The sequence below is a fragment of the Larus michahellis genome, chromosome 2, assembly GCF_964199755.1.
Source record: "Larus michahellis chromosome 2, bLarMic1.1, whole genome shotgun sequence".
Lineage (NCBI taxonomy): Eukaryota > Metazoa > Chordata > Aves > Charadriiformes > Laridae > Larus > Larus michahellis.
Window position 1 is genome coordinate 33,244,048 of NC_133897.1, and position 71,603 is coordinate 33,315,650.

The 71,603-nt window shown below is 41.4% G+C and overlaps 3 protein-coding genes across 3 annotated transcripts in view; 1 reads left to right on the top strand and 2 right to left on the bottom strand.

Annotated features, from left to right (window-relative positions):
* The first annotated feature begins 16,462 nt into the window (after positions 1 to 16,462).
* TSPAN13 (tetraspanin 13) lies at positions 16,463 to 35,191 on the top strand. The gene is made up of 6 exons (XM_074574811.1): positions 16,463 to 16,606; positions 28,671 to 28,838; positions 30,152 to 30,232; positions 31,092 to 31,205; positions 31,547 to 31,657; positions 32,847 to 35,191. The coding sequence occupies exons 1-6, from the start codon at positions 16,544 to 16,546 to the stop codon at positions 32,919 to 32,921; spliced, it is 612 nt and encodes a 203-aa protein (XP_074430912.1). The 5' UTR covers positions 16,463 to 16,543; the 3' UTR covers positions 32,922 to 35,191.
* Positions 35,192 to 38,949: 3,758 nt separating this feature from the next.
* AGR2 (anterior gradient 2, protein disulphide isomerase family member) lies at positions 38,950 to 42,772 on the bottom strand. Its single transcript, XM_074573447.1, has 7 exons — positions 42,342 to 42,772; positions 41,983 to 42,046; positions 41,840 to 41,892; positions 40,779 to 40,852; positions 40,323 to 40,386; positions 39,602 to 39,685; positions 38,950 to 38,999 (listed from the first exon to the last, which is right to left on the bottom strand). Exons 1-7 carry the CDS (start codon positions 42,469 to 42,471, stop codon positions 38,950 to 38,952), a joined length of 519 nt encoding a protein of 172 aa, XP_074429548.1. The 5' UTR covers positions 42,472 to 42,772.
* Positions 42,773 to 70,289: 27,517 nt separating this feature from the next.
* AGR3 (anterior gradient 3, protein disulphide isomerase family member) overlaps positions 70,290 to 71,603 on the bottom strand; it is a 6,606-nt gene continuing 5,292 nt past the window's right edge. Inside the window, exons 6-7 of the mRNA XM_074573448.1 lie at positions 71,091 to 71,174; positions 70,290 to 70,339 (exon numbers count right to left, since the gene is read on the bottom strand). Coding sequence (XP_074429549.1) covers positions 70,290 to 70,339; positions 71,091 to 71,174 — 134 coding nt within the window. The remainder of the gene's footprint in view (positions 70,340 to 71,090; positions 71,175 to 71,603) is intronic.

Here is a 71,603-nt window from a genome sequence, read left to right on the forward strand (position 1 = left end):
ACACTGTTTTCAGCACAAATCCAAAACATAGCCCCATACTAGCTACTATGAAGAAAATTAACTCTATCCCAGCCAAAACCAACACAGAAGTTTATTTAAAATCTCTGAAAAGATCTATCTATCTCAAGCATAATTCAAGACATGCTGTTTCTTAACAACTTTGTAATGTAGGAACACCTTGGAAGCCTAGTCATAGCCACCCTCCTGGGTAGGACTTTTAAGTACCAGCCACTTCATGCCTGTTGTGTGGCATATAACGGAGAGCTGGGCACACAAACAGAAACAAGTGAGCAACTTGCATCATCGTCTTCCAGGCCTCTGACAGCAGGCCAAAAGGGGTTAGAAAGCTTAAGTATAGATACAGGGAATTGGTAAAACATGAAAAGCATGAACTATGCTACACAGTGTGACAACAGAAGTTCTCAGTACTGCTCACACCAGCGCTCAATAGAGCACGTTTAAGCCAATCACACTCCTTCGCCAACAGCAGAGCTCAGCTTTTCCCACTCTCCCTGGGTTCACATCAGCTAGCTCCCATGATTTTCATCATTTTCACAAAAGCTAGGTTTTGGGTTTTCTTAAGTCCTGTGCAGTTATGAATTTTTTTTGCTGAAAACACCCAAATCCTTCTGTTTCTTGAATCATCACTTGCCACCCAAGTCAAGGGTTCACATGACAAAGAACCATTTTCTCAAGTTTTTAAAAGCCCCCCCCTCGCCCCAATCCATTTAAAGGCAAAAGGAAGTGTTAAACAAGGTCTCATAAATGGAGAAGCAAAGAGAGCAAGAAAATGCGGCCCAATCCCTTACTTCCGGTGTCGGAAATGGTGCAGGGTCACTGAACTCTGGTTTCTGTTTTGAAGACCTTCCTCAAAACGTGAACTCTCAGGAACCCAGCGGGTTCAGCCCCAGAGTGGTGGCAGATTTAGGGCACATGGTGATTCAGCCTCACTGGGTTTGCCTCAACAGCACTTTCAGAAGAGGAGAACGACGCGCGGGAAAAGTGCCTGGTAATTGTTACAGATCTCCTCTGGCATCTCAAAGGCTTTGCTTTAGGTTCCCATCACGTTCCTGCAAAAAAATAACTACCTTTAAAATCACATCTGCACTTAAAAAATGGAGCTTTTCATTATCTAAAGTACGGCTTGTGGGCTGACTAAGACAAAACAGCCCATCCTCAAAAGAAGTACAAATGATATTACGCAGGTTAATTGCAGCCAACCATTCAGTGCTGGCTGAGCTGTGCCAGTTATTAAGAATCAAAACAAGGACAAATGACAAAGCATATCTTTCCCGAAAAAAGCCACATCTTTCGATTTTTTGGGGGGGGGTGGGGTGGGGAAGAAAATCTTCAGGGTTGGCTTCCTCCCCTTCTCCACCAGGCTTTTGGTTTTGTGACATGATATTTAAGGAAAAGTTACTTCCTGCTCTTTACCAGCCACATGGGCCTTTAGAGCTTCATGTAAACAGAAACAAATCTGAAGTTATGCCAACACCTGCAGAAGACACGATTCAGGCAGGCGGGCTCTCCCAGGCTGTGTGAGTAGCCTATATTTGGCCCTTGGCTGTGCTGGTGTCCCAGATGACCTGCTCATTTGCTATTTTTTCCTGGCAGGAATCCGATTACCAGCAAGACGGCGGCCGCGGCTTCCTCCCACGGAGGTCTGGTAGCTCATGTCACCCCACGCACTAGCAGGGGTTTCAGATGCTTGGCCCTTTCTGGGTTTCTCCTTTCCAGTTTACCCAACGTTATTCTCCGATGAGAAAGAAGTCCCCAGCCTACAAGGGACTTCAGGAGCTTCGGTGGGAGCTATGCAGGTTGGAGTCTCATCTCACCGCTGCTGCCTGCTGCCCTGGGGCACCAGGGGCCATGCTGGGGGATCAGTGTCCTTAGTACCCATCTGAGGTGATCCAGACAAGAAGGAGAGTGAAGAGTAAGTGCTTGCTTCCCTGCTGGCTCTCCCACGAGGGATGTAAGAGAGAAATGCCTTTGTTGGTCTCAGCTATCACTGAGTAGGACCATGCAGCTGACTCCATTTTGTCCGGAGAGGACATGTTCCCTACCCACTGGAGAGGCGCTGGTGGGCTGTATCTGCCAAGATCCACCGTCATCATCTCCCAGTCAGCATGAGGAAAGAGGCCAGTGCTGGAACTGCTAATGTGACACAGCTGCAGACTGACAGGTAACAATTTGGTACTTGGATCTGTCATTCCCATGGCTTCAGGCTGCCAGAAACTCAATTACCTCAGTCCTAATGTCTCATTTAACAGTTCAACATTAACGAGTGCCGCTGCATCCTACACTCATCACTAGCACTTCTGCTGATGGTGTTACAGGACTCAAGTGTCTGCTTCCGTACCGTCCAGCAGCCTTCACCCTACGGGACTGCAGGGAAAACCACACGGTGCTCTGGGACTGCACTAACAGGGAGAAACACACCCGCGAACACCACATTTCTCTGATTTGGGAACACACAGGAATAAAAAAAGAAAGATTCGATCCAGAACGAACAAATGACTGTATCATCTAAACGTCTCTTAAATGCCTCTTAAACACATTCAGGGATGGTGACTCCACCACTTCCCTGGGCAGCCTATTCCAGTGGCTGACCACTCTTTCTGTGAAGAATTTTTTCCTAATGTCCAGTCTAAACCTACCCTGTTGTATCATGGCAACTTCATAATTATAAGATGCATTTATGTTGCAGTCTCTTCCACTACATCAGTTGCCTGAGATTTTTTCTGTTTATTATTCCCTGATGAAGTTTAGGAACATTGCTGACAGGCCAACATAACTCTCTCCATATGATTACTAGTTATTGCTGGGATATTTGCGTAATGCTGACAGCCATAAATTATGCCAGGAGAAATAACAAAACAGTATTGTTGATGTATCCAAGGATATGACCAAAATAAGGTTTGTAGGCAGCCCTACGTTATTAGACCCACTAGTCTATCTGGGAAAAATCAATAAGCCTTCAAGCACACCAGTACTTCTCTAGGTCCAAAATAGAAGCAGCAGCCTTGAAAAAGTAAAAACCAATTGAGAAAAACTGCTCTAAAATTTAGATTTGTATCAATAAGACCACTTGAGAGAAAATAGATGGTATCTGTGATACTGAAGGATCTTCTAAAGGGAAGTGGGCAGGCAGATAATTTATAGTTTGTATAATAAGTGGGACATGACAGTGGAAGAAAAGGCTAAAAGATGACACAGAATCTTTCTTTTACTGTGATGATGACCGAAAGAAATTCAAATATAGGATATTCAGATTTTTCCACCTTTGCTCAAGGGTCACAGACACAGAAAAAATGGTATTTACCATGTGGCAGGGTGCCCATCCCTGCCTCAAGTCTGTCTCTTTCTGTCCCTACGATCCAGGCCCTTGGGATAATGCCAATGCAAAGCCATCTTCTGAAAGAGCCTGGAGATGAGACTATACTTCCACCACCAGAAATTTCTCTTATGTCAAGAGACAGAAGCAGTGTATGGACAGACCTGGAAGATCACACTTTTCCCACCTTTTGAATATAAAAACACTTCTGTGGTTTTGTTGAGACAGTGGGATTCTGGGATTAACAGAAACAATGTTATCTTTCTTCTTACTATCACAGACTTTGTATGTCCTGTATTTTGATTTGAGCTTAAGACAGAGGCAAATGCAGAAACCTCTGAACCTGTAAAGCCATTCTAGGAGAAACCATTAAGGCTGGTTCCTAATCAAAGGATATCTCATCCTGTACCCAGCTGAGAACGTCCTGAATTCTCTCTCCCCTCGCAAAAAACACATAATTCAACAAATCCAACACGGAAACGGATTCTGCTCCCAGACAGACCACCTCTCCCTTACCACGGCATCTCACCTTCCTCTCCCTCACAGTTTGCCCCCAAAAAGACTGGGTAAACATTTTGTCACCCTCAGCTCAACTTCTGGACCTGCAATCAGAGCCATCTGTTCTCCCACACTGTTGGCTGCCAAAGCGCCGAGCAGCAGCACCTCTCGCAGCTCCTTGCCAAGGGGAAGGAAGGGGGATCCCCTCTTTCCCAGGGGCTGGGACCAAGCTGCCATTTCTCCCCCCGCCCCCCGCCTTAGAATCACAGAATCATAGAATCTTCATGGTTGGAAAGGACCTTTGAGATCATCGAGTCCAACCATACACACACAAAAAACAAACAACAAACAAAAAAAACCCACAACCAAACAACCTACAATCTCTGCCACTAGAGCATGCCCTGAAGTGCCACATCTAGACATTTCTTAAACACCTCTAGGGATGGTGACTCAACCACCTCCCTGGGCAGGCTGTTCCAGTGCCTGACCACTCTTTCAGTAAAGTCATTCTTCCTAATATCTAATCTAAACCTCCCCTGCCGCAACTTCAGACCATTTCCTCTGGTCCTGTCATTATTCACCTGGGAGAAGAGGCCAACACCCACCTCTCTCCAACCTCCTTTCAGGCAGTTGTAGAGGGCAATGAGGTCTCCCCTCAGCCTCCTCTTCTCCAAGCTAAACATGCCCAGCTCCCTCAGCCTCTCCTCATACGACCTGGTCTCCAGACCCCTCACCAGCTTGGTAGCTCTTGGTGCCCCTCCAGCCTGCACACAGCCTCCCCGCTGGGCCCAGGGGAAGCAGAGCCCACGAACCACACCTGCTGGCGCAATTCCTCTGCTCCTCAGGGAAATGTGCGTCAAGCCCTAAAATAACCACAGCAGCCAGATTTGTAGGGACACAGTCTCTAGAGATCCCAAATAGGCCAGTAGCTTGTCAGGGGAAATGCCAGCACCAGGAAACACTGCAAAGACGGAGAGAGAGGAGTATTCAGTACCGGTCCCGAGAGAAGTATGGGATACAAAAGACAGGACAGAAAGATAATTCAGAATAACTGCACAAATCAAGGCCACATGCTGTCACTTCTGCACCAAACAGCACATATGTACTGCTCTCTTATGTGCTGCTGCTCTTCCAGTCACACTCAGGTCCCTGTTACAGTCAGCAGAGATTACTTTCTCTCTTTCATTTTATTTCAGCTTTCAACTACATTTTGTGCACGTTCACATTCACAGTTTCCTTTACATGTTTTCTTAGTTTTGTTTGTGTGGGAGAATTTTAATATTTTTATAACAACTGGTTATAGTTTAGTGATTTATGTGGCATCTCTGTCATTATATTTGTGTTATAACTTACTGGCTGTCATGGCAAGAGAAATGATTTATTATTTTTTTTAAAGAAACCTTCCTGAAACAGGAACTGATGGTGCTCCTCTAACTGAAGAATTCTAAGGGCAAAATTAAGGGCTCAAATGATACAAGCACACATCTGGATGATTTATTTACACTTGAATAGCACAATCCTCCCTTCAAGGACCAGGAAAGCAAATGGCCACTTGTTTATGCTCTGCCTGTGTGCAAATTCACCTTAATACATGACTAAACTTCAGTAGGAGAGATGAAAGGCAAGAATCAGATGCAGGCAAGAAGAATCAGCATGGAAAAAAACAGAGACATATGAATATATATCCACTAAAGAAGTCCTAAAGCAACTGATTGTCATGACTCTAAATTCCAAATGGTTTCCACAGGTTCAGGGAGAGGTCTGAAAGCTCTAAGTGGATACATGGACAACTGACTGAAGAGGAACACATGGTGGTGCTGATGTTGCAAAGGAACCCTGGATTTTTAATGTCAAAATACCACAGAGGAAAAGTCTGGTCTTCTTGGGAATATTAGTCCTCAGAGATTTAAAAAAAAAATAAAAAGGACAATGTCTTCCCATATCAAGGGAAGAATCCACAAGGGACAACTTTAATAATATAGTTGGGAACCTAAAATTAAACTAGAGGAAAAGCACAAAAGCACTGCCTTCTACAAAGAGAAATGAGAGACAGCAAAGCAACAACCTGCCAGCTGAAGTCCTGCAACAGTGGGGGGGCTCTGAACCAGGCTGTAGATGACATTTAAGCTGGAAATTTGTTTCCACGATGAAATTCATGCTAGCTTCTCAGAAGAACTCACTTAAAATATCAGGAACCCAGGGATATTCTGGAATTCCCAAGGGTTCTTCCTCCACCCCAGAAATGTTGGAAACCAAGATATTCCCCCAAGAGGCAGCATCGTAAGCAGAAACCCCTTCTAGCTTTGGAGAATGTATTGAACCTCTAATCATGGTACTGACCCACTTCTCACCAGCCATCTTTCACTGCTAGGCTAGCCAGTGATGTGCAGAAATACATCCTTCTTCAGAGGATTAAAAAAAACCCCAAAACAACAACAACAACAAAAAAACCACCAGAAATCACACAGCTCACTAAAACATTGAATAGACTTGATAAAGCACTGTGAAAAAAAAAAAACATTTACTGACTAAAAATATCAAATGTGCACTCTGTCTCACATGCAGAGATACCTACACCATTTGGTTAGTGCAGAGCACATGCCTTTGACACAGGAATGTCAAATAAAATAGGGCATACAATTTAAAAGAACTGTCTTGGCAGCTTCTGCAGTTAAGGATTTACCCTGTGTTTGGAGTAAACCCTATGCTTTTGAGGAATCTTCTGCTTTTTTCTGTCAGACCTGTGACCTTCCCGTCCCTTGGGTCAGGTGCAGATGACACTCAAGGCAAACATCAAGATACCTGGAAACACTGCATGAGTTCTGACAGCAGAGACTTATGGGGATGAAGTGATGGAGTTTCAGCCCCAACACAGATACAGCAATGAGAGGCAGCGGAGAGAGACCTGAGTTCCACTCCTGATGGTCATCTCAGAGAAAAACTTCTTAGCATCAATAGTCAGAATGGCAAGTGGAAACAAAGACTGGCCTGCTGTTGACAGGGGGAGGGCCATAAAGTCTACCTGGCTTTTGTTGGCCTCCTTCTATCATAATATCACTTGTGTTAGCTAATAGCACTCATCATATCTATTACCACTCAGGTCAGCAATCCCACTGAACAGCTGCAAAGAAGCACCGCAGTGCACTCACAGGCGGTCAGTGCTCCAGAGCTCTCTGTTCCTAATACGACTGATTGCTCGCTCTACCTAAATTACATGAAGAAACATCTCCTGGGAGAAAAGCAGCCTTCAAGAGCACTTTATTTTGAGTACATCACATTCATTTAAGGCTGGATCCTTTAAAAGACAAGTTCATATTTAAAATGGCTCGCTACCGCTGAAGCGGCCTTGTTTTTCAGCAGCGTCCTAGTTATTGCTTTGTCAGCTCCTGTGTCCCTCAGTGGCATCAACAAGGCGAGCAGCACCAAGCATACTGTGAGCTGCCATGACTTGGGCTGCTCGAGGGAAACTGTGCCACCAAGCTTCAATACACTTCTAGAAGAAGAGCCACTCCTGTGGTGACAGGCTGGCAGCTTCCAGAGATGACATCTCTCACTCGTACATAGAAGGTGGAAATAAAACACAAGATGGTGTCAAAACCACTTTCCAGCTCATACTGTGAAGTAAACTAATTATTTTTAACTTGAAAATTCACCATAATTTAAAATTCTCAGCAGAATTAAGTTTATATTTACCCTTACATTTGCTTGGAATTCGGTGTACTTCCTGTAAAGCACAGTAACTACAAATTTTCTCTCATTTTGGAATTCTTCACTCATTCTTTTTCTTAAAAAAAAAAAAAAGGAAAGAAAATAGAACAGCATAAAACCTGCTGTGTCCTTCCTTCGTCCCTTACTGTTTGCTTCGCTTAGTCCCTTGCATAAGGGTTCTTGACCCATGTGAAAGTACATAATTAAATGGAAACTGTATTAGCCCACTGGCAGAATGCTCTTCTCTTTGACTGTATAAACTGTACAGAAAAAAGCAACTGCACAGAAAAAATGGACAAACCAAAATTAATACTTGGCCAATTCATATCAAAATGTTTCTGACTGACGGCTATCTCAACCAGCACTAACTAGAAACATGAAAAACCCCAGCTTCAAAAGGGTGAATGCTGAATTGGGAATGCAGGCTGGCAAGCCAGCCAACAGAAAGAGGCAAGTCTTGGGACTCCGAGAGGAAACTTTGATGAAAGATAAGCCATGCCCAATCACCTTTATCTTTCTTTTAGGGAAACTGTACCAAGCAAATTCAACTGACAGAAAATTCCTGTGTGCGGAAGGGATTCATTACTTACTGCAGCTATCAGTATCTGACCGTCAGCTTGTGTAATGTCCCCAGTACAGATGTTTGGGCACTGATAGAAGAAAGCACTGACAGTAGACTCGATAAGCAGCTAGCCTGTAGGATATAATATGAAGCTAAGTTTAAATGCGTAAGCCTACATATTGCTTAGCTTGCATAAAGTCAGAAATGCACTCCACATCAAGACAAACAGGCTAGAGCTAGATGTATAGCTCAAGAGCAAAGCAGTATATTCAGAATAAGCATGAGACTTTAGGGTTTCGCTGTCAAACTCCGAATATCATCTGACCCGCCAGGTAACAAGCCAGGTTTGTTCCTTCTATTTCATAGTCACTAGGTTCCTATTCCACTATTAGTGACATCTGCTTGGCAAGACTACTGGAAAATAAAGAGCTGTGCTCCTAGATGAACACACTCCTGAGCACTCACGTCGCTTTACATTTTTATGCGAGGACCTGAAACTCTTTCAGTGCTTTGAAAGGAAAAGACCAAACTGCTTCCCAGCTTGCGCACAGATGACGGTGGTGACACCGCAGAACTGGCTGGCAGCAGCAGGTTGTTTTCCTAACTAGAGGAAAGAGTCATAGCTTCTTCTATATGCTCCTCATGCACGCTCAAAAGCACTGCATTCATGTTACTAGCAGCTCATGGCTGTAGGTCTTTTCTTTGCAAGAAAAGAAGCTAGGCTGCTCTAATGACATATTTTAAAGAAAGATGAATTGCCACGGGCACAGAGCATTATTACTGAATCAACCACTTCAAAATGTATGTCAGGTGTCTAAATTAGTAATGAAGCTGGTTTAAGATTTGATATTAGGAAACAAATTGGTTTGGTTTTTTTTTTTTTAATGCATCTTCTGAATTTTGAGCACCATTTACTACTCACGTTTTCAAGGTTTTGCTCACAACTAAGTTGTCCATTTCTGAAAGATCATCACAGGACCACAGCAGCTAGCTTTACTACAGATAAGCCATGCTAATGGAGCAGACTGAGCATACTGACTGTGCTTACAGAAACAGATACACCAAAATTTGGTATTCTGTCTTTCTCTTCTTCTTGTGAATTTCTTTGATCTGGGGATTGCTGATTTGGAACAAATGTCTCTATTCTCTCACAAGTGCTCTACCCAATTTAGCAGGCAGTCAAAGGAAAATACCAGCTCATGACATCACGGGGAAAAATGGACTGCTCTAGCTCCTAACAAATGATGTAGGAATGACAATGGAACTGGGTTTATTTAACCTAGATAAAAGAAGGCTGGGGCCAGATCTGACTGCATTCTTTCATTCTCTAAAAGGAGTTAGAGTGAAGACAGAGCCAAACTCTTCTCAGAGGGACACAGCAAAAGAACAAGGCAATGGCCACAAGTTGCAACAAGTTTAATTCTGATAATGGAAAAGTTTTCACAGTGAGAGTTCTCAAGCACTGGAACAAGTTGCCTGACAGGTTGTAGCCCTCCATCCTCAGAGATGTTCAAAACTTGACTGAACAAACTGCTTTGGCTCAGCAGACAGCTCTACTTTGAGCAGAAGGTTGGCTCAGACAACCTCCAGGAGTCCCTTCCAACCCCTGTTCTCCATGGTTCTGTGACAGGCACAACACAACTTGTCACACAGCTCGCATGCACAGCATGAACAGCAACACAGTCAGACAGACCTGGTGAGGAGCACTTCGCTAAGTAGCTTACACCAGAGCCTCGGTGCTCGAACTTCCTTTGTGATGCACAGCATCTCCCCACCCTTTTGCTCCCACAGCACAAGGTCTTCCTCAGACCACCCTCTACTGTTCTTCCATGTACTTGTAAACACTTCAGATTTCTGCTTCTTAGCATATGATGCCTGATTACTTCAGGATTTCTTGGAACTCTCCCAGGGAATCACCTGGGAGGGCGTTTAGCTGATGGTATCCATTTTCCCTTCAAACCAAAACCAAGTGGTGATCGTTTCCACCTGAACCTGATAAAGAGGAAACCTTTGGGATGCAATGGTAATGAGAACCTGCAGCAGACATAAGACCAATAAAAACTGCAATTAATCTGAAAACCATTTACTCTCCTACTGCTTGCACCCCACTGTTAGTCCACGGGCATTAACATGTCCTGTTAATCACGGAGTTATTGTCTTAACTTACATTTACTGTTGAAGTTTGCTGGTTTTATTTCAGACCTGAAGAACAGATGTGACAGTATGCCTCCCACGAGAACAGGGTATGATAAACACTGTCTCCGAGAGGCTACCTTCCCAGCAGTTACCCACCTCTCCAGAGACTCACACAAATGCTTTATACATAAGAGCACAAAGTAACTTTGGATTTGGCTGCAGGAAGCATTAGACCGCTTTGTTGCCTGGATCTAGGATTCTGCCTTTTTCTCTTCCAAACTTAACTAAACCCATCCCAATTCCGGGACATCCCCAAATCCTGGTCTCAAACACAAGGACCAGGCTTTGGGTCATGCCTTTCATGCACTACTATTCAAAATGTCATTATACTGCTATTTCCAGCCTCCAGTTGTTTCTTTAACAAATCAGATGCAACAAACTCTCCTTATCCTAATCCTCTACTACCTTAATTCAAAATGGAATTTAAACGTGCTAAAAGGCGATTCTTACAATTAAGATAAGATCTTAAGAAAATCTCACGAACTAGCTTCTGAACCTATAAAATGAATATTTGCCTCTTTTACTATTTTTAGAAGGCTGACCTCTGAAATACACTTTCCCTTTAAAGTCAGTGTCCTGGTGCTATTTTAGTTCTTTGGGGGTTTTGTGGGTTTTTTTGTTTTGGTTTTTTTTTTCCCCCTCACCTGTCTATAAACATTAGAGGGACAAACTTCATCAAATCTATCCTTTGTCTGGCAAGCACTATTCATGGGACGATTCAAAAGACACGGGCATAAACTGAATTAACAAGTAGACATGCTATTGTTACACTCCAATGTTATTTTCACCCACTGCATGGTAGATCCCGTGGGAATTATAAAGAACGGCTTAAAAAGCGAAGCTGGACATCCAGCCACTCCAGCCAGAACAATGGCTTCATGCTTGCCTGTAGCTGCTTTTGCTTGAAAAGAGTCTCTCTTCTAGGTAGTTTTCTATCAGTGACTTAACTTTCCAGGCTTAATCCAAGAACCTTATGCCATGTTAATGTTGGTTGGAAAGTTTCTCAAAGAATACATTCAGCATCTGTCTTTCCAAAAGCAAAGATGAACAAACCGTTATTTCATCAGTAGTCATTCATAAACATTTGCTACTTCTTTGTGCTTTTGGAGGAGCTAATTTCTGACCTAGTTGTGGGCTGCTCTAGCCACTGTACTTAAATGGCCTATTTTCTTGTCCTAATTTCCCTTTCTCAATCTACAACGCTCCGCTTCACTAATAAATAAATAAATAAAAATCCCAAACAGTTTTGTATATTTTTTTTCTCCTCTGCAGAGAAAACAACACAGGCAACTTTTTATTCTGTATGACAGAATTGTCTCCCTCATGTCTGGCGTGTAATGATCATCAACGTGAAACACCACCGCAACACCTTGTATGTCTACCCATAAGACAGCAAAGACCCATGCAACAGCTACGCCTACCCATGCTGTTCCTCACCACCTGGTGCCAGAAAGGACTTCATTAAGGTTGGGAGCGGGATGGCATGAGTGCAATAGCACTGCCAGGAAACTGGTTTTGTTCCAGGAAGTAGACAGAAATTCATAACTGTGTGTATGCACCATGACACAGACAACTCATTACTAAACAAGCCAGTAAATAACTGGGGTATGTCCAACAGGACATTTGCACTGAATTCAGCTTTTAAAAAAAATTTAAAAAATCTTGATTGTTATTGCAGATAACGTTTAAAGTGTATGTTTTATTGACTCCATGTATTCTACCTGCTGCATTACTAATAACTCCGGTGACTGATTGACACAACTGAATAACTGAGGTGGTTGAGGTGACCGGGATGACTCAGATTTCCCTTTTCAGTGACACAAGAAATGACTGGACATTGGAACCTCTACTTTACAGGGAGAGACACGGTTGATCAGAAACAACATTTTACTTCACAGATTTTGTTGACCCTAACACAGATCCTACAGCCACCATCAAACTTCAGACATGCTTACTGGTCCATGCACAGGAACATGCTTTAATGCTCAGCTGCCAAGGTAGGACCAGCCCTTCATTTACTCCAAGTTAGGCCAGCTGAAACTTTGTGCATATTCACTATGCATCTCAATGCTAACATTTAAAAATGTCAACTGTACACAATAAATACTTTGAAAACAATTTAGACAGCAGATGCTTGGCTTGTTTTTTAGGGCTGATGCAGTAAGCTTTAAAAACAATCCTATAGGACCTTTCTTCATACATAAAAGAAAAATGAGAAATTCCCTAGATGCTGCATCAGCATAGCAACAAGTATGAAATTACTGATTTTAACACTGTCATCTGTAGTTTTCCTATAGTGCCTTAAAAGAAGCAAAAAGACTGATGCTAGACTTTAAAAAACCACCAACACAAGCAGAAATACCAAGACAAACGTAGCCAGATAAGCAAACTGTGCAAGGTGCGTTCCATGTTTCTTCAAAATCCTAATGGAATTAGCAATGCTTTTAACACACCTGATTGTCTTGCAATGGAGTTCATATTAGACTCATTATGTTTATTTTTCCTACTATCACAAATATTTTACCTATACATTTAAGAAGACTAAGTCAAATTAAAGTCTAAATTTAATAATTACAAAGTACAGAGATTCCAAGTGGCACTCCTACTCCTGGAAATACCTGACTTTTTTTAACCCTGTTCTTCCCCACCCCAATTTTGATGTGCATGAGAGACTTTAAACAAACAACAAGGGAAGGAAAATGACTTTACAAGACAAAGAGTGAAACGAACTACTCAAAGTGCTGTCAATGGCTCATTGCAAACCTGGGAAAAATTAAGCAGTAGAAATCAATTTCTGCGAAGAATGTTTTACTCACAACATTTTAGACACTCTATAATACTGAAGAGTAAGAAAAAGGTCACATTATCTTAATTTTAAGACTATATACTTTAAGAGAACTTTGTATATACTCGAGCCTTCACATTTCAAATTTGTGCCTCAGACGTGACACAGAACTTTATATTTCAGGCACATAATAAATAACATAAACCAGCAGCAATAATGTGGGATCACAGCCCATGGAAACAGAAGAGATTTGTCTATAAGCTGAGTTTGCATTCAGTGTTTCAGCAGAAGGCCCCATGCGGAAAACCTCCTCCAAATGACCCCATCTGATGTGAGCTTTACAGGGAAATGAAGAGTAAACTACCCAAACAGCTCCATTTGAAGCTCTCCTGACTACTAAGAAGTGTGCCGGCATCCAGCCCCAGTAATTCTGAGTTTTCTCTGCCCTCTCTCCTTGCAGGAGCATTTCCTTACGTACTTTCATACTGTCTGTAAGTGCACGTTAGCAGCATTACAAGTGCCCTGTGTACTCTCCCCCCCCGCCCCCCGTCGCAGTTCCCCATGAAAGAGCGACTGAATTCACGGTGTTCATAGCTCCTCCTGTTGCCAGCAGTGCCATTGAAAGACACCAAAGAAGGGCAGGAGAACAAAGACTGTGCAAGGAAGCGGAGAACAAGCATCAGAAAAAGTGAGGGAAGAAAAGGAAAAGACATATTCTGCTTTTGGTTATGTCTGGAAGCTCTGGATTCATGTTAACAGATGGGAGTGAAGAATTTGTCCCCTACAGAGACAAAGGGTGAGGAGACAAATACTTTGGATCCTCTCTTGGAACAGCTATTTAAATAATCTTTAAAAAAAGTAATGACCTAAACACTATCTATGCTTTCCCGACAAAGAAGGAAAGATTTCCCTCCAACTGCAAGAAAGCCTTTTTATAACTAACAATTTGTAATGATCCATTTAAAAGAATTTAGCCAATTCAATTCTATCCATAATGCAAGTGAAGTTCTGCAGTCTGACAGGGAATAAGAGCACAGACGTACTCCTCACCGCTACCAGAAATTACAGCAGTCAGCACAGCCAAATGCTGTCGCAGCAAAAGTATTATTCTAAATCTAAATCACATTATTCCAAGTTTCTATATCACTTGTGAACAGAACTAGACCCCAGCTACATTCATTTGTCGTGGCTCTATTAACTTAATTGAAGCCTCTGATTATTTATACCAGCTGAACTGTGCCCTAGAGTTTATGGTCAGAGGTGGGCTCAAACCAAGTTGCATTAGTCAGTTAGATGCCTACCTGAATCTAAAGAAGTAAACCTGTAGTAGGTACTTCTCGCCCACAAAGCACTGTAGGAGCTGGGTCCCTTAACAAGAAACACCAGCATTAATTAAGAAAGTGGAGGTACACCTTTTAATAATTAATAGTGAAAAAGATCTTCTAAGAAGGGCGGCAACGGATGATAATATTAAATAATTCAGCACTATAATCAAGGGAACAATGGTACAGTAACTTTATATGTGAGCATTTGCAACAAAATCCAACAAAAACCATTTGATATGCTGATGGCTTGTGTTTAGGAGAGGGTATACATTCAAGATACTCTTTCCTATAGAGTAGGCATCAAACAATTTTTGAAACCAGTCTTTACAACAAAATTAAAAGCAGATGGTAAAATTGCACTGAGGCAAGTGGCTTTACACTGGGCTTACGCTCTGCCAGACTTGGGCCCAAAAGATCAGAAGTGCAGCCCACTAACAACAGTAGCTCAAGTGAGTAAATCTGCATTCCCAATAGGCCAAATTAGCCACAACATCAAGTCAGTTTAATTAGCAAGGGGAAAAAAAACACCACAGATTTTTCACTCATCCTGTCACTTCACAAAGCACCGGCAGCAGGGATAGTCTGTGTCTGTCAAGTTTAGAAACAAACAGAAAGCTTCAGCAGCCATTGAGCGTTCAGATTTAATTTGTGGTCACAAATATTGGAAAATTTTGTTGCCTGGCTAGCAGCTGAGAGGTAGATATACATCGGTAAAAAAGCAATGAGTCTCTGTTACTGCACGAGAAAAAAATGTGTATTATATTTAATTACAGAAGTCTGGCAAAATATCAAAGAACATTAAAAAAAAATGTTAAAAAAGAAAAAAGATCTGAGTGACAGACCAGGAAAGACAAAGCCTGCTGCTGTGCAGCCTCTTTCTGTCTAACTCCTGGCAAGGATTATTAGCCTGCTGTGGCTTCCCTTAGCAGACGGAGGCCAGCCAAATTACATAAAACAAAATGCTTTTGTAATTTCCTTCTTAAATTGTTTTGATGACAAGTTCCTATTAAGAATTGTTGTGAATTCATCAGAAAGTAGATGCAGCTTCCTCTGCTTACTAGGAACTGACCATCACAACTTCTTCTCTGGCACCAAACCCCAATGGAGTAAAACTACTGTGCTACATACCCTTACAGACAGCCCAAGGGAGGAACATCTGTCTCCTCCTCTCTTTGTGAAGCCCAGCAAAAAGATAAGAAAACATCTTGGACACTAATCCTGCAACACATGTACACGCTGAAATATCTGCCAGTTATTAGATTTGATGTATTTATTATAAAGCATAATACGGCACAGCCAAGCCCACAGCGACTGCAGAGATGGGATTTCCAAGTGAACTGGGACACCATTCCAGCCAATTAGTAACAAAAACTTGTCACTGACTAGTAGAAAATTGATAGGGAGGATTTTGCTCGACTACCTGTAAGCAAAAATATTTCACTCTCAAACTAAGGAAATATACAGATGTAAATGTGTAAGAAGGGGCACAGAGGAAAGGCAATGATTAACATAAATTTTAAATAATTTTAAAAATAAGAATACTGATTAACAACTAGTAAAACTGCAACAGTACTCCAAATACTTTAATACCTTGGAAAAGTAAATCCAATGACGCACGGCACCAGCCCACTGATTACAGATCTGTACCATCGCGGAACGGAGAAACCTCTTACTCCCTCAACAACAAAATGGCCGAGGAGAGACCAAACCTCCCCCACCCACCCTTTACTAAGGCCCATACAAGTTCCTCTCTCCCCAGCTTCTCTCATAGGTACCCGCGGGCCACACAGGGCTTCCTCCGGCAGTACTGACAGCCCCGGTACCCAGGCCCTGGCAGGCCACCCGCCTTCACGTACCGAACGGAGCAACACGCAACACCGCGGTGCCCGCCGATAACGGGTAAGGGAACGGACAGGCAGCGCCGCCACTGCTCCCAGCACCCCCCGCGTCTCTCATCTGCATATTTGTACCTTTGCGCCCGGGAGCAGCCAATCAGCGGGCGCGGCGGCGGGCTGCGGCCGCCGCTCACCTGCTGCGGCCGCGCCCGCGCGCTGGCGACCGGTGGTGGGGCGGGGCGGCGGCGGCCTCCTGCTGCGCGGTTCCCCGGCGGCGGTGGCGGCTGTAACGGCAACGCGATGGTGTGCGGAGGCTTCGCCTGCTCCAAGAACTGCCTCTGCGCCCTCAACCTGCTCTATACGGTGCATGGCGAGGCGGCGGGAGGGGCGCGGGCTGCCTCAGCGGGGTCTCCCTCGCCCTGCGGGGGGGGGGGCTCACTCCGGCCTGAGGCTGCCTCCCCGCTGCGGGCTGGTGCTGAGGGGCCGCGGAGCGGCTCCGAGCTCGCGCTGCCGCTCGGTCGCGGCCTCCGGATTGGGGGGTGGGGAGGGTGGCACTGGTCAGGCCGGGCTTTGTCACCGCGGGGACGTGGCTCCCTGGGATCAAAATCCAGGGCGGTCCCCGAGCGGGTGGCGCGGCGAGCGCTGCCTGCCGGGGCTGGGGGTGTCTCATCCACTGCGTCCCCTCCGGCAGTCCGGGCCGGGCAGGGGCTAGCCCCGTGGCGAGGGGAGGCCCGGCCCGCTGGTGCCGTTTTTCCGCGTCTGGAAAGGTCGCAGCGCCAACCCAGGGGTGACCGGGGAAGGGTTTATTTTGTTATTCCTCTGCCAAAGAGGAGCACCGAAATAAGCCGGTGTATTGGGCCCTACGAGGCCCGTACGGACCAGAGCACACTGCGGGGGGGGGGGGGGGTGCTGGAGAGACCCCCAGCTACCCGGTAAGCCGGCTTCCCTGCTCTCCCCTGGGGTGGACCAGTGAATTTAGGAAGTCAGGCTGCTTCGGGGTGGTGGGCAAATGTGTGAGGGGAAAAAAAAAATAATAGTAGTGTGCTAAACTGAAATAACTGACTTGCTGGGGATCTTCAGGCAGGTGCCTGGTTTTGTTCGTGCAAGTTGGAGGACCTATTTGCGACAGAGAACAATGAAATCTCCAATTGTGGTATAGCCGTGGGGGTTTTTTTACTCACTATCTATTTTAAAATGACACAGAAATAGCAAGAAACAGGAGTACATGTAATGGCTTCCTCTCACAGCACATCTGGAGAGGTAGTATGTCCTCTAATGTTTCATGTTAACAGTCGTGCTTGGGGATGACTTTTGGCAGACTGAAATTGGGGTCAGGCAGTGCTTCTAGGCAGTTGTATCAGTGCTTTTCTGAAAGCACTGCCTGATCTCAACTGAAGGCGAAACAGAAGGACAAACAGGTCTAAAGCTGTTCATCAGAACAAACAGTTCTCATAGCTGGTGGTTACTGGACCTGATGGTAATCACCAGGACGGAGCATGAATGGATGTAGAAGGGCCTGTGATGAAGCCAGAGTTCTTTGTTATTATATTCTTGAGTGTATGAGGTGACCCTCATTCCCCTCATTAAGAAGAAAAACCTTAATATAGGAGAGGCTGTGCTTCCTTGAAGGAGTCCCTGAAAAAGTTTCTGAAGCATGCTTAGGTAGCCCAGCCTACCCACTGTGAAAGTCACCCAGGATCCCTGTGGTGCTATGGGTTGCCCATGCTACCCCCAGCCAGAATAGAGGGGAGCAGGTAAGTGTTGCCTCGTTTAGCATCTGTAAGTGGGGGTAAGTTTAGACTGTCACGATGAAGGAAAATTAGAATCATAGAATATCCCAGGTTGGAAGGCACCTCAAAAGATCATCTTGGCTGACTTTTCATGGGATTGCCCCATCCCAGGAAATGGGTTATAGGTGGATTGTCCCATTCTGTTTTCTCTTTTCAATAAAACGGAGGTTAATGCAAGGCTTCTTTCTGTTATTATTACTTCTTGAGTGACAGAAGAGTGAGAGCAATCTGGATCTTTGTAACATAATACATCCACAAATCTCATTTTGATGTCGTGTGAACAGCAGGTGTTTTTTCTGAAGATGCTGTTGCTTTTCCTATGGCCATATATTAACCAGCTGTAACCAGGGTCTGGTAGATCAAATGGGTGTATTTGGCCTCAGCAAGGGTGGGTTGATCTTTGGGACCTCTGTAGTCCTGTTTGTGATACATGTACAATGCACCTATGACCTTAATCTTGCTTTGATGTCTCCTTGAGTAGAATTTACTTTGTGGGTGTCGCTTGGTATTCTTTCATTTGACCGATGCAGAACATATGTTTTTTGCTAAAGGGAAGCAATGACTTCCTTGAATTATAGTAACTAGAGTATCTGATTGCTATTGCTTGTTGCTTATTAATTATAGGCAAGTATAGGCTTTCAAATTCTGAGTTGCAGAAATAATATTTAAGGTATTTAGTTGGCCTGGTGGAGTTGATCTAGAAAAATTGTGTGGGCTTCTCTGTTCCTTGGTTAGACAAAAACCTGACAATACAAGACCTGGGTTGCAACAGCACAATGAATGATGGGCTTATTTTTTCCCAGATGGAAAAAAATACAGAAGACAACCAGAGCAAGAATTTAATCATCATCTTTTTAAACAATGTTAATTCACAGTAATCATTGGTGGGAAGGGAGTAGTTGGGCTAAGAAGGGATATAAGGTCAAATAGGTAACACTTTTTGAATGTTTTTCTAGTTAGCATTGATGTGTCTGTATCACATGCTTGGAATGAATTAACCCTCAGAACTGGATATTGGGGGTTACAGTTTATATTCTGCTTTTTTTAAAAACACTCCTAGACTAGGATATTGGAGCTTGTGTTTTTTTTGTTTGTTTGTGTTTGGTTTTTTGTTTGTTTTTTTTTTTTTTAAATTCTGTCTCATTTTACTTTTTTATGGTAGTAAACCAGGAAAAATATATGTCCTGGCAGTAATAAATCAGTTACTGGTTTAAGGCAAGAAACCAGAAACCCACTAACCTAATTGCTGGCTTAACATTCTTTTCAGATGGCACTTTGCTGATGACTTTTGATTCTTCTCTGGGCTAAGTTAATGTCCTTAGGCCCTGATTCTATTTTTAAATTTATTTTGTATGAGTAATTCTGGCATTTATGCTGAGTCTTGCTGACTTCAGTATGGTTCCTTATGGAAGAGTAGAGAAAAATAATTGAGACTATTTGTTGACTCAGTGTGTATATAATGACGTGTATTGCTGGAATGAAGTCTTACATGGAAGAACTGTCTACATGTAAAGATCTTTAAAATACTAGTTGTGGGTTTCTGATCAATTTTGTCTTTATTCAATCATATTTACATTTCCCACCAAATGGCAAACCCATACAAACTGTTTAAAATGCCTGTCCAGAGAGTTCAGCCAAATTGAAGGATGTGTACGTAACCCAAGACTTCTAATCTTCCAGGTATGAGAACCCTAGGTGCTGGCTCCACCATTATTTGCTCACTTTAACCAGACAAGGATTTCCTTAGGTAGACAGTGTTCTTTCCAAGGAAGTCTTGAGTAATTGTGTTGAAGTGTGAACAGTTGCTATCTTATTTCAAATCAGATTCTCAGAAAGGAAAGGGAAATTCCGAAGTCGTAGCTAGTGATGAAAGACTGAACTGGTAGCTGGGCCACAAGATTAAATATTTAAATTATAAAAAAAAAAAAAAATACAGTCAGTTCATTTGGATGATGTGTGCTGGTTTTGTCACCTGAGCAGCTACTTAATTATTGCTGCAACAGCAAACATGAACTGTTTGTTATTAGTATGTAAACATCTTGCCTTTGTTTTGTTAAGCGGGCTTTCAGTTTTTCTTGCACCTAGAGTGGCCATTTGATTTAAAGTAAAACATATGGTAGCTTTGCCAGTAAAAGTGTGTATTTTTTAGTAGTGCAGAGTTCATTCCACAAGAGCATCCATGTTACCTCTTAACACTAGAAAGTACTTTTATCAAAATCATTTACTTCTTATAATACTTTGCTCTCTCAACTTGTTTTCTAGGCTGTCCTGTTTTTCCATCCAGTGCTTTCCCAAAGCAGTGCATTTGAAAGGGTTTGTTTTGTTTTTTTTTTCTATTGCTGCCTGTTGCTCTCTGGGTGCAGTATTTATTGAAAGTGTAATTAGTGCATTCTGCCCTCTTTATCAAAATCTATTTTTCCTGTATTATGGAAGTATACAAAGATGAGTACAGAAATTGTCAGATTTGGACAGCATGTGTTTGGCATGGTAGCATCTGTAATAGTGTTCATCTTAGTTGCAGCATTCCCAATGCAGAGGGCTGATGATGTTGCATCTTCCATGCAGATCTGCTAACTCCATCTCCCTTCTCTCTGCATTGGGGAAACCTGTTGTTTGAGGCTGGGTGAACATCTGGATTTTCCTAGGGAAAGGGAATGTGTCTGTTCTCTGTGTTTTCGGATAATTCCGGACTGCTGTAGTGGCTACGCAGAGCCAGGTACTAGCAGACAGAAATTAGAGAAACACAGTTCTTGCCTCATGTGCCAGTTTCTCTCACAGGGGTAAATGAACCTGTGATCTCTGAGTTCAATTCCATTTTGGTTTGTATAATTTGTTTTCAGCTGTAAGAAGCAACCGATAAATAGCCTGCTGTTTGCTGTGTCTGATGGTCTGTGGTCACCGTCTAGGATTACAGTGTCAAGAGTTTGCCCCAGCACCAGCCTGTGCTGGGCCGCTTTAGCTCATTGTCCTAATGGGATGCTCAGCAGGTGGAGCAGGTTGCCTTGGAGCCGTTTCCGTTATTCTCAGGACATTTTGAAGGCGGTGGTGTAAGCTGTGCTATTTACTCTTGACGTGTAAATAAACAGTGGTACGGAAACTCCCAGCTATGTGGCAGCAAAGGTTAATGTTGGTCATGTCGGTTGAGTCTTCGGGGATTTTTTGTGTTTGTTTTTCTTGGCATTTTGGGAAGGTTTCTATGCTCACATTTGACAACACAGAGTGACTACAGCAAAAATATAGATACGTATTTTAAGACTTTTCACCAGTGCTTGGGAATGCCCTCAGCTATACTGTGTGTCAGTTTATAGCCAAAGTGACAGTGTTTTGTGGTAGCAGGTCATAATTGAGACATGTGCTGGGTCTGTAGACCAGATGTGAGTGGCTCTTGGTTTTTCACTCGCCTTGCAGAGAGTGCATAGTGGCATTTGGAGCTACGAAGGCAGGCTGTGTTTAGTGAAAGGACTGGAGAGCAACAAGGCACAGAATGGGGAGGCTATACGGAGCATGGTATGTTTTGATACCACTGATGCTTTCAGCCATCCCTGCAGTGCAGATGGACACTCTAAAACCAGCACAATTATCGAGAAGCCTTTTGAATGCACTGTAGTAGCCTTGTAGCTTAAATCATTAATTGTGTTTTTTCTGCTGTTGTTTTCGTGTTGAGGGAGATATATGTATGGAAGAAGGATCCGTGGGATCACTGGGCTTCCTGAAAACACTTAATTTCCTTAAAAAAAACAATGAACAGACAAGCAATCAAAAGTGAACATTTCAGAATTTAGTTGTTCCTGCTACACAGCAAAAAGTTTGCATTTCCAAAGACCAGGGAGTATAAAACAGGGGTTAAATCTCACTACCATTTTAATATGAAAGAAGCTCATTGCATGGTCAGAACAAATGAATGTTGGCCTATCACATGAAGAACTCTGAACTAGGCTGTCAAACAGAAAGAACTGGCCTTCCTGATAAGAGGTAGGAATGCTGCCTCTCATAAATTGCTTGTTCCACATCAGTGTCTCAAGGCTGTTGAGTAACCAGATTACTGATCACTCATTTAAATAAGGCACCTGAAGGTAGAAACTTCTACTTTCTACTAGAAATGTTATGGAGGTACCCAGAGCTTTGCTTACTGCTCAGCCTTTACTTTGCTTTCAGTAGAACTGAAGAAGTACTGTAAGGTGATAAAGTTGCTTACACGTTGGCTGGCTTACGGCTGTGATGGAAATCAATTTAGCTTAGTCATAGCTTGTTAAAGACGCACCACTCTATACTGCCCACTGTTTTAATGTGGTGTTTTTAGATGAAGTGCAGGGAACCAGAAGAATTGTCTTCTAGATTCTCTATGGCTTTGCAGAAATGGTTGGCTAAGTTGAAGGGGAGGGTGGTGAAAATCTCTACCTTCAAAATATATACCATTTGAAGTTTAAACTTTAAAGCCCCCTTAAAAGAAGTGGAATATGAATTTATATGTGGAGAGAGAGGTTAGGGAGGATGTGTTTCATCATGTGTGTAATCTTTCTAGTTTTAGTTCCTGTTCCATATCCAGCTTGACAGCTATTCTGTAAATATTTCCTTTGCTGATACCAGTATAAATGCTATGTAATCTCTTTACCTGGGAATAGTGAGGCTGTATTTCTTGAAATTTAAGTTCTGAAATGCAGTTTTTATCAGCGCCTTTTTGGGCTAAGGCTACAAGAAAACAGTGAGAACACTAACTTTTGCATATGACTTCCTTCCTAGCAAGCAGTCCAAGCTAGTTGAAATGCTGAAGAGTTGCTAGTTAGTCAAACCAGCAGATTTGCTTGTGGCTTGCTGCTGAAGGAAGGCGGAATTGGTTTTAGCATTTGAATTGTTTCTCAGTGGCTTATCTAGCTAAATCATTTGTCACTATCTTGGTTTCTTTTTGTAATGTAGACTATAAGCTTGTGGATAAGTACACAAGGTGTAAGTGTAAAGATAAATGCATTTTCCAGTACAGGAGTGAGGGGAAATGCGCAGCTATATGCACAGGAGAACTTAAAGAACAGAACCAAATTAGGAGATTTTTTTGTCTTGTAGAAGTAGTCATTTCTGCAGCAGTAAGGGGAAATAAAACCCCAACAAGTACTGTAAAGACTAATGCTTTAATCATGTTAATAAGTCAACTGGAGAACAGGACAGTCAAACTTGTGATTACTTTTGAAACATCTATGAAGTTCAAGTGTGTGTGTGTGTATATATATATGTATATATATAAAAATATATAATGAAGTCACTTTAAGGGGAGTCTGAGACATTCCACTGATCTTGAACTTAACAGTCCCTAAAATCTTTCCTGTAGAGATGCTGACATTGGAGTAACATTTTGTCTATTGGCAATATGCTTGATTTTCTTAATTTCTTTTTTTTCCTTTTACTCCATAGAGAAAGTACTCAATCTCATAGTGAAAACTATTGATCTTCACTTAGGATTTGTGCTACCTGTAGGTTTGTTCTGGTAAACACTTAATTTGAAATTGATGAGTTTATATATTGGATTATGCTAAGCCCGTGTTTGTGTGTGTGCTTTTTAAATAAGATTGCTAGAGTTTGGATTGAGAGAGAAGATAATGTATAATAAATGAGGTTATTAAATTTAAAATATTAGCTGTCATGCCCCCACACATGCATACACTTCCCATAGCTCTGTGTTGCTTTTCTGGTTTGTGGACAGTGTGTGCTTGTAGCATCTTTCTGTGAGACAGAATGCTTCAGTTTGAGAGCTGTGTAAATACTTTTGAGGAATCGTTCATTGCTGTTTTATTGAGAGACCTTACTGCTTGTAAGAGGGTTTTTTTGCTGGTATGGGCTTTAGGAGCTGGTGGTAGTCTATTTGGTCGGCTAAACGAGTCCTTAGGAAGTGCTAAATCTGTCCCTAAATCTGTCTTTTTCATATGGAGAGTGGCAAAATTTCCATGGTGGAAGAGCTAGCTGTGGTGTGTGTGAGTTTTGGTTAGAAGGGACTTCTAGGGCTCATCTGTCCAGGCTCCTACTCAGAGCAGGATTACGACTAACACTTGTTTGCCAGCAGTGGCTTTGTCTACTGAGTCTTGAAAACCTCTAAGAAAAAAGATTATTGCCTCTCTGAGTAGGGCACAAAATCACCTTGCAGATATTTTTGCTGATGTCCAGTCTGAACCTTCCAAGCCTTTACTTGTGGTTGTTGCTTCTTGTTTTGTAGTCAATCAGTACTGAGAAGAACTTGCCTCCGTTGTTTTTGCAATGTGCCTTCAGCTTCAGTTGCTTCACATTATCCCTAGGCTGCCTCTTTATCAGACTAAAACCCAGCTCCATCACCCGCTTCTCAAACTTCATCCTCAAGGCTCCAGGCCATTTTGGTGACTCTTTCCAGGTTCTCAAATTCCGTTTCAACCTGGGGGGCTTGAAATTGGACACAGTATTTGAGCTGCAGTCTCACCAGCATTTAGTTTCCTTTGATTGCACACCTCTTGGCTTTCCCTGTTTGCAATGAGAGCAGACTCTTGGCTGGTATTCAGCTTGGCAACCAGTGTGATCCCCAGGTCTATCTCAGTAAGACTGTTATTCAACCGGTCTGTTCCCAGGCTCCACTGAAGGACCCTAAGAGCAGAATTCTGCACTTCATGAGGTTCCTGTTGATTTATTCCTCAAGTTTATCAAGGTCCATCTGAGTCGAATCTCTGTTTGGAGAGTCAATCGCTCTTCCTTGTTTAGTATCATCCACAGATTTTCTGAGGATGATACTGAGAATTCTGTCTTACCACCCAGTTTGTTGGTGATACTGTATAATATTGAGCCATCGATTACTACCCTTTAAGCTCAGCAGTCCAACCTGTTGTCATAAGGTATACCAGGCCATTTCTCTAACCCATACCTCTTCAGCTTACTAATGAGACTACTGTGGGAAACCACATCAGTCTAATCACTAAAAACTGGACTGTGATTTCATGTCTTTCTGGTAGATTTATCAAGCGAATATTTGAAGTGTGAGTAAACCGGGGCTAGCTTTATGTAAGTAAACTCATGTAGGTAAAATGGAGTTTCACGTGTACTTCAGTCTTCCAAGGATGACACTGTTTGCTTTGGGGGAGTTCCAGTGCTGTAAGATGTGGTTTCAGTAAAATGAAGCTCAATAGGAAGCCTTTTTTCCTTTATTTACCAGAAGCAGGTGACTTCTTTATAAGTAAATGAAGCTTGTACATTTAGAATGTACACATTACTCATTTTGAAAGTAATTAAGGCCACTAAGTAACTTTGTTTCAAGTAGGTTTTACTACAAAGTCTCAGCAGCTTCACTTTTAGAAATATTGTATCTCAGTTCTTTTCTTTCAAAACACTGGAATAAGCACTGTTGACTAGTCATTTCTAGCTGCTAAACAGCAGCTAATGCTATGAGCCTTGCATTGTTTTACAAAGTTGTAAAACCCTTTCCCAAAACAGCTTAAGTTATTTTTCCTGTTTGTACTAGTATGAGTTTACTTTAGTTTTGTACATTATGACTCTATAAAACTATATATATATATATAGTTTTATTGCTCAACATTCGGATTGTCCACTCCAAACCTAAAATGAAGGGCTAGCCATCATTTCATCTCTCAGTCAACATGCAGAGGAGACAGAAACTTAGTACTAAATCTGTTTCTGGAATAGTTAGTAAACGTCTAGTCTCCACTTCAGTTTTGAAACACGAGATCAGTTTTCTACAATCGTAAGTGTCCAAAATTGGAGTAACTGATAGTTATTTTCATCCAAATCATGTATCTGGCTGTCTGGATACGGCATTTTCACATAGTTTGCCATCCAGAGCCCAGTAACATGGACCTGTAATCATACTGAATTTCCATATGCCCATTGTCTAATTCCTTTAAACTACTTTTTTTTGTGAAAGGAGAGAAAATATAGCCTTGGTATTATGGAGGTAAAGCTTGAAAATGAGGCTGATGGCTCTAAAACTAGAATACGATCAAAAGAGAAACTAAACTATCTTATGTTGTTTCATTTTCCAAAGCTGATCACCTGATTCCTGAACATCCGGGGTTCAACAGCGGGTTTAAAAGCCAGAGAGGCATTTTTTCCTCTTGAAAACTGTAGCAGTTCTAGATTCAGTATGTGGCTGTTTCTGCCACAAAAGCTTTTTGGGCCAGGAGGGTCATGGTTATAACTTTCAGTGTCATACACACTAATTTCATGTACATATCCTGAAATAATGGAAGCTGAGATGAGTAACAGCAGCAAGAAGTAACCAGTACCCTGCAGCTCACACACTGCATTTATCCAGTAGGTGTTTTAGGCAAAGATTTTGTTTAGGTCTTTTCTTCTGATTTTGATAGTTTAAAACTAATTTCATTAATTGTTTTAGACCTCTTATGAAATGAGCAAAGAGCTGAACAAATACTCGTTTTGGTATCCTGGAGGCAGATCGGTAAAAATAAACATTTGCAGTCATAGCTCAGGCAGGAAAATCTTTGCTCATTAGGAGGAAAGTTTCTTCTGCTTTTCTTTGTGAAATAAATTGAAATTTGACATTGCCTTTGAGATTTTTTTATGAGATAACACTTTGAAGAGCTATGTAGTGGCAACGTGAGTTCAGTGCTTAGAACTTGACGTAGAGCATAGGACATCAGCCAGCACTTTCTGATTGGAAATTGGATTATGGGATTTCTTTTGCTGTTCACTTCTGATGCCTACATGGAAAAATAAATCTTCCCAGTGGTATGAGACAATGAAATAAAGTGAACAGGCATAGATCAGAACAGGTAGATCTTGCACTTAACTGTCTAATTAGCAAGGCTAATTTTTAACATAATAACAAAATCGGTCAGTCTATAGCTTTGTGCAGAATGCATTCCGAAAATCTGGGCAGAGCCAAGGCTTTTTGTTTTGTTTTATTTTTTCGTCCCCCATCTGTAATTTAGATTCATGACATGTTGACCCAGTGTTTTGGTTTTAGCTGAACATAGCGATTAAGGCTTTTTGTTTGAGAAACAAAGACAAATGTGAATTAATCCTAAACCTCTACTGGTATTGAACAATTCCTTTGAATTTTATAGTGTTCTTTTGTCTCTTCACGTTGTGAGAGAGTTGTAGGTATCACAAATATCTTCCGTTTGCTTCTTGCTGACTCTCTTAAATTTCTTCTGTGGATTACTGGCTTTTGATAAAAATATCTTTTTGAGGTGTGTTCCTGTGGGAACACATGAAAAAAAACACCCACTGTGTTTTGATCTTGATGAACATCACTACTTGTTTTACTAGTATTCTTGATTTCCATGTTTCAGAAGTAGCATTACATAGGTCAGCCTTCCAAAAGGTACTTAAGTTGAAAAAATATACAGACATATTTGGTATTAAAATTAAAAAAAAAAAATGCCCTGCTCTAAGGTAAGTATACTGAAATAATGGATAAATTGGAAATTTACTCTTTATTTATTTATTTTTTTCACCCATCTGGATAAGCAGTAAAACATCATGAGATACGTCTTGTTTGAATGCAAGCTGGTGGGCAAGTGTAAGTGCTTACTCTGTATTTGTTGTTGAATAAAGCTAAGTAGTTGGACTAGACTAAACCCTTCCTGTTTTGTGGTTTGATCTTGTTGGTTTTTTTTAAGTAATGATACAAATTCTGGGTATTTTTTTGTTGAGGTCAGGGTTTTTAAAAATTAAAACTTGCATGTTGAATTGGTGTTGTTTAACAGACAACATAATGGGCGATATGTTACACGTACGTCTAACTCTTTCAAACAAGAGAGTGTTGGGCATCTTGCGTATTGGACATCTGCACTGGATTTGTCTGTTCCTTCCCTCCTGCTGTACCTCATTACAAATTTCTCTGCAGCTTTGCATGTTGAAGTTTTTGGGTTTTTTTTTGTTCTGTTTTTGGCATGGAAACAGGAAAGGCTGGAGCTTCCTGCCCATATAAACAATAAATTTCAGTAAAATTACTGGGACAGATTCTGTCTGCCTTCCCCGAATACCATCTTTAAAAGGAAGGAAACAGAAGAGTGTTTTGGGAATAGAAATAGGATTGACCTCATAATAGACCTATTTTCTTGAAGAAATATGTAGCAGAGACAGGGTGCCTTTATTGTTTTACTACATGAAGTCCTTGAGATACAGATCTAAAAAGTATTTTTGTGTTTCGATAATTAATTACTACAGCTGTATTCCTGATTACAGTAGGTTTTGGCAAAGTGCACTTTTTTATGTGTTCAGAGCTGTGGACTGTATATACTATTTTCTTTAAATACACTGTATTTCAGAAAACATCTTGAATTTTCATTTTTCCATTCTGTGAATTCATGCCAATGATTTTAGCTAATTTGTCAATTCTGTTATAATCCACACTTCAGTTTGGTCTCTCTAGTTCATCACAGTGTGATGTGGCTTGACTAGTAGGCAGATTAAGTTGTAACAGCTCCACATTAACAGTGTTGAAGAATATGTGTGCCTTAAAACATCTGGAACTGAAGTTATCTCTGCGATGAAGTGGAGGATTGGTTTGTTTAGGGTTGTGATTCTCTTTGCACTGGAAAGAAAAATCGTACCTTTCTAATAACACTGTTAATGTAAAGAATGTAGCTGTATGTAGGCTGAGCCTCTTTTAATACGCAGACTAACTTTTTGGTTTTTCTTCCCTCCAGCTGGTAAGCCTGCTGCTGATTGGAATTGCGGCATGGGGAATTGGCTTTGGCCTCATCTCTAGTTTCAGAGTTGTTGGAGTGGCAATTGCAGTAGGAATCTTCCTCTTCCTTATTGCCTTAGTCGGATTGATTGGTGCAGTGAAACATCATCAAGTATTGCTGTTCTTTGTATCCTTCTGATGCATTACATGGATTGCAGCTTGGTTCAAGTCATGTAAACAGCCTGCTCTGTCAGCTGAGGCTGTTGTGGGAAGTGCTTCAGGAACAGAAATTCACAATCTTATTTTGGTCAAGTGCAGTCTAAATTAAACTTCCCCCTTAACTTTGGTCTAGCTTCCTTTTTTTTCGTCCCTTACAGAAGTATTAAGGTCTCCTCTTTTTAAAAATCAAAATATTTTAATTTTTTGAGAGCTTTTTCTGGTGGGTTGCTGCGTCACAGCTGCCTCTTACTGTGTGCTCAACCCTACACCAAGCTAGAGTATGTAAACTATTAATATTTAACAGTAGAGAAAGGTGATACTTCTAGATAACGAGGTGGTTGTAGCTGGCAGGGGAATTCATTGTGGGTAATACAGGCTGTCAAAAAGCACTTTCTTTTCATATCTAGTCTAGAAATGAGCACAGGCCTTCTCAGTGTGTTTTGCTGCCCCTTTCTGCTTACTGATGCTGTGTAAGCAGCCTGTGGTGCTGCCTTGCATAACAAAATTGATCTGTTTGGATGAGAAAAGATTAATCAGATCAAATTCTTATTTTTCTGGTTGCAGTCTATGAATAGGTAGTGACCTTCACTTTGCAAACAGTTTAATTGTGTGAGATAAGTATCTGCCTCTGAACACAGCAGCCAAATTGTGAAGACAGTGCCCAGCTTTCAAAACATGATCTTTAGTATCAAAGCCTGTTTGTTCTTTTTGTTTTATACTGTTTTCAGATGCATTAGTCCAAAAGTGTGTGAAGCTGTGTTCCAAAAGCAACTCTCACTTTTTTTTTTTTTAATTTAGGCTAAAGTTACCTTACAGTTACCTTTTGTATTAATTAGAAGACTATGTCATTTAAGAAAAAAAAATTCTGAATATGTAATACCCAGAAAAGTATCTTCTTTACTATTTTATTTAAATGAAGTGTCATGAAGTAACAACATTAGTCCCTAAAGCTAGAGAAATTAGCTGTAGATTTTTTTCTCTCAAAGTCCCTTTTATTAACCTTTCTGCTCGTGTTGTCTTGCTGGGCAAGAAACACCTAACCCAGAAAACAGCTATGTATAGCAGTAGCCAAAAAGGGATAATATACGGTCATTAAGTTCTGGGAACACTATTTAGGTCATCTTTTCTACATCCAATCAGAATTTACTTCTGTAGTTTTGTTTTTTTTTTTAAAGGGCCTATTGTTATCCAATGAAGTAAGGAACACCACTAGGTGTTATAAACGTATATGTTATAAAAGCAAAATTAAATTGAGAGTGTATCCTTAACTACTGTTTCTAGTACATGATTATTCTTTTGCTAGTCTTCATTGTCCAGTTTTCTGTCTCTTGTGCCTGTTTAGCACTAAACAAGGAACAGCAGGTAAGAAAAGTTTCCTGACTTCTCAGTTAATCTACAGCACAATACCATAAATATATATGTACATACACATATTTTTTTTAAACATGTATATAGTCCTCCACAAAATGAAGAGGGCATATTTTAAGACAATCAGCATAAGGACTAGACCTTAGGCAGTGCTTGGCTGTGGCAGCTAGAAAGAAGTACATCTGCGTTCTAAAATTGCTTTCAACTGTCCTTTTTTTTTTTTTAAAAAAGTTGTTTTGTTTTTAAGCTTCCTGTGTAGGTTTATGGTCACAAGTGTAGCAGCATGATATCTTGGCTATCTCATGTGTTCAGCAATTGCAGATAAGCTGAGGAAATCTACAATAATCAGAATGTAAAGATGATAAAGCCACTGTATGGTTCTTGTGTAAGTGAAAAGGTCATAGCTACGTTGAGAACCGAGGTGACCATTAAGTATGAAAGTAAAACCAGATTCCATGCAGTATGGAGACTTAATTCTTGACTGTGTAAGACGCAAGCAAGGGTACAGTGACTGAATAGTCAGCTTCCTATATGTAAGCACCCTTTTTGTTTAAAGGCTGAGCAGTCCCCATAAGATTAGTTGCATGTCCCATTACTAGTGCTCTTCCGGGTTTAGGAAAAAGAAAGGAAGAAAATTAATTATAACCATGAATGTGCTGCTGCTAGGTGCTTCTATTTCACTAGCTAGACAGGCTGTTCGAACATTCAAGTCATTCTTTAATATATTATCCTGTTAGACTTCAGGATCTGAAGGTTTTAGTTAGGGAATTATCAGCTTGGCCTAATGTATTGTTTTCCAATGAAATGCAAACCACTTCAATTGATCTAATGTGTATTTGCTTATGCCTTCTAGAGTCAACTTCTAGAGGTGGGATGGAATAACACTAACAGCGCGAGAACAGACATTGAGAGAAATTTGAATTGTTGTGGATTCAGAGTTTTTGATCCGAATGAAACCTGCGCCTCTGTAAGTTCTTTGAGTGTGAAAAAACTTAGAACTTCATTGTGTTCGTTCAAGTATGTACAACTGTTTTTATAGTTGCAGAAAGCAGAGTTTTTTAAGAAATGTGTAAGGTAGTTGTTCCAATGATACTAAGCTCTTTAGGTAACTTATTAGAAACATAATCACACAGCACCCTGCAAAGATTGTACTCAATTGTTGTTTATGTACTTGAGTTTTTGGAGTCTTTTAAAACTGCTAGAGTTTTGTCCATGGCTGGCAGTCTTTTACAGAGATAACTAGGTGCTTTCAATCAACAAAGAGTCATTGGAAAATGGAGTGCAATTCTGTGTTTGTGTCTGCTACAGGATTGTTTTAAAAGTCACCACTGTCAACCATGTGCACCAATAATAGAAGAACATTCTGTAATGGTGCTGAGATTTGTTGGAGGCATAGGACTCTTCTTCGGTTTCACAGAGGTGAGTAGGAGGTTAGAAAATTGTGTGTTTTTTCCCCACTTTTAAGGCTTTGTTTTGTGAAGCAATTAATTTTAGGTGGTTTATACAGGAACTCTCAGTACTATCTCAGGAGTCAAATAATTAATTATGGCAAATTTTTCCAGACTATAACCTTGCTTAAGTCTGCCAAAAGGGGGGCTTGTCATTATTCAACACTGGGACTTCTTGCAACTTTTATGTTATTTGGACTACAAACTGCAGCCAGACACCACATTAAAATGTGGTGCCGTAAAGTTTAAGTTTTGCAGCAAGTTAGCTATTCAGGTTTACCGTTCTCCAAAGGTAATTAGAAGAGTGCCATTGCTTTACCTTTTTCCTGTGTTCTTCCCGCCTCCCCTCACCTGTGCACGCACACAGTCTTCGGGTTTTTTGGTTTTGGGATTGATTTTTTTTGGTGCCTTCTGGAGTGCAAAGGTACAGTTTCATGATGAGTGAACTGTATTTTAAACATCAAGTTTAAAAGATCTTTGACTCTTTGCTTTAGTATCTATGTGATACATATATACTTTGCTTTATTGATTGGTGAACAAAAAAATACACTGAGCAGGTCTTTCATAACCTCACAGTAGTACATGTGAAGATACTCCTGCTGCTGCTTCGTGTAGTTTTCAGAAGGTTTGTAGATATTACAACAACAAGAGAGATAACCGCAACTTAAACAGAATCACTCTGACATCTGCCCTCAATTTCTTCACTAAAAATGTGATGCTGCTGGGAGGGGGGAAGGTTGTTGGAGGGAACGACGGGATTTGAAAGTGTACTAGAAAAATACTGGTAACTGTAAAATGAAACTATTTGGAGGATTTGTTTATCATTACACTAAAAACAGATTTATGAATATTTATCGTTTGGGGAGGGGAAGAGTAATGTTAAACGTGCCTATGAGAAATATTTTGCATTGCATTGCAGGTACAGTTTTGGCTTTTTTGCTTTGTTCTCTCTTTTGAATTCTTTCTGAGAGGGTGCATTCTTTTTCCTAATTAAGAAAGCTGGTGTGTGGTTGTACAGTCTTAGCAACAGTAAAATATCCTCAACTTGTGTATTGAAAATTTATTGTCAGGATTTTATGTTTAAAACAAATTCCGTAAAACTGATGGGAAGATGGGGTGGAGACCCTCTGCTTAATAATATCTTTGGTTTTTGTTTTCAGATTCTGGGAGTCTGGCTGACATATAGATACAGGAACCAAAAGGATCCCCGTGCAAACCCCAGTGCATTTCTTTGATAAATTTATAAAGGACTGAATCTTCTTTCTGTGCTGTCTGCTTCAAACTATTGATTCTCCATAGTTTGGTATTTCTCCATAATAGGTATTCTACGTATAACCAAAAGAAAACTTTATTTTCCATAAGAAATTTGTAGTTTTCATATTTAATTTACCACTATTTTTCTTCTAAGAATCTCTATCTTGAAGTAGACTGGTGCGTTCAGTGTCTGGGCAGAGGCAGACTGCTGCTCTGAGCCGGTTAAATCACTTAAATAAATCGATGTGGTGAACTCTATACAGTGAGTTATATAGCACTGGCTTCTGTGGTGTCCAAAAAAACCTGAAAGTATTTTCTGCTGTATTCATTGATTACAAAAATTCACATGACTTCTCATTAAAATAATAAAAATATATGGTGGATGGTTGGATTGTATGATTTGATTAGGCTTTAGGATGAACTGTGGTCAACTTTTTGTCTTAATAATGGTCTCCCACTTTGCTGTTAAGGTAAAAATAGAAGATAAAGATGTTATTTTCTGTAGTGCACGTAAGTGTATGTTAATGACTACTGTAGTCTTCACCCATCCCCTTCCCTGTTTGTTTTGGCTTTCTGGTAGCTTTAGCAATTTGTTGAGAATAAAAGTAATTCTTTACTTTTTAGTGGGTATCTTCACAATGAGAAAATGAATGAAGAAAACCGAAAGAATGTAATCTGCAGCTGATTAACTTGAAACTTTTTTTTTCTTTGACAAGTGAATGAAGTTTGGTATTTGCACAAAATCAGAATCAATAGTGGTCTGTCATCTTTAATGTAAGAAACTTGATGTCTGGAAAGCTGTTGTACAGCTATTTTTTCAGATGGTGTAAAATTATTGTTGTAATAACTCAGCAGTATATATTCCTCCGTCGTTCAGCTAACAGTCTTGATTTCATGAGATATTGAATGATGTGTAAAAAAAAAAAAAAAGTAAAACCAAGAAAACAATGGTTTCCAGTAGTTTTTTGGTTTTTTAAAAAAAACAAGAAAGGAAATAATTAAAGTTAGAACAGTAGATTATCCATCTAGTAAGTGTTGTCTGAGCTGAAGGAAAGCTTGGTCCCTCTTCCAAACTGTAGTAAAGTGATACATCAGCTGGATATCAGACATCTAAACACCCAAGGTGCATAATGTTCCATTTGTTTCTAATCACACTGAATTGCAGACCTGCAGTGCACCTTTTCTTCATTCAGTTGCTGCTTCTGGTGTGGTAGGCAGCTGGTGTAGCCTGAAAGACAACTCTGCAGGAAGAAAAGGGGAAGAGTTAAGGCCATCTGCCAAGGAATACAGCAGCTGAGCCAGGTGGGAAGGAAGACAGTGAGGGCAGACAGAAGTGGGTTCTCATTCAGTCTCCCTTTACTAGGGAGATGCCTCCTTGCTCCTGTGGCAAAAAGATGTTGAAATACATGCCCATCAGAACACTTTCGGACTTTCATGTGCCCGGTGTTCCTAAAGAAGGAATTGTCTCGAGGTTTCGAAGGGGAAGAGTTGAACCTGAAGGCCGAGAGATACCAACTTGCTGGAGAGAGCTGCTCTTCAGGTGTAGCTGGTTGTTCAACATCTGCTGTCAGCGCCATCTCCTGGTGTTTGGTGTGTGAATTACTGCTGCATAGGTGGAGAAGCATTGGTGTCTGTTTCAAGCACATACTTGTGTGCTCAGTATAAGAGCCCACTCGTGTACTGAAAGATCTTAAGAGCCTTCAGACTATTACTGAAGTATAATGTAAATGCACGCAGGTTTTTTTTTTTTTTTTTTTTTTTTTTTTTACCCAAGTGCTGGCCTGTTCAAGCAGTTAAACAGCCATTCTCAATACATGTCAAGAGAATGGTGATCATCTCGTTGCTGTTTTCAGTTAATTTTCCTAGTCTAGACAGGCTCTGTATTTTGTACATTACTGTAATAAATTAAAGGAGAAGCCTTATGGAGCGAGTGCATGAAGCTTAAAATAATATTGTTTTGCTGCTTCAATTTTGACTTTTTTCCTAATTGTTTTTCTTACTTAGCTTGGTGTGGGTCTGTTTTTGTAGATATGGTAGGTGATATTGGAGTGTAAATACGCATCACTGAAAAAGTATGGAAAATGTTACTACTTTAGAAACGCTCATGTCTTGGAGCCCTTACTGTGAATTTGTTTTAGTAGTCAAAAGATCAGTGGATCTTATAGTTCGAAGTTTTTCTATCATATTAATAATACTTTGCTCTTTATTATTGTGATTTAAAAATAAAATAAACCACAAACCCTGAAATTCACATCAGAGATGTGGATTCACTTTCAGAACTTGATTCTTAATGGGGACAATAAAACACATTGAGTCTGACTATGTTTGGGGGTGGGGGGGAAGAGATTAGCCTCCCTCAGAAGAGGTCTGACTTGCATGTCAGTGTACAAGAAATGTTCTGATGTGTTGAAATAGAGCATTTATTTTTTTTTATTTATACCTATTCTTGGTGGGTTTTGTCTTTGAAGTTTGCTTTGTTCATTGCCGAACAAAGTTTTTCCTCTTGAGAAAATAGTTTTGGTCATATAAAGATGGTTTTTGTTTGGTTTCTAGGGAGGCGTTTTAATTTTTATCTGACTGTTTGAGCATTGGGCTTAATTGTAACCAGATTGTCTATAAGCTATTTACAACAGCAGACTAGCAAAACAACAAAGCAGTTTGACTTGAAGCATTCTTAATGCTTACATTAGATGTCTTTTGACCTTAGTTCCATTGAAATGCTTTCTTAAAATTGGTTATTCTGGAAAATGTAGAAACCTGTCTTGAATTCTTTCAAGACACCTACACATTTTTACCACATAAAAATAACTGGCTATAAAATAATAATTCTTTGTCTGTGTGAGACAGTGAATCCAGATCTTAACTAACATGCTGATACCACTGCACAGCATCTGACTCCTCTGATATGAAAATAACTATTAAAGAATGGTAATTTGAATTGGTACCTGTAAAAATGTACTTTAAAAGCTATAGCTGATAACTGAGGAGTAACGTGCTGGTGTTACTAGCTGGCATTATTATTTTTAGGCCTAATTATTTAAAGATTGTCTGAATGGTAGTGGAATTCTGGAAACCCTCTTCATCCTGTGCACTTCAAGTTACTGAATGTATATACTTCAGAAATTATTTTCCCAGGTTTTCTCATGAAAGTGAAAGATATATTTTAGTAACACTATCTCAGCTTGATGCGTCCAAATAATCTATTTAGAGAAGAGAATGAAAAGAGCAGAATTAAGTTCACCATTTAACTATTAAGATTCTTGAAAATTTGTCTGAGGTGAAAAGCAAACTATAAAGCCATAGTATTGAGTGCAAAAAAGGAATTTGAGATTCAAAAATTTCTTGATACTTACAGGCTGATCTAGCTTGTGTATTTGCATCTATAGCATGTAGACTAGTAGAACCTTGTAGAATATGCCTTATATTATGCCGTTTACTTTGCTTAAGAAAATGATGCTACTTCGGTAGAGTCATAAAACCAGACTTTTAAAAATGTGGTGGCATGGACAGCAGCTTTTGTTTTCTATCAGTTACACAGCTCTAGCAACTTTGAGTCAAGTAGATAAAGATTATTCTGGTAACCAATTGCTCCAGCCTCCCTCAGTGCTGTCGCTCTGCTCAGTGGTATAAACACCTTTTTTGCATTTTGTGGCTGATAGCTGCTTCAAGAGAATATTTCTGCCCATGCTACATCCTTTTTTCCCGTCTTCTGCTTGGGAAGGAAAGGAAAGACCTTTGTGCAGCAAGGAATTCCCTCATTACAATTAAAGGATGCTGCAATAAAAAGGAATGTCTCACTGAACTGCTGAAGGCATACTCAGTTGCATCTCTGGGGTCATTTCCAGGTACCACTTGGGATTTTCTGGTTGGTAGGATTCACATGCCTTGCCAAAGGTGTATCAGCAGGTGCCTTGCTTCTAATTTTGCTGAGCAATTCCCTTGAGCTGAAGCCCTTGCTTCTCTTGCCTGTCCTACCCTCACGAGTGTACTTCTCTGTTGTGATTATTATGACTGGTAGTAGTAGTAATGGTAACAGTAGTGGTAATAATGGCTGATATTGCCAAAAAGCTGAGAAGATAGTGCAGGTATAGTCCTGGGCAGTGTTTCTCACTAGTGCTGCTTCTGAGCTCTTAGATATTGGAGGTGGGGAAGTCTCCTGTTGGCCTAAGTCTTGAGATGGTCTGTACTCCCGTGGCGTTCAGCTGTAGGCTTTCTATTAGTTCTGACTTCTGTCCCTTTTGGGCTTGTAAATACACTTACAAGCCATAACACAATCATGAAACCAGCTGTATAGTCAATACAGTATCACTTCTATTAATCATCTCAAGGCTTTACTGAATTGCGATGTAAGCAGGAATCTTTTAAGGGAAGCAGTTCTTCATCTTTAAAAATAATGTTCAGGTAGATAAGGTGATCCTTGGATCACTTCAGAATACAGCCAGTTTAAAGAAAAAGAAACAACCTGTATGAACAATCCCATCCTCTAGTCTCAAGTACTTTTCTGTGAAAGTTTTGCACTGCTTCTTAGCTAACTGTAAAGAAAGGGCTAACGATGAGAGCTCGACATAGGTTGGTGCTATGAGAAAATAAATGGTGATAAAGCAGGCTGAGCAATCCAGAGTTTAGCTAGCTCCTGAAACTGGAGGTAAACAGCTGCTTTCTTGTACTGAGTTTGGCTGGGTAGAGTTAATTTTCTTCATTGTAGCTTGTGAGGTGCTATGCTTTGGATTTGTGACCACCGAATCACAGAATGGTTCGGGTTGGAAGGGACCTTAAAGATCATCTAGTTCCAGCCCCCCTGCCATGGGCAGGGACACCTCCCACTAGACCAGGCTGCAAAAAGCCCCATCCAGCCTGGCCTTGAACACTTCCAGGATGGGACATCCACAGCTTCTCTGGGCAACCTGTTCCAGTGCCTCACCACCCTCACAATAAAGAATTTCTTCCTAATATCCAATCTAAATCTACCCACTTTCAGTTTGAAACCGTTGCCCTGTGTCCTATCATTACACTCCCTGATGAAGAGTCCCTCCCCATCCTTGCTGTAGGCCCCCTTTAGGTACTGGAAGGCTGCTATAAGGTCTCTGCGGAGCCTTCTCTTCTCCAGGCAGAACAACCCCAACTCTCTCAGCCTGTCCTGATGTTTTAGTTGTTGCTGACACTTACACAGCAATGAGGCCTTTTCTGCTTCTCACACTGCCCTGCCAGCGAGTAGGCTGGGGGGGCACAAGAAGCTGGGAGGGGGCACAGCTGAGACAGCTGACCCCAGTTGACCAAAGGGATAACCCATATCATATGACATCATGTTCAGCCGTAAAAGCTGGGGGAAGGGGGGATGTTCAGAGTTATGGTGTTTGTCTTCCCAAGTAGGCGTTACGCGTGATGGAGCCCTGCTCTCCTGGAGATGGCTGAACACCTGCCTGCCGATGGGAAGCAGTGAATGAATTCCTTGTTTTGCTTTGCTTGCGTGCACAGCTTTTGCTCAACCTATTAAACTGTCTTTATCTCCACCTATGAGTTCTCTGACTTTTACTCTCCCAGTTCTCTCCCCCATCCCTCTGGAGGGGAGAGAGCAGCGGCGGCGTGGGGCTGAGCTGCTGGCCAGGGTTAACCAACAACAGCCCTTTGTCTTCCAAAGTGCTTGGATGTAAAATTGCAAGCCGTGGTCTCAAGTAACACAGTGATTTTACTCTTTATAATAATGAGGAAAAAATACAAAACACAGCAACGTTTTGTATGGAAACACTTGGAATGGATTTATTTTTTAAAAAAATCATTTTTACAGTTGGATCATACAGTATTCTTCTGTACGCCTTAAATTAAAAGCCTCCAGCTTTTAAAAATGCTGCCCAGTACAAAAGTGCTAATGTAAAACTGTAGTGTTTATGTATATAAACCAGCACTATACATCACTAAATATCACTCTAAATAGTCTCTTCACCAGTTTCAATGAGTGGAAAAGAGATGGAAGATCAGACTTCAGAGCATTTAAGGGCTTCCTTCTTCCCCTTACAGTTCAGTCTTCATGAGTTTCAGCGCTTTCTGCATATTTGAATACACTAGAAATGAAATATTCATACATGTTATTTTTGTTGCAACCTCCTCTGCCAGTGACTACAAACACCATAGAGAAAATTTCAGTGCTATTAAAGCTTTTGCTCACATGCCTATTGCTGAATGGATTCTGATGCACTGTGCTCTTCCAAGCGTTTTGTGAATTGTCATCTGTTTAATTTTGACTGGAATTTTAATAGGTGGGTTATTGCAAACCCAGGGCTGTTGGCAGGGCGGGGACCGGAGCCGTGCTGGGGTGAGGGCTGTGGTTCACCCCCCTTCCCTGCTCCCAGCAGATTCCCTGGCCTGGCCCGGCAGAGCTTGTGTGCAGGAGTTCTCGCTGCCGCTTGCGCTGAGACCTGCTAAATTATGCAAGTTCCTACGGACGTGTGCTTTCTCTTCAAACAGATGGATGTTTAAGGCTCTAGGGCTCTGCCATCATTCCCTTCACCCCACTGAGTCTACGTCTAGCGTCCCCTTTAATTTTAATCCTGGTTCACTGTATTTCACCAAGCACCGATTGTGAGAGTCTGTTAATGCCTGGTGTTACTCCTTGTGGCGTGAAAAATGTGACTGCTTTCAGAATATTTCAGAATACGCTACTTACACAATGAAATGTCAGAGGGCTCGTATGCGTAGAGACGGTTTGAGTATCTTCCAGTAATATCTGCTCTCACAGTCAGGGAAGGATCTGGAAAAAAGGATGGGAGAAGTTGCGGAGGCAGAGGACCAACCTTCAAGCAGAAGGAAACAAACCTTTCTGCACTTCTGCTTCCTTCCTAAATGTTTCTGCAAGACAAGTCTGACGCCACCAACAACCAAGAAATCGTTCTTCTACACAGTCACCGACATTTCAATTTTAAGTAAGTGTTGTGTTTGCAGGTTTATTAAGAAGGGGACGGGTTTTATTCTGATCAACGTTGATCAGCTTTACACCCTGTGCCACTGCATAGTACCTGAATTAACCCTATAAGCTGAGGCTACTTTCAGGCAACAAATGTCATTAAAAAAGAAACAATAAAGGGAGAGATAATATGGCAGTTGCTTTGGTCTGCTGAAAAAGGTCATCGTGACCTAGATTTATAAAGGTCATTTCCATGACACGATGGAAGGAATTACATTGCTCATGGAATCCACGAGGGAGGAATGCTGGACCTGTGAAGCTAATGACCCGGCTGGCTTTGCTTTGAATTGTCATCCAACAAACCCACGGTTTCTAACCTTCTATTTCTCATGGAATAAATTCCTGTGCTAAGCCCGAGGATTTGAGATGCATGGCACAGCAGGGGCTTCCATCTGAGACCAGCTTTGGTGCTGGAGGTACTCACCTATGAACAAAATCCGAGGGACGTACTGGCCATCAGGAGAAAGATTCTTGTCTGTGGTTTCATACTTAAAGAAAACAGATAAAGTTCCCAGTCAAGACTGCAGGAGGGCATGGTACAGAAATATTTCTTTTTTTCATTGTACTTTGTGTTACGAAACAGAGCTTAAATAATACATTTTGCAGTTTAAGAGATTAACTGTCTGGGATGCAGTCTTTTAACAACTGGAGTTGAAAATTGATAACAACAGTCCATGTTATTATTAAACTTCGAATTCCCTCATATTTTGAGCTTATGATAGCTGCAGATGAAAGAGACTTATTACTAAATCTGTCATGCTTCAGCAATGGCCATTTTCCTAGCCAACACGAGCTATTAAACTAATTATAGCTAGAGAAGCCATAATTAAAAATAGAACTTTATTGCTGTCACTTAATGAAGTGTAACGGGGAAACTTACCACAAGGTTCAGGAGAATGAATTTTTCAGCCAGTTTCTGTATATCTTTGTGTTCAGCAAAGGCCTTCTTGAGGGCTAGAGTGCAAACAAAACGGGAATGAAAGTTAAAAATATGCCCCTGAAATATATTATCCTTGAAAAAGAAATTCAAACAAACTGGTGGAATCAAAATGAGAATTCCCAGTTTACAACTGGGACAAATGAAGATTTTTAAGTCCATTCCGCTGGAAGATGATCAACTCGTGTATATTCTGCAGTACAACAGTACAAAACGTCCCTCCTTCCTTCCGATAGTGCAGCTCTTAAATTTGCCTGCACAAGCCTGAATTTGGGCATTTGACCCTTTAAACCTCCTGGTCTGATACCGCAGTTTCTGGCTACAGTTCTCAAGGCACAGAAAATCCAGTGTGGAGGTGTCGGACTTCAGCCTGAGATGTTTGAAAGGATTTTAATGCTTGTACAAAGATCCTTCTGGAGATGCCGGAGCTCTGGATGGACACAAAGGTCTTGCCACATGGATTGGCTTGCAGGAAGAAGGGCCCTCACAGAAATTCAGAAACTCTGGGAAAAGAGCAGTCCCAGTGAGCAGAAATCCAGCAAGAGCTCGGTTTCAGCCTGGTTTGATTCAGTCCCTGGTCGGATTCAGTCTCAATCATCAGTGAAAGTGAAAGCTGAATACGTCCTTTCCAATAAATGACTGGTTTTCACTACTGCAGCTCTTGCTGTTGGTTTTGGCTGGTTGTGACGGGATCCAAAACCAGACTTGTCCCAGGTCAAAACCTGCTGACCCGGGCTTGTTCCTGTCCCCATCCTGTCTCGCGTCGTTCTGAATTACCATTTTTATCTCATTTCTGCACATTGGAAGATACCTACGTGGGACAGCAACTTGAAGAACGCTCCACGCGCTTGTGAAAACCAGCATTTCACGAAGGCTTACTCTGCAAGCAGAATGTGAGCTGATTTTCTTTAAAGCAGCATTTATCCAGAAACCAAAAACCAGCCGATTTTTTAATTTTTTTAATTTTTTTTTTTTTTTTTTTGCCTCCGTGCAAAGGGATTTACCTTGGCTGTGCGGGCACTCGTCCAAGTGGTGGATAATCATCAGGGGTTTGTTGCTGGAAAAGAAGAGAGTCCTCGTTAGGGGCCGGGGAGGCGCTAGGGGGCGCGGAGCGGGGCGCGGTGGGGCGCGGAGCGGGGCGCGGTACCTGTGCTTGGAGCGGAAAAGGGCTTCCTCGTACGTCTGCGTCCAGATGAGCTGGTCCCCCCAGCCTGCGGGGGGAGAACGGGCGGCGCGTTATAAGCGGGATCGGGGGCCGCGGGTTCGCGTCCCGCCGGCGGCTAACGACAAAGGGCTTTGAACAGCCACGCTTGCCAGGGGGCTTTAAATCAGGAATGAAGCGGGGAGGGGTGCTAGGAAATACTAGAAATTGTGTTTGCATAATGAGTTGCAAGAAAATTAATTTATTAAAATAGTATAGGAGTCAAAACTTTAGCTGATTACACTTTTTTTTTTTTTTTTTAAATTTGGGGTGGGTTTCTCTTTGTTTGATTGTCTGATTTTTACCTCTGGAGAGTGTCTGAGGCAGTTTCGGTTTAGCAGTAGTCTCCTTTGCCTCCTTCTTGCCCACATCCTTTGCCAGAGCACAGGAGATGGCCACCAGCAGCAGGAACATGGAGGTGTAACTCTTCTCCATGGCTCCTCCTGGAAGAGAGGAGAGAAACCTGAGGGAAACCTGTTGTGCCTCCGGGGCTGCTGCCTGCTTTGGGGCACACACCAGATAAGGATGGGGTAGAGCGGCAGGTCAAGTCACAAGTATGCAGCAGGGTGAGTCCGGGCTGAAACGAACTGCTGCAGGCAGGGGCCTGGGCTTGGGGGAACCTGAAGTGGGAGGTTTGGTTAGCAAAGTGCCACGAAAGACCTGGCTGCTTTCTACTGCTCTCTTCATGCCGTTGGGCCGTGGTCCTTTCAAGCACGTATGCGTTAGTTTCTGTCTCTTCTATTCACATATATTGCATTTGCTCAGTAAAATAATGGAGTTTTGGCAATTCCAAAAGTACTTTCAAGTCCTATTAAGTTCACAGTATACCTTGATCTCCCAGTGTTATCATAACCAAGTACTTTTGCAGCCCAGCTGCTGAAAAAATAACTTATCTCAGCTCTTCCCTCGTTTTGCAGCGGTAGTAACTCAAATGAGAAGCCAGAATGTTAAGCTAGGCTTTACGGTGAGACATTGGCATAGGCACAGTGTAATGCTGCTGTTGAAGCTCCTGATCCTGTCTTCCCCCTTAAAAGAATGATCTAATCCTTAAAGATAAACCCAGTAGAATCTATACTAAAAAGAGTGGGGAGGAGCTGCTGTGTGGGACAGCGAGAACTGAAATGCAATTTGCCGGTTTAAGCAACAGAAAGCAGAGGGCTTTTTCTGAGCTTGACTCTGGGGCATGGAGATGGAAATGAGACATGTCTGACGGGAACTTCCTCGATGTTTCAGCTGGGATGCTTCTTTGAAGGGGGAAAATACTTTAGCAACATGAGCCTATGTTTTCTCATTAAACTTCCTCCTAGAAACTAGAGTACCAGTGTGATGGCTTCAGTAGGAAGACCTGAGATATTCCAAGAGCAATACAGCAAATTCAAAAGATTCATGCAAAAATTACAACAGGCTGACAGTTTTTAAAATTCAGACAATGAAAATGAAAGTCCAGGGAAACAGAAGCATTTTTCTGGGTAGGAGCTGCAGGAGGAGGCATTAGCTGAGTTTCTGTCAGTGGTACAGTGCCCTTTCCTACTGAGATGTCCCGTAGACCTCAAACATCCAACGAGTCACTGTTTCAAGGGCATGAAATATAACTTTTGCAGCAGACTGCCTTTCTGACCTAAGAAAAGTCTCCTTGGCAAGGGAGAAAATTGCATAAAGTTAAATTAGTGGATTTTCAGGGTTGCCTCAAGAGTTGTTTTGGCTAGAGTTGTATAGCGGAAGTAATGCTTCTCTAAAAACGCTTCTCTAAAAAAAAAAAAAAGGTATGGGACAACCAGGAAATCAAAGACCATGCAAATTTTATGCCTTTGCTGATGCAGAATGCAGAAAACAATGACAGAGGAACGTTAAACCTACTCTTTAAAAACTTCGCCTCTGGAAGGCTATGTGCATTTTGCTAAGTTCTTCACCCTCCAAAAAGACTCCTTCCTCTCCTGTCTCTTTTAGCCCGCACAAGCCAACACTTCTCTACACATTTTTTTCTTCCTAGCAAGCTGTGCTGAACTGTGCCTGTGTGGCTGCAGCCTTTTCTTCCCATCGATCGGCTGCCCCAGCCCCCGGCATCCTGCTCTCGCAGCTCCCCAGGTACTTTCTCAAGCAGCCGGAGCGCACGGTGCCTTACCTTGTTTACTCTCCCAGACGCGGGCCAGGGTGCGAAGGTGATCCCGGTTGCAGTGTGAATGCTGCCCTTCCTACTGCCTATTTATGCACCTTCACACACCCCAACTCCACCCACAACCTTTGAATTTGAATACTACTTCCAAAGAGCTAAACTTTCCACTTTTTTCCCCCCACCAAAACATTCAGGATTAAGTTTGTCATTAAGTAACATTACAGTTTCCTGCCAGACACTGCATCTGAAGCTCAGAGATCTTTCTATAGACTTTTGGGACATTTTTTGAGAGGTGATTTTACAATGTTGGCAAAGATCCAAGTCCAAGTAAGCCTAAGTCAAGACTCCTGATTTGCCTGAAGAGTGATTTGTCTTTTTTTGATTGGCTAGAAAACCAATATGGGTTCCTGTTCTTTTAGTCCTCTGAAAAAGTTAAATTGATGAGTCAGAACTTCAGATGTTAATTAGATAATTAGCTATGCACATTATACAGATATATGTGTACACGTGCACATATAACACCACACAGGGAAACTGTAATAAAACCCAAAAGAAAGTTTGTAAAGATCTCCACAAAAATGTATTTGGATGCTGTAACAACAAACAGTGTTCACAAGTGGAGGTCTAAATAAACTTTCATTTAAAATTCCATGTTTAATTAGTTGTGTAGACATTTATTTTTAACTACACCATGAAAATCAACCATTTTAGCTTGAGATGTGCATATAATGCAGTACAACGCTTAGGAAAATGAGACCTTTTCAGGTGTCTGAAGACCACCCCTAGTGTTGCACTGGCTGTAGATGGTCCTTCTTCAGAGGTCAATGGACTCTATCCTCAGCAATGTATATTGAAACTACAGTATGTTCTCCTTGGTGCACGCCTCATATATTTCAGTGAGATTAAAATCACATGTTCACGGGCAGTGACCACTTAACATTACTCAGCTGGGTAGATGAAATCCATCAGATATGGATTTTCCTGTTTGAAATTCACAGTGCTCTCTGATGGCTGCTAGTGGCGCCCAATTTTTATGAATATACTGAAAAGAATGTAGTGCTTTGGATCAAGATTGTTGTTTGTTTGGTTTTTTTGTTTGTTTTTTCCTTTAATATTTTATAAATAGTAGTTAGGAAAAGGAGGTGCAGAAGCAAGATGGTGCGCTCAAGCAAAAAAAAATAATATTGCTGTTCCTTACAAATGTACAGTAGTACTGTGCTTTGCGTCAATGCTTGACTTATTAGAAGGGTGAAACCAAACCTCCCAGGGAGGCCAGTCATTTTAGCTCCCCTTTTTGTATGTTTCGTGTCATCTACAGCCTGATAAATTAAATGAGAGAACGAGATTGCATATCAATCTCTGCTCCTCCTCCAGCGCTTGTCCTTGAAGATTCAGAGATGCATTTTCTTAGCTTCAAATCCCATCCACCCAGTTTTTCTTCTAAAACACGTACCAAAATATGTTTCGAAGATCTGAATTTGCACATGTGAGTGCTTACTTTGGACAGTGATGTTACATCCTTAATCCACTTCAATGCAGATGTATGAGTCAAAAATTAGGTACCTGTTTTGAAAACCTTGTTCTCAGCTCTGGCAATTTATAATTGCAATTTAATACACTCTTGTTGACTATCTTCTCAGGTCACACATAATAGCATTTGGTGTTTTAAAGCCTGTAACAGAAGTTCTAATTGTTCTCTGGTTGTGTGAAGAGATAATGAGCAGGTAGGCTCCCACTCACACGCTTTTTTAAAAATTGGGTTTTGTCTAAAAATGCATTTTTAAAACTAAGCCCTCACCCACTCATTTGCTCCTGCCTTAGATCTATTTCCATTTAATTTGCACCTTTGCTTTGCTGTTTTCAGGAGATGTACTTCCCATAACCTATTTCCACATAGCTTTGTGCTGCTCTGTAAAACACTCAATAATTGAAATACAGCTACTCACAGGGACTTTCCTGTCAGCTCAACGCCAGTGATCCCAACGGAGCTAGTTGAACATGTCTCTAAACCATCCTTGTGCCTTGCTAATGAAGAGAGAGGGGAACTCGGCCTTTCCCACAGCTCTCTGCTTAGGTCCTGAGACTGTACCCGGCTGTTGAGTTAACTTATGTCCACTTACCAGGGGCTACTTTCTCTACCTCAGTGACTAAATCCTGCAGGAATTGCCCCAGGAGAGCTAGGAACAAAATAGGACTATCCCAGAAGATTTTTCCTCTTTTGCTATAAAGGTCTGGTAGATCTTTAGTAGAAGCCTTCCACCTCAAAATTTAGGAGCTGAGACACCTCTGACACCTATGGCAGATGCAGGTCCCATTCTATTCCCTCATCCCCCTCCCCCCCCCGGAAATAATTCAAATCCTTACCTTGAAGGTTATAGGTAGGTGCTCTCTGCATTGGGATATGGCATGGTGATCGATGTTCCCGGTCACTAATGTCAAGACCGTTTCTTTTTGTATGATAGTCATTTATGCTGGAGCAGGTACCAGACCCCAGATACCCCACTTTTCCAGCTTAGCCATTGGTCTGTTAGGCAAGAAAGTGATTTTTCTCACATCAGCTCAGGAAACTTTTGCTAATACTTGCAAATGGAGAGTATTATGAAAGGAGTGATTAGGAAGAACTTGGTATCTTATAAGTGGTCCAGACATTCTCCTGAGAGTTGGAAGATGATAGTTCAACCATTCTCCTGTCTACTTTGTACTCAGTACAAAGCTGCATTTCAGTACAGAGCTGGAAAGTCAAAAGTTCAGCAGATTTCTACTGCTGAACACTTAAAGCTGGTAACTGGAGTTCAGGTAAATATCTGCTAAGAATCTGATGATTTGTCTTGAAGAATGATGATTTCCCAAAATATGTCAGCCTAACACTTTCCTCTTTTTCGTTGAATGAATTACTCAATGAACTTGCAGTACCTGCAGTTTATTGGTAGTATTTTTCAAATTGGATAGCAGAAGAGACGTTTAGGATTTAAAATATGTCTTTCTGACACTTTAATCACTGCTTTCAAAACAAAAAAAAACAATCCATCAGGATTTTGATATCTCTGAAGACATGCTTTCCCACGTTTAAAATACAAATCACCACCGCGTGATAGAAATTGGCAAGCTGGAATGCAAGCATAGAGCATCCTTAACAGGCAGGGATTTATCTTGCAACCAGTTCTTATATTATACTCTGTTTTGAACTGTGAAGTACTGGTATGTCTGTAAGACTTCCTGAATGGTGTGTTTTAAAACCAGTAAGTCATTTGAATGCTCATAGTAAATCTACTTGCTCTTGTATTGCTTAAGGTCCTTTTCCACAACAGCGAGGAAACTATCACGACCTGTTACACCAAGGAGTCTCAAGGTTTTCAGCTTATGTAGAACTTAATTGCTCAGCTTGTGTTTGGTAAGAGAAAGGCTGATCCTGGCAACATTTAGATGTCACTTTGAAATGTTTTATTCAGTCCCACAGGGAGGCAGTGAATGAGTAAAGAGGGATTCTTTGATGAGAAGGACTGGGAAGCTGGGGGTGTGCCACAGCCTGCGGAGAAGACTGTTTATCTAGTCTTCTCAACTGGGCAAGTTCGTTGCAATCATCAAGCCTTCCTGCCTGAAATTCTTGTACTTAAGTTTAAGTAAATGCATTTTAATTAATTGAAATAACTAGCTGTGTTTAAAACCAGATTTGCTGTACTCCAAGATTAGAGCCAATGACTCCTCCCCTGTCTGAACAACTAATATTCAATTTTTAGTATTGCTCGAAATCTATAATCCGGCAGTTTCCTATTTTTGCTGTATTGTAATGTATGAGGATGATGGGAAGACCTTTATGTTTTGGACAGCTTAGTTTTGTACTTAGTATCACATGGACAGTTTTTAATTAACGCCTTTCTGTTAATCTAACTTGTTTATAAAACCTGTCTCCCCTGGTCCTTGGATGATAGGCTCTATTTCGGGCAAGTATCTGAGCCACAATGTAAGTCAGTGAGCCTCCTGAAGCTGCCACCTGACTGTCATCCCTCTGTGTGCCTCCTTCTATTTATTGCTCCTATTTTGAATTTATGTTCGGTTATCTGTAGCCCAGACTCTCTCAGTTTTCCTCAGCTTTACCTCAAAGATCATTAGACTCTGGCTTCTAGTGAGTATCAGTGGCGTGATGTCAGCTCTGACTCCCAGAATTGGTCCCTAAGTAGTAAGGGATGGGATTCTCTTTATTCTCTTCATTCTTACTAGCTTACCTGAAGGTTTACAAAAATAAGGGATTCCATCATGGTTGGGTCTTGTTACTGGTTGTGTTTGGGTGGGGTTTTTTTATTTTTTAAGATTTTTTGTCAATGAGTAGTAACATCTGCTCAGTGAAATTCCAGCTGAACCCATTGTCCAGTGCCCCAAGTGCAGTACTCTACATTTCTGCTTAATGTCACAACTGACCTCTTCTACTAAAATCCAAGAAGTTGTCTGGGCTTGTCTAATCTGTCCAAGAGGAGGATAAGGGACTATCTAATAGCAGCCTGCAACTACTTGAACGGGTGCTACAAAGATGAAGGATCCAAACTATTCCATCAGTTTGAGGACCGTGAGCTGTGGCTTGGGAGGTTCATAGTGGACATCAGGAAAATCATCTTCATGAGGAGGATCATGTAGCACTGGCACAGGTTACTTAGAGAGGTGGAGCGACAGGTCTGCTGTCAGGTTTCTGTTTCAACAAAGTTTGAATCTTAATGTGATCGTTATTCAGTGATCATGCATGGGGACGGGGATGGAAAGAGTAACCTTCATCCTGTCCCTGACCTTCAACTATTTAACAGTTTATAACATGATCTTTGAAGTAACACAGGAGCCCATTCCATCTGGTTCATGCTATGAGGTAGTTCCTAATGCAGGTTGCTAAATGTGCTTCTGAAGGCTTCTCACAACAATTCTTGTCTGCAAATATCGACATAATATAGTTCCTTTTGTTACACAGTATCTTAACGACGTATTATAGACCACTAGTTTGTCTTCTCATTGAATAAAGCCATTCTGTTGTTTTTTTCCTTATTTGTTTTACTTAGTTTTTTCTTTTAGGTTGCCTATATTATGTGCTGCACTGATATTCTGGCTCCTAAAATAATCTTTTATTTGCCAATATAACAGAAAATTTTAGGGACGTATACCTTTAAAAGGTCTTAACCAAGGTCACCTTTAAACATTTTTGTAGAGCTACAAATCCTGAAATAGTCCCAAGACAGAATTCTTCCTCTTTTTGCATTCCCTGATTGTGTGAGTATAAAATTTTGCTGAATTTTCAGTGTTCCTCCTGGCTAAATCCCCCTTACTGAAAAAGTAGCCCATCTCACAGGGATGAGAGTCCTTCCCTCTATTTCTTTGAAGAATAACATTTTACTGCTAATAATTCCTTACCAGTACACTACCCTGAGTTTCTTGCTAAAGAGCGTGTTTGTGCAGGAAGCTGGCACAGGAGCAGCATCAATGATGGTGGCTTCTCAAAGATCATCTGTCGTGAAGGAACTGAGCTGCTTTCTTTATGGGGTGACATAGCACAATGCAGTGACCTTGGACGAGAAAAGATACATCTCCTGTAACATCCCCACAGGAAAACTGCTAAAGTATGGACTAAGTAAGAGGACAGTGAGAGGGAGGGAAAACTGGCTGAACGGCCAGGCTCAAAGGGTTGTGACTGGCAACACACAAGCTGGAGGCCAGTCACTAGTGGTTTATCCCAGGGGTCAATACAGGGACCGATATTATTTAACATCTTCTTTAATGGATGGAAAGAGGGCACCCTCAACACATCTGCAGATACAAAGTTGGGAGGAGTGCTTGATAGACCAGACGGCTGTGATAGCATGCAGGGGGACCTTGACAGGTTGGAGAAATGGGCCAACAGGAACTTCATGAACTTCAACAAAGGGTGATGCAAAGTTCTGCACAAAGTTCTCCCAGTACGTGCTGGGATTCAACCATCTGGAAAGCAGCTTTGCAGAAAATGACCTGGGGTTCCTGGTGAACAGCAAGTCAGACATTAGCTAATAACGTGCCCTTATGGCAAAGGTGACCAACAGCCCCTAGGGCTGCTTTAGGCAAAGCATTGTCAGCAGGTCAAAGGAAGTGAGGCCACATCTGGAACGCTGGGTCCAGTTCTGGGCTCCCTGGTACAGGAGAGATGTGGGCTTACTGGAACGAGTCTATCAAAGGGCTTTAAAGACGGTGATCTTCTTTTTTGTGATGTGAGGATAATTGAAGACTGGAACAGCCTGCCCAGAAAAGTCGTCCATTCTTGGACATATTCAAAACCCACTGGATATGCCCCTGAGCAGCCTGCTCTAGGTCACCCTGCTTAGAGCAGGGATCTTGGAGTAGACAATCTCCAGAGATGCCTTCCAAATCCTACAATTTTATTATTTTTTGATTCTACATATGTAGCATATACAAAAGAAAAGTTAACTGGTACAGAGGTGAATTTATAATTGAACATGGACATGTCCCACTCTCGGCTACAGCTGACCTGTTGCCACATAAAAGCTAAATTAATGGAAAGATGCCATACTGTGGTCCGAGATTAGGATATTATTGCTGGAACGGTAATGAATGGTTATTAACTTTTACCTATGAGGTGCTCATGTTTCACCACCGTGTGGGTCATACACTGTACAAATACAGTTGTAATATCCCTGTCAGAATAGGTAGCTGGCTATTTAAGTCAATGAGAGTGACTTAAGGCAACGTGTACTTAAAGTCTTGTTTGGCCTGGAAATGGTAAGCACACTCCCACAGGTGGTGACACTAAGTAAGCAGTATCCGTCACAGAGAGCTGATAGGAGGATGGGTGTTCCTGGTCTCCTGCTGGCCCAGTTCCAGCCACTGGCGTGAAGATAACGTGTCTCTATCTCGGCATTCAAATGCACAATGCTCCTTTAAAACGGCATTTTTTGTAGCTGGCACAAGCAACGCTGTCCCAAATCTTGTCAAATAGTTTATAGTGGTCCAAGGGCTGAGCTATGTTTAAGCTATGCTTAGCACAGAGACTCAGAAGTTGTGACGGATCCAGCCAGCTGTCATTTCCCCTCCCTTCCCATAAGGTCATTCCGGCAGCTGAGAACGGCTGAAATGGAAGCGTTGCAACGGCGACTGTCTGTTAGGAGCCACTCATGCTTTTAACAAGTCTGAAAGAAAAAGATGATATAAGGTGTCATTTCTTGTTTTCGGCTGAAAGACCTGTCACTATCCTACTTTGATTAGCCAAGTTTTCAGAGTTGAATGCATCGAGTCATTACAAATGCCAGCAGGCTGGGGCTTCAGTTCCTGCACTCCTATTTCATATCATGCAGCTGCCTGTGACCAGCAGCCTGACGCATTCTGCAGGTGTTGCTGGGCAGAAACAAGCTGGGGCCAATTGGTAGCACCCACTGGCTTTCTGGCATGGGTTGAGGGGATATAAATCATCAGCACAGGATGAATGGGGGAAATTGTTCATCTGTGCTTGTCTTTGGTTAGCGTGAGGCTCTGGTGTCCGCTACTTTGGTGTATTGGTTAGCAGTGCTGAGATCCAAGTTGCTAATTCAATACAGTGCTGCTCTGACTATAAGTTTTAAATGTCAAATATCTCATTAATGAGCTAAGCAAACTTAAGTTAATGAATAGCAGTCAGGTAGACGATGTCAGTTACCTGGAGAGAAGGAAATAATACGCACTATACTCTTCAGTAACGTACAACTATGTGGGTGCCACATGCCAACAGACCATAGGCATGGGAGCCCATAAGTATTACTATTATTTTCATTAAAGGTTTATATGATACATGTTACTTTCACCTGTCTCATATGATGATCAAATAATAACCTGTAAACAGCTGGTAGGCTCCGCCATCTGTTCTAGCTCCCCATACTTCCTATTTTAAGATCCTGAAAGGAATAGGCAGAGATGTGATCTAAAAGCTAAGAATGACTTGAAGGTTTAGATATGCTTGATGTGGACACTTGGATGTTGCAAATGTCATGCTTACGTACGTGTGAAGCTGTGCTCTCAGGTTAGAAGTCAAGATGTCTGGCATGGTCTGCTACAAAATCTTTCTCTTCTCTCCTCTTTTAGAAGTAAATGACAGTCTGTCAGAGAGTGGGCCCAACTAAGGATGCCTTCATTGTTGCTTTATTAAAGGTGTTCGTTATACTCAGGTTTCTTCTTTCTATCGACCTGTTAGATTGCCGAACCTGTAGATCCTTGCAAACTTCCTGGTTAATGTGTGCAATATATCAGCATCAAGTTTGCTTGACTTGGTCTCTTATGTAGGTGTTATGCAGAACCAGTCCCACTTTCTGCTCTTACTGTCGTGGCTCAGCCCCAAAAATAAATAACATTCTTCTACCTGGGTAATTAAAGTAGAGTCATCATAAAAGCCTAAGAATTGATGTAAGGAGTAGCAAGCTGCATCTTGAACCAGGAGACCATCCTTTTGGTGATTGACACTGCTATGTCAATGAAACTGAAGCATGAGTGCACCATAATAATAGGAACTCTCCTACCGTCTCTCTGAGGCAGTCAGGTTGGTTTTGAAATAAAACCACCCCATTTCTTCTGTTAAGTACAGGAAATGTAGGAATATAAAACTCCTGATGCAAGTGGCTCTACCTTTTAACTATTTCAGTTGCAGGCTGTAAGGATTTCTGGGAGCTGCCGTAGTGTTTGAATCTCTCTGTACGAGCCTGGACTGCTAGAGCCTGTGCCGGGAAAACGTCTTGTACTGTGAAAATGTATTGTGCTGCGAAATGTATTGTACTGCAAAATGTATTGTATTGCATATGTTTTGAGGTGCTCCAGTGAAATCAATGGGACCATTTGCCACATGCATTTGGCTAGCGTAGCTCAGGCCTGAATGACTCACGGGCTTTTTAGATCCTTCTAATTTGGGAAATGAAGAAAAAAAAAAAGAGTTTAGTCTAACAAGTATTTTCCGGATAACTGACACGTGCCTTGGAAGACTAAAGATACTTAGAGACGTTCACGTTAAAATATTAAAGATGTTCATTTAAGGGATGAAAAGTTAAATTCAAAAAAGCGTAGGGAAAAGGAAACTGGTGCTTTGTGTTTGCGGATAATTTAAACTGAGGGGAAAAAAAAGTATTCCGGGGGTATTATTTTTACTGCACGATCATGAGGTTTTCTTTCTGGTCACTAATGCTCATGTAAAGCACAATGACCCCGTTTGCTCTGTAGCACCATCGGGTGAATCCATTAGCAAGGTGAACCATTAGCAGGTGAATCCCTCCAGGAAAGCCACAGCTTTGTCTTCATGAGAGCATGAGAGCACACCATGTTGCCATGGTTTTTTCCTGTTGCCTGTTTGGTGAGCAAACAAACTTTCTGAGAGTTTATTCAGTGATCCGTCCCATACCACGCAGAGAGGCTTAAGCTCCCAACTTCTCTGTGCAGCTCTCTTAAATCTATCTTAACACAGTTTCTAAAAATTGTTAGAGTAAAGCCAAGCTCCATCCTTGACCACTTGTCAAAAGATCGTTTTTGTAAAGGAATGTGATGGTCTGTGGTGGTCTGTTAGGGATCTTGAGCCTGAAAACATCTCCATTTTTACAGGTCAGCCCTAGTTAAGTGAATCTCAAACTGAACACGACTTGCTTTTTCTGACTGCATCAGCTGGTCTAATAAATTAATTCACCTCTCCTTACAAATTGGTTTATATAGAAATCTTGCATGATAAAACATTTTGGTTGGAAGTGGAAGATTCGTCTTGGCTGAATTGTGTAAAACCTTTTAGCCAGTTGTGTGAAAATGCAGCTCTCCAATTTTCTTTGTTTCACTGAATTCTGCCTGGTGAGCGAGTCTCGCCCAGGACGACTCGCAGAGCTGGCGAGCAGGAATCCCGAACAGCAGCAGCCCTGGGTGTTGGCTCTCTGCTGTGTGGCACCATAGCAATTTGGGAGTGGTTTTGTTTAATTAATAATCAAAATAGTCTACTTGCTGCTTTTAGTTTTATTAGGGAAGGAGGGGGTGGGGGGAAGAGAGAGCACAGCCGTGGCTTATCACAGTAATGAGGTTTAAATTTTATGACAGACAAATGGCAAAGATTTTTTCTCCTGTCCACGAAGGAGGATATCCTTTTCCTTTCTCTTTGTGTGTTTTGTGCAGGATGGTATTGCATTCTGAACGTACTGGAGAGGGCATCCTAATGCAGGAATGCAGTTCTCAGCAAATCCGAGAGGGCTGAAAGTTACTGCTGGGTTTATTGTGCTGGTTAAACAATAGCTTGCAGCTAAGTTGTACACAGAATGTTACTGCAGTTTTACTAACAGGAAGTGGATTGGATATAAAACTAAATGCAAACAAAACCGCCACCCTACAATTTCTGGGATTTTTTTGTTGTTTGTTATATCATTCTCCATATTTAAGATTGCATTATTCTCCAGTTCGTGCTAGGTCAATGTTAAAGATATTAATGAAAGACCCGGCAACACTTCTTTCTCCATCAGCTGCAGGTGCCAGCGTTGGTATTTTGGAAAATAAGTGCATATGTGGAGGCTGTACTAATAGCACTCGTTCTTTGTTTTAGTGACGACATCCCCCGCCCCACGGCCTTTTCATAGATTCTGCACCATGTACATCTTCAGAATAACAGTGGAGTCCGATCCAGGTCACTCTTTCATTCAAGCATTTTTCATTTCATTTCATTCAAACTTTTTCAGAGGGATCAAAACTATGACTTAGGTAATCTTTTTGAAAGGGAAGACTGGAGATCCAGAGAGCTATTTGCTGTCAACCAAACACCTTTCAAATACTGCTAATAAAAAAATCCCAACAAAGCTTCCTGGTACTTACTTCATAGTGTAAGCTACAGTCTGAAGCATAACAGCTTTACAGTGGTATCACTAAAGTGTTTTGGGAAACACTAATGGTTTTGTGCCTAATATTTGAATGCCTGATCAAAGAATAGGATTTTTGTTGTGTCAAATAGTCATTTTGGAAAAAAATCCCCACATCTCTTTGGGAATGAAAAGTAAGACTTTTCCAAATTCTCTCACGCAAAAGAGATAAAAATTGTTTTTAAAAAAAGTAATTATTTTGGCTTCACTTTCCAAAATGAAATTGCGTTGCAGGGAATTGCCTGCACTGCCTGTAACTCACAGAGATCCAGTAAGAACTGGCAGCGTGAAGAATGCTTTCAGCGAAAACCTGAATCAGTTACAAAGTCAGTGTTTTAGAAAGGATTTAACCAGGTGGACAGTCTGGTGGGAGGTTAGTTAGATGAACTAGGTTAAGTCATAAGAGGATGGTGGGAAAAATGTGGCATGACAGATGAAGTAAGTAGCTCTTCACAGGAATCTTCCACTCTTGGTAGAAAATGTGATAGTGGAATTTTGCCTTGTGGAATAAACTGGAGAATTTAAATGCTCCTTCAAGTTCACTGAGACTTCTGAAAATATTAGAGTAAAAGATTCAAATCTTTGAAGTTGTGATTCATTCAACCTGCAACTCGTGTCAGCAACAAAACATCACTGAAATTTGAGCAATTTTGAACTCAGCACTTGGATCCACAACCTGGTTTTGTGTCTGGTGCCTACTATTATTGAATTTTCTCAGGAGTCAGTCACCCTCATGTTCTTGCTGATTAGAAACACTCTGTTAAACATGGTTAAAGACGGGTAAGATGCTTAGCACTGCACAGTGCCTACAGCTTTTCCCTTTCTGGAGGAGTTTGTTTTGGATATAAGCCTGGGTCTTTCTAGAGTTCTTGTTGAGCATCTCAACATGACATCTACAACTTGGGTCCAGTTTTTCTTTAAAGAACCTCTACCGTTTATGTCTCCCAAAAGAAAATCAAATAACCAAAAATTATAAACATATAAAATTGTTCATATAGAGCAATTCACTTATGAAACTTGTACTATGATAATAACAAAAAGTGAAGTAATGTAAATGAACAAGGGCAAGCACAGAGTGCTTGCAAGGTTGATGGTGTCACCTATGCCAGAGCTACCGGAGCAGAGCAATGTAGATGCACCCAGGAGTGAGTGAATCAGCAGCTCACAGCATAGCTACGTGAATGTTTGGAAAAGCTTCTTCTTTTGAGTGGGAAATAGTAGTTTACGTGGTATGATACCATGAGATATTTTAGTCACTGAAGAAATAAAATCAACCTATGAAGCAGTGAGGTTAGTTGGGAGGTAGCAGTGATCTTACATTTGACAGATGGAGTGCATCGAGTTCATAATTATGGGTATATCTAGCCAGGTATCTTCATTCCTACACTGTACCTTTCTCTCAGTCACTGGAGAACTTACCCTTTCTTCTTGGGTGAGCTGCATTATGTTGCTGAATACCCCTTCCCTCACTAGGACTGTATGAAGAGTTTCGCTTCTGCCAGACATGGTTTTCAGGTTAAGCTAGCTGAGGTCTGCCCGTGGGTCGTGTGTAAGTGCTCAGTTATGTCCTGGTTCCTGGCCAGTTTCTGGGGACTGGCTTTGAACAGAGGCACCAGCTTGGAGTGGGATCTCAGCCCGCTCCCCTAATGACCAGGGGGCATGATGATGCATACATGTGTGATTATAGCCCTTGGTTTTAAGATAATGTGTCACAGCAACTTTTTTGTTACCTGCCTCATTTGTTTTAATTCCTTCCTTCCTTTTTCAGCTTCCCCAGTTATGGAGCTGTCAAGATTTAATAAGTTTTGAAACACTCTCCCTGTGTCACAGAAAGTGGAAATATAAATCACACATGTGATGGAGGGAGCATGTGTTCAGGCATCCTGAACCGGACATGCTGGCAGGAGTGTCCTGGAACTGCCTTCCTCTTAATTCCTGCTTTTAGCTCACTTGCAAAGTTAATTGGATATAGTGTCTCTGTGTAAGCTGTAGCTTGGCTTGTATTTCTACTTGGTTTAATGACTAATCTTCCAATCTATATATGTTTAATCAGGAGGTGACCTAGGTCAGATAATATGTCTGCTGCAAATGTTGTTCTACTTGCAGCATGTTTTGCTAAGCGACAGCAAATCTGTTCCGAATTCCTGCCATGCAAATGCCTTTCAAAACACTTTTACCGAAGGAGAGAATACGTGTCAGGTTGTGAATGGCTGCACCCCTATTCCTTACTGCCTCGATGTTTTCAAGAACAGTTTGAGGAATACAATATACTCCTGCTATATTTATCCATGAAGGTTTCTGCTTCTCAAGCTGCTGCTAATTTAACTTTCAAAGCACTTCCTTTGGTATTAAGCAATTATTTATATGTTGGTTAGATTTAAATAATTTGTCCTAAATCTCAGAGCTGTCCTACATCTTGTTTACTTTCATTCCTATTATCTTTCGTGTTTCTAATAAATGCAAATCTACATATATCGTTAAAATCTGCTGTACAAATTTCAAATTGCTGTGTCTGTCTGTCAAATCTACTATTTTTTTTTAAAATCTGTCTGTGTATGACTATACACATGTTGACTCCAGAAAGGACAAGGGGTCTCGCTGAAGCAGTGACACAGTAGGTCTCTTTTTCAGTTAATATTGGGGAACAAGGAAACAAGCTTTTTTCATGGCCATTTCAAATATTTGATATCCATTAAGACCGCTGCTTGCTGCTGCAAAATTGAAGAGCCTCATGGGCTTTTCTGCTTGTTTTGTGAAGAGTGATGTCAGGGCTATCCATCTAGAGGGTCTTTTCATTGTGGTCAACAGCCAACATTTAGCACGAACAGCACTGCTACTGGTGACACTACCTAGGAGAAGGAATGCCAAAGCAGAGCCAATGCCCACTCCCTGATGGGTGAATCTATTCCAAATCAATAAGCCATGCCTGGGAAGGGGGACTGCCCAGTTGAATAAATCTGCCCATTGACAAAGGATGTGCGGTCTTCGACGGGTGGTCAGGCCTGTGCTACAGTGCCTGGTGTGATGTCCATGGCATGGCTGGTGTGAAGTGAAATTGCTGCCTCTCCTCTCTGGCGTGGGATCTGATTGTATTCCTGCCCAGAAATGAGAGAGCAAACAGCTGTGCTAAGCTGCTGCACTGGGACAAATATAGTGTTTTTTTTTTTCACATGGTAGCCTGTTCAACCAAGCCCCTAAATATCCTCATGTGGGGAAATAGTTGTTACCTTGTCCCAAGCTATTTATTTCTTTCTTGACTGATTATTGCAGATTAATATGCTGCCTTTTTTTCACCCTGTAATATTCTGGGTTTGAGAGAGCATAGGAAATAGCATATCCTATCAAATAAAATGGCAGGGAATGGTTCTTGAGTGCTTGATCGTTCCTGTCATATTGTTTGCCTGTTCTTTGTGTGTTGCAAATGCTCAGTAAGACCTTTGATCCCGAAGCTGGTCACGTTAAGTTCCAGCCCAGGGGCGAGGCCCTGCTGGATACATACTCTGTGGTATCACTTTGTCTGTAGGAGTCTCTTCAAGGCAATTCTCGCTTCCTTATTCCTCAGGCTATAGATGACAGGGTTAAACATTGGGGTCACAATTGTGTAAAACAGGGCAAGGTATTTGTCGGTGTCTACAGAATCCCTTGACCGTTGCTTTAAGTACATGACTGTGGCCGAGCCATAGAAGAGCGTCACCACCGAGAGGTGTGAGGAACAGGTGGAAAAGGCTTTGTGTCTGCCCAGAGCTGAAGGTGTTTTCAGAATTGCTCTGATAATTTTAATGTAAGAAATAACTATTAAGGAGAAGGGAAAGATTGCAAATACCAGGATGATGGCATACAATGTCCCTTGGTTACAGAACGTGTCTGCACAGGCCAGCTCCAGCAGAGGGGGCGCAGCACAGAAGACCTGGTGAAGGTCATGGGATGCACAGAAGGGCAAAGTGAACACCTGGTAGGTCTGTCCTACTTGCACTGGTATGACAGCCACCCACGACCCCACCACCAGTCTGATGCAGAGACCCCTCCTCCTGATGAGGGGGTAGCGCAGGGGATCACAGACGGCTATGTAGTGGTCGCAGGCCATGGCAGCCAGGAGAAGGCACTCGATGCCGCCCAGCAAAACCAGGAAATACAGCTGGGCAACACAGCCAAGGCCCTGCTGTGCATTCAGTGAAGTTATTGCAACTGTGGAAGAGAACGAAGGGACTTGGGCTGCTTTGTGCGAAGCAACCTGGGGAGGATACAGATGAGTTCTGGAAATTAAGCTCCTGCGGCTCTGCCTGGGCCGTGCCCCTGGGAAGGGAGCGGCGTCACGGCGCAGGCTGCTGCCGCGGCTGCGCTCCCATCTCTGCCTTGCTGTGTTTGCCCGGCTGGGCCGATGCCAGGAGACCGGGGGAAAGCGGACAGGAGCTCGGGCTGGTTTGCCAGCCGTGCATAGGATCCTTGGCGAAACGCAGGAAAAGAAAAGGGAGGAAACCTGCCCTGCGCTTTCTGTGCCCAAAAGGGAGGGTGTGACGGTCACTGACAGCCCTTCCTGGCTGTTTCCTGGCTGGATGTGCTAGAGGAGGAAGCGAAGAATCAGGGTGGTGACACGCAGGCTTACAGTGTGAACCTCCTGTAGCGTAGGGAAGGATGCTGTTGTCGCCCACAAAACCTCCCACAAACCCTGTAGGAACAACAGCGAGCACTCTTGACAGGAGTAACCTTAAGCAACCGCTTAGTGGAGTCCACAGTGAATAGCTGCATTGTGAAGGGTTTGGCTCGCCTCTGTTCTCACTGCTGCTTCAGAAAGAAGGATCTCAAGGTAAATGAAGATAAATAGAATTGGTAATATAATAAACCAGACAATGACAAAGAAGTGTTGAGCAACAATCAAAACTCTATGCAGGGACCAAAAGTTTGCTCTTGTGGATACATGCCCATTTCTGGGTTATTTCATTTGTGCAGCCAACTTTATAATACAGAAAAAGACAAAGTGCTGTTTTAGTGACAGAAAACCCTCTATTGTATATCATTTAACCTAAAAATGAATGTATTAGTTATAGCATTTTTTTTTCTGATTGTGAAAATTCCTTTGCTTTATGAATAATACTTAGGTTATCTGTCCTGGTGATAAAGTAATATTTAGTCATTTTTGAGAGAAATCAGCTGGAGAAGCATTTCCTTATTAACACCCCTTGCTGTAGAAGCTGCTACTCTTACCTTCGTTGATTCATTTACCAGCTCAACTAATCCAAGTGGCCTTTCTTTGGTCATACCTATAACTCCTTTTCTTCTTTGTCCTGGGAAGGGCCAAGACATAGGCTCAACCTGCCTACGTGAGGAAGCTGCCTGGTCTGGTCATATAAGAGAGAGTGCAATGTGTAATCGCTGTTAATGGGGAGGCCAGATTCCCAAGCTCCTTACCTGGCAAATCCGTGCTGGAAAAAGCCTGGTTAAAATTACTCAGGCTGGCATCTTTGGCGCTTAACATCTATGGACTGCATGGAGAAATCAGCCTATAAAGATACATTTTGCACTGTTGTCCTTTATAACTGGTGATAATTTTTTTCCCTGTCATTGAATCTTTCGTTGAGTAGGACAAGACTATATGTTATGATATTTTTTTAAATACCTGTCAGTGTGATGCCCTTCCCTCGCCCTGGCAGCCACTGACAGCTGACTCATGATTCTTTCCTAGAGAATGACAGCCTCAAGGTTTTAGTTCCTGTCTTGATTCTGGCTCAAGTTTAGGAAAATATAATTTAAGCTATACAGAAGAATCTTCTAGTGAATAGCTTATCCTTTCTTCCTCTGCTGTCTTCCAAATTCAGTCTTACCTTTGACATTGCTTTATTTCTTTTTTTGCCTCTTAAATAAAGGGAAGATGCAAATATTGTGCAGACAAGGTAACAATGACCAGGAGAACTGAGACGCATGTGCTCTTTTTTAAAACAAATACATCACTCTCGTGTTCTTTAGTATCCAGTCTTTTGCAGTAAATTAACTAATGGTTTAGTAGCATGGGTTGCTAAATTATCATGCCCACCTCTAGTCTCACTTGCTGTCTTACCCAAAAAATGAGTTGAAATATAAAGATGAATTTTAGGTCCATGTGGTATATGTGGTTTTGTCAAAATGAAAAAGAAAAAAAGCAGCTGTAGAAAGGGAATACATTTTTCAAGGTTAATTAATGTGTATTGTGGCTATACTTATGTAAGTTACTTATATAAGTTATGCTTATGTAAGTTACCACTTCTTCACATCAGTTTGCGCCTAAAATTAAAAAAAGAAATCTATACTTTAATTCAGCATCTACTCTTGCCCAGAATTATGACTTCAGCTGTGTAAGCTTTCCTTTTTCTATTAAACAAGCTAATCTCTATCCGCTGTTCTATTCTGGTTGCACAAAGCCTAGCTTATATAGGAGATGAGTTTGAAAATTTTCTGTAATCATTGCATGATAATTGCCTTGGTAACTAGGTGGATAATTAGAGAGATGTTTTGCTCCCCTAAGAGGTGCATAAAGCAGTGATCAAAGCTAATGTATACCAGGAGGACACAGCCTTTCTGTATCAATTTTTTTATAAGAAGAAATTATAACCGCCCCCACAATTTAACTGCAGAAACACACAATGTGTTTGATGTTTCATGCAGTAATTTTATAATGTTTTTATAGGCAATAAAATCAGTAATTAAAAATACTACCACCCATTAGAGGAAAGACAACATATTACAAGTATGTACTTAAATTGCATTAAAGCACTTGATGTGTAGATAAATCACATAGAATGATAGGTCCTCATAGGCTTGTGTACACTCACCTTCAGGTACAAATAGGGAATTCAGTGGATCTGTTCTAATTCAGGCACTTTATGCACATGGTTATTCAGATTTTAGAGTAATACTGCAAGCATAAGAGAAAAAAACCTGGAAGAAAACTTCAAGACTTGGTTGGTAACTAGCTGCACACTGAAGACCAGGGCTCTGCTCTGAGATGATCACTGTTGTCTAAACAGAAGTTAGCTCCATATGTGGTAGATGCAGTGCCATCCCTTTACTCCTCCTGTAGCCCTCCTCGAGCTGTAGTGGCTACTCTGCCTTTAAACATAAGCCTTTCCCCTTAATTTGGACAAGGCCAACAAGCATTTAGCTACTTGATAAACTTCAGATAAGCTTGTAACAACCAAGGGATTATGATTATTGTTTAATTGTGTGTCAAAATGAAGCAAGAAGAACAGTAATAAGACAGCAGCCACTGCAGCTACCGTAGCTTCCCCTCATCTAAGCAGAGCCAGTATTATCTACCAGGAAAACCGCATTTCACTTACATGAAGTACCATGTGAGGGGTATAATGGCCAAGAAGGGGAAATGTGTTCACATCAGCCTAAGTGCTGCTGTTGGGCCCAAATTCCATCCCCCACTAAAGTCCTAGTAAGCCCGGCAACTGGGACCTCTAATTCCTGCTGTTTGTTCCCCATGCCCTGTGTGTCAGTGGACAGGCACTTCAGGGAGGCACCCAGTTTGTGCTGGTTACCTACAGAAGGCATGGGAGCCATAATGATGCCACCCATAATTCCCCTACACCCATATCAGCATGCAAAGCAATCTAGACTTCTATAAACTCAATGCCCTTAGAATTATATTTTTTATTCCAGATTTCATAAGTGAGTTTTGCCAATACAGTCAGAATTTATATGCATAAACACATAAGTTGTTTGTTTTTCCCCACACTGTTTTAAATTATTGTAATTATTTTCATGGAAGGTTTTACTTGTTTTTCAACTTTGCTATTTCAAAATGTGGTTATCAGCCTGACATCTTTTTGGCAACTTGCCCCTATAGTCACTCTGTAGTTTGAACATTTCCATGATTTATCAGCATACTGCCACAAACGTATTGAGTCTACATGACTGAAGTACACACACCGAGTAATGCCAAAGAATTTACTGGTACTGGCAATATTTGCTATTGTCAGACTTGGAACCACAGTTTCTTCTTTAAATTAATTTTAACTTTACCTGGACACATGGTAGCTACCATAAGACCTCTAGCACCATAGCTCAAAACTGTTCACCACAAATGTTTCTGGAATTTACTCTTTCTCAAAGACATTGTTACTGCTGGGTTTGTTATGACTCAGTAGAGCATGTTATGAAACTATACAGCACAGGAAGAATTTTCTTTAGCTTTCTTGGTGAGTCATCCTCTAGAAGGACACGTATGCTTTGATTTGTTTCAGTGCAGGAAGGAAAGGCTTTATGCTTTAAGGTTTATGCATCGGTTACAAAATTGTGGATGCTCGCTTTCATTTATCTTAGCACAATGCCTTTTCCCCCTTAATTTGAAGAATTCAATTAACTAATAGAACACATTTTACAGTCAGAAAGAGTCAGCACTAGTTACTTTGTGCTTATTTTCATTCATATCAGCTGGATAAATGCACCTTCAGTTCCTTGTCCTGCCACATGCTTTTTGTGTGATCTTAACCTGCCTATGTTTTAGTTCCTTCTGTATAAAAATATGGAAAGCTAAGCATCCTTAGCTCCTGCAACTCCCTTCAGGGTAAATAACCAAAGGATCTGTCAGTCTCTTTAATGCTACTCCATGCCCTCGGGCAGCATACCTGCCTGTGGATAACAGTGTTGCCTAATACCTAAGCTGTCTGGTCCTTTGTGCTCCAGAGATGCCCTGCAGCTGGGGCTGTACAAATTCCACTCACCATCTGTGTAGTCAACATATTTGGTCAGGAAAGGCAGCCTTGAGGTATCCCTAGTAGTCATGCTTGATGGTGTTGACAGAGAGGATACCACATAAACACTTAAGATAGGGTCACAGTTGCGCTCTTGCCTTCTAGAAGTATGAAAGAATACTTATTAATTTAAAAATCTCTGTGAGACATCAACAAAGTTGTTTCTTGGTGTTTATAAACAACAAAAAAACAAACCCCAAAGCCTTCTTTCCATTTAAAGGAATTGTTCCACATCACATGTCTTTAGTTCATGAATGTAGAACAACCCATAATACATTTTCACTGGAGTGTGGCTCCTGGTGTATTAATTTGTTTAGTTAGTAAATAAGAAAGGGCGTTTTTCCAAGGAAGGAAAGATTGAGTTTCCAGGGTGAGGGTACCTGCTCCTCTGAATCTTTGAATTCCCTTTTGGGAACTCATTGTGGGATTTAGGAATTTTTGTCTTTTTTTTTGTCAAGGTTGAGAGGATACGAATTAATGAGAACTACAGCCACTGGGGCCACGAGGGAGTATTTCTTTCAGTTAGGGTGAGAGTGCTCCTCCGTGGGCATGTAGATGTGAAAACATTTGATAACAGTAACACATATTGTATGTGGAGTTGTCTTCCAAGCAAAGCAGTGCAGGACTGGGAGATGCGGGCTCTTGTTCCACTCTTCCGGTCCTCTCACACAAATGCTCAAGAGCTGTGTAAAATCGCAGCCCCACCTGCTTGAAGCAAAAAATACCTGAGCAGATCAAGGCTCCTTTTCTCCCTGTCCTGTATGGTACACCTCACCTTAGGGTGTAGGTTCTTCTCCAGGCAGTCACTCTCCTCTTCCCTGTATGTGAACGTAAGCAATGAAGCCAGTGGTTTGTACATATCCGTGAACTCAGCTCTCCCCAGCTGGCTGGGTGCTAAATAGCAGGGTGGGTTCATGTGTGCCAACCCTTTACAAACAATCACTTGGGGAGTTGCAGCCAGGGTGTGAAAAGCAATAATGAGTGATCCTCAGTGTGCACAGAAAGGTAACAGCAGACACAGTAGATCTTTCTGAAGCATTTTTAGGCTCTTTCCTGAAGCAATAACGAAGTCTAAGCATCAAAAAAAAACCCCGAGGAGTGTTGTCTCATGAGCATTATAACCTTGAAAAATTATCGTATGTGATTTCTTCCCTCTTTCTCACAGGTCACACTTAGACACATGAGGGAGGCTCTAGAGAGTTGGAGGTTGGTCTCCTCTCCTAAGTAACGAGCTAGAGGACAAGAGGAAATGGCCTCAAGTTGCACCAGGGGAGGTTTAGATTAGATATTAAGAAAAATTTCTACATCAAGTTGGACTCAATGATCTGAAAGATCCCTTCCAACCTAGACAATTCTATGACTCTATAATTCTAAAAAAGGTAACTTGATGAACACCTACTTAAGAACAGCTGGAGTTGGAATTACAGGGAATTATCATGTTGTGTTTGATATGCCAATGTGAACTAAAGGATGATTCTGCTGTATTTGAGTTCTTTCTTATTATGCAAAGATATGGGAAGCAGTGGTTTTTTGTGTCTTCTCTTATTCTAAAGGGATCAGGGATCAGCAAATATCTGATACCTCTTAAAAGAAAATTATCTGCTGAAATAGACCCACTTTTAGTGGGACCAGTGGGTCGCTTACTTTACAATACACAGTAGCAACCTGAGATGGTAAGTGATGAATAGCATCAGCACCTCGAACAGCAAGGAAAAGGTATGAATACATAGATTGCAAATTCTGGAGATTTTTCTGGTGGAAGAATAAATATTCCTCCCTTTCTGATTGGTATTTTTTGACTTTTTAATGGCCATGGAGACTTTTTCTTTCCACCTGACTTCTACTGTGGATCTTTGCATCCATTTGTACAAATAAGAAAGAAAAGGAAGCAGACCAGTGACTTGGCCGATTCTGTGGAGGACACCTCAGCATTTGGAAATTTCTCTGTGTCAGCCTTTGGAAATTTCTCTGTGTCAGCCTTTGGCAAGAACACATGTAGCACATGAAACAATCCAAAGTATATCAGTCTTATTCTGCAAGTTCAAGTTACTTTTGCGTTTTGAATGCTGAGGTGTCCCACAGTCTCTTACCTCAATAGTACACAAAGATATGGTGGCTTTTCTTTTGTTCTGGTGAAGCGCAAATATTTGCACACGGGAAAATGTTTTAGCTCTGCAGAGCAATACATCAGCCATCTGCCTAGAAAAGGCAACGCCTTTCTGCACCGGGACGGATGCATAGGGGAGGATCCTGTTCTGTCAGTTCTCAGATTCCTGTGCCTCGCCTCATTGACGTTAAGTCCACGTTTGTTTGACTACCCTTGGTCTGATTACAACAGATAAGTCCAGACAGTAAAATAGGCATGGATATGTGAACAAGTGGCAATAAAGTTTGCTTCCCAGAACATGTCGTGTTCATAGCAAAGGCAGAACTCAGAGAAGTCTTTTATACAAAACAGGGCTTCCACAGGTGATGCTATATTATGTTCCTATTTATATTGGCATCCATACATAGAGTATACAGGTTACAAATTCTGTAAAAGCATACAGTCTACACAGGTAGGCTCTCTCAGCTATTGGTCCTTACATTGTGACTGGATTTATTCTGTGTAAAACAACTTCTGCTCTCACATTCCCATTTTCAGTGTTTTATTCTCTTCCTTCAGCTCTAACCCAAACAGCAGAGGTGAAATAAACCTGGTTGGTTTAGTTCCAGTTAACCAAGGAACAAAAGGAACGGTTTCCCATTCTTTCTTAAGAGAGGGAAGTAGAGAGCGTGAATACAAATCTGCCCACTAATATTGTGAATAAAGCTGTGCGGCACACAAGCGGGCAAGAAGGGAAGAAAAGAGGGAGTAGTGTCTCGTGCCATTCATTTCAGAGGAAAAAAGGGGAAAGAATCATGTTGTGTCTGTCATTGCACAGGCTACAGGCTTATTTTATACCAGAGCAATGAGACTTTAATCTGAGATCTGAGTTTCTGTTCCATCAAGAGAGATATTACCTGGCAAAATAATCCTCAAAGAGGAGAAGGCAGAAAGATAGTAGCAGTTCTAAAATTAAGGATGAATGTTGAACTAAGCTGTGAACAGAAAATACGTGTGCAACACACAGGGTGGTTTTACCTGAATATCTAGCTCCACCAAAAGGACTGGATCTGAATCTTTAAGAATCACAAAGATTTAGTCCCATTTCTCAATGCTATGGCTGAGAACAGATTTCACCCTGGTACCTATGGGGATCTGAGAAGGGAAAGAAGAGGGTGAAATACCCTTTAGTCACTTTGCAAAGTAGATCTCATCAGACACAGAGGAATTCATGTGTCTGTGACGTTTCTGGAAAATGGCTGCTGTCTGCTTGGATGAGTCGTTTGTCAAAGCTGTTGAAACCTCCTGCAGTGCAAAATACTGTTCTAGGTTACAGATTCAACCAGTATCAATAATACCTTTGGCAATTAATCCAGATTTTCTTCAAATGTTACAGTAACATGCGTTGCATTGTAGATATTAAGGCTAACTTTCATTTGAGAATGAAAGCAGTGATCATTGTATTCTGTAAATTTTGTTATTTATAATATAGCTTTTTTTGCTTTTGCAATTTTGCTCCAGCCAGTTAAACTAGCAGGTCTTGTTTCCTATTCACTGAAAGTAGTGACTTACATTTTTAGCTGATAATTCTCTAAAGTAGTTAAGTTATAAATCCAGCCAAATAATCCCACTGAGTTCAGACTACTGACTTCACAGAATGGTTGAGGATGGAAGGGATCTCAGGAGGTCACTTTGTCCAACCCCCAGCTCAAGCAGGGCCACCTAGAGCCAGTTGCCCAGGTCTGTGTCCAGGGGACTTTGAATATCTCCGAGGATGGAGACGCCATCACCTCCCTGGGCAACCTGTGCCAGTGCTTGGTCACCCTCACAGTAAAAAGAGTTTCCTGATGTTCAGACGGAACCTCACGTGTTTCAGTTTGTGCCCATTGACTCTGGTTCTGTCACTGGGCACCGCTGAAAAGAGCCTGTCTCAGTCCTCTTTTCACCCTCCCTTCAGGTATTTATATACACTAATAAGATCCCCCTGAGCCTTCTCTTACAGAGCTGCATTGATGTGACATTAGACTGTGTTTGTAGCTTCCCTCTCGTTAGTATAGTAATATATTAACATTTCAGTGTGAAGAGTGACAGCCATCAGCACAAAAAGGACATCATCCCTGGGTTTGGGCTGCATATACGTGCATGTATCTACTTAACAGGAAAGAAGAGATGAGAAAGTGCTGATCTACTGTATAATCCTATAGGATCCCTCGGCATATTTATGCTCTTCAGCATTTGTGTGAGGAAGCCCTTCTTTTACTGAAAGGCTGATGGAATATCTGGACTGACAAGGGTAATCCATGAAAGCAGTCTTTTATGGTAGACACTGCCATCTTTGCAATTAATGTAATAGTAGTAGTAAACAAGGAAACAAGAATACCCTGGACAAAGATGTTCTTGCTAGAGTTAAAGGGAGGACAACAGGTTTGTTTTGCAGCTGCATTCCAGTTCTGAAACGGAAAGTTTTTGTTTCACACTGGAATGAAAGCATAGCCATGCAAATACTTCCATAAGTGCAGCCTTCCCTCAAATATCCATCCAGAGCCTGGAAGCTTACTCTTCTGAATCTTTAGTAGGTGAAGCAGGCTTTGGCTAATAGTGTAACTATCCCACAGCTGATTTCCTGCCTGAGCAGAGGTTGTTTCAAGCCAATGTCTCCCGTGATTTTGGCTGATGTTGAAAGTGAATGCAAAGAGGGAAAAAAATTCCCTGCTGTATGACAGCAAAGACCCACCACTTTCTGCTTAACCTTTTGGTAATAGTATGAATCTACCATACTTCAGCATTTCTGATTTTGTGCTGTGCTTCTCTCCAAAGTAAATCTTCTCTCAACCCTACTTTGAAAGTGCTGCCATGACTGTCCTCTGCCGTCTCTGGCAGCTAGCTCACGTCCCTTTCTCATGAACACTTCTGGCATGCTCAAAAGAGCTTATGCCCACAGACTGGGAAATGTTGCCAAATCTGGAATAGGTACGGACATAAAAGAGTGGAGCTAAACCCAGCTCAAAGGAATGTGATTACCAATTCAATTTTGTTTCTAGCATTTTCCAACAGGTTACAAAATAATTTAATTGATTATGAACACAGTATACTGTTAATAACTAATACAAGATTTATTTTTTTTTCTCTTAGTTTACAGGTCACTTATCACCACTCTGTTGGAGTATACTCTTATATCCAAATTTTACATAGTTAGACATAGACAGGCACAATATAACTCGGTCATGACAAATTAATACTAAGTATTGTAAATTAGCAAAGCTGCCCTGAAAAGATCCTTTCTTCATCTATTATATGTGTATTTAGGGAGCATCATAGGAAACAGCAGGTAGCACAAACAAGTGACATGGCTGCTTTGCACATAACATAATGTATGTGCATTTACTGTGGGTGAATCGCTTACTGTCTTACTCTAATGAAAGCACATTGCTGGGTTAACAATCTATTTCAGTTGACTTCAGCTTTTTACTGGAAACAGGCATCTGCCCTTGCATACAGTGATCCTGGGGAAATGTTGTGAAGACTTTGTATATACAGATCGCCTCGCTAAGCTGCCACCATGATGTCTGGGTTGGGGTGCTACAGAAAAAGAGGGGATGACCTAGGATGAGCTTCACATGACTCAAGTGCTGTTTAAATGAAAAGAGCTAGGACAAGCCTACCCATTTTTCCCATACCAGACTTTACAGGCATCACTTAGCCTCGGGATTGGAGTCCTGGGCTATCTCCTTCCACCTCTCTTCCTTCATTGTGTCTTTATCATAGCAAAACCTGTAGTTGCTGTTTGATGATTATCACCTCACCTAAACCACACGCTCAGTGTGAAGTATCTGTTCTGTTTTCAGCTATCAGAATGATAGTTAAAGAATTATACAGAAGAAAGCTAAGCTGAGATTACTGTTTGGTTTGGGTTTTTTTTCTATATAACCTATTCCAAAAGCTATAGGAAGAGCCTTTCTGTCTGATTTGCCAGCTGTTTCTTTTCCTTTAATGAGAAATAAGTGCATAAAGCAGAGGTACACTAATGACTTACAAATTTCTTGCAATAAAAATAAAAATTAGGAGCCAATATGCAACTATTAACTTATATAATAAATTGCAAATAGACAGCAAAAAGCTTGGTTATAACTCTTGCTCAGAAGTCATATCTGACTTAACAAAGTCATAGTTGGATTGATAAAATACAGCTCAAAATTGCTGCACCTTAACCCATCACTTTCAGTTATTCAGATAACTAATTTCAAAGTGGTTAATTTCTCTTCTTGTTTTCCAAATGGACGTGATAGTGCTTCTATGTTTGTTCTTCAAATTGTACATACAAATTTCTTATGAAACCTGACCAAAGCCACTTGGTAAGAGTTCAAAATGCTGGTAGAGACAGAGAGGTTAACTAAAATATTTTAAATTTTTACGTTTCCTAATGCAGCTTCACCTCGCAGAGGCTATGGTTATTTCACTGTTGCTGGTTACAGTTCTGTCTGAATGAGTCGTAGTGCTTTCTTCATGTTCTCTATTACTGAAAGAAAAATAAATAAGAACTGTAAAAATGTACTTAAATGGCATTTGTACAATTAAAAAATCCACCTTGTTTGGTTACTAAATTGTTCACATTGAATTAATTTATGGTCACACATTATATTTTAGAGCATTCTATTGTTAAAATTCTGGCATTGATACTAAAGCAGAAAGTAAAAAGTTTCATGAATCGAAGTGTTTAACCTAAAGGGATTTGACAAGACTCCTTTCAACTCCCTCATTTCTCAACAGCAAGCCTGGTAATCAGACGTGACATGCATATTTGTGGTGAGATACTGCATTGGTGTCAGATAGAAGGTATAGAGAAAGGACTAGCTCAACCTGAAAAATCACATTCCTTTCTGAAATATGGGTGTTAGGTGGTACCCAGGTAACCACCAGCATTTCTTTTCTGATTCCCTCCCACCACTGGCTTTTTACATTGCGCGGCTCGATACCTTTGAGCATAGTGACTTTCACCATTCTCCAACAAACTGCTCGGATCTTGATCCTGAAAGTTCTCACCCGTGATCTTTCAACTTGTCTTACCTGAGTAGTCCCAATAAATTTAATGGGACAATAGGTGTGTTTTGCTAGAACAGGTTACTATAATTTATTGCAAATGCTCACATACAATCCTTATTCATTACTTTGAGATCTTAACAGGTTCTCAAGCACAAGTGATTGGGATGGGGTCTATCTGGCTGTTTACAAAGTGAAATGCAAAGTAACCCAACGAAGGGGGCACTTACAGAATGGTATGTCTTGTGGTTCGTAAGTGTAAAGCCGGTTGGAGTATCTTCCTGTGATATCAGCTCTGACTGTGAGAGATGGGTCTGAAAAAGTAATGGCATTACACACTGCTTTCCATTCCTACAACGGCTGAGGGCGATGTGGGTGGTGCTGCTTCGGCAGCCCTGTTTCTGGGGTGTTCCGATTTCACTGATGAGGCAATTACGAGGCCGTTACACTCTGTTCCAACCAACTCCTCTTGGAGAAATCCTGAACAAAAGCTAATGCTCGTTTTTATATTATGCAGCTATTTTTAAGTGATAAATTACACATGCATTTCATTCATATTTAAAGAAAAATATCCTGTTTTACAAGCTCTGGGGTTACATCAGGGGAGGCCAGTTTTGACTGGGTGCACGTGTAGTGACGGTCATGTGTACCTAATGCATGACTTACCCAGAGCCTTCAGAATGAAAATCTTGTGATTCTTAATGTTTCCATCATAGGAGCAAGTTGTTGTGGACATCTCTTCT

Excerpts from the sequence above, each read along its gene's own strand:
- AGR2 (XM_074573447.1), bottom strand. The coding sequence starts at position 42,471 with ATGGAGAAGAGTTACACCTCCATGTTCCTGCTGCTGGTGGCCATCTCC. Across the intron at positions 41,893-41,982 it reads CTTTTCCGCTCCAAGCACAG|CAACAAACCCCTGATGATTA; the intron begins GTACCGCGCCCC and ends CTTCTTTTCCAG. Across the intron at positions 40,853-41,839 it reads CGAGTGCCCGCACAGCCAAG|CCCTCAAGAAGGCCTTTGCT; the intron begins GTAAATCCCTTT and ends TTTGCACTCTAG.
- TSPAN13 (XM_074574811.1), top strand. The coding sequence starts at position 16,544 with ATGGTGTGCGGAGGCTTCGCCTGCTCCAAGAACTGCCTCTGCGCCCTC. Across the intron at positions 28,839-30,151 it reads ATCAAGTATTGCTGTTCTTT|TACATGATTATTCTTTTGCT; the intron begins GTATCCTTCTGA and ends TACTGTTTCTAG. Across the intron at positions 31,206-31,546 it reads CGAATGAAACCTGCGCCTCT|GATTGTTTTAAAAGTCACCA; the intron begins GTAAGTTCTTTG and ends TGTCTGCTACAG.